The 72,089-nt window shown below is 40.1% G+C and overlaps 4 protein-coding genes across 5 annotated transcripts; 3 read left to right on the top strand and 1 right to left on the bottom strand.

The window, feature by feature from the left end:
- The first annotated feature begins 5,562 nt into the window (after positions 1-5,562).
- Positions 5,563-8,991, top strand: LOC105046795 (pentatricopeptide repeat-containing protein At5g55740, chloroplastic). Its single transcript, XM_010925558.2, has one exon. The coding sequence runs from the start codon at positions 5,578-5,580 to the stop codon at positions 8,158-8,160; it is 2,583 nt and encodes an 860-aa protein (XP_010923860.1). The 5' UTR covers positions 5,563-5,577; the 3' UTR covers positions 8,161-8,991.
- A 6,237-nt stretch (positions 8,992-15,228) lies between these two features.
- LOC105041050 (probable inactive receptor kinase At2g26730) lies at positions 15,229-24,325 on the bottom strand. Its single transcript, XM_010917875.4, has 2 exons — positions 22,794-24,325; positions 15,229-16,224 (listed from the first exon to the last, which is right to left on the bottom strand). The coding sequence occupies exons 1-2, from the start codon at positions 24,088-24,090 to the stop codon at positions 15,581-15,583; spliced, it is 1,941 nt and encodes a 646-aa protein (XP_010916177.1). The 5' UTR covers positions 24,091-24,325; the 3' UTR covers positions 15,229-15,580.
- A 12,518-nt stretch (positions 24,326-36,843) lies between these two features.
- On the top strand, positions 36,844-37,607 carry LOC105040908 (uncharacterized). The gene is made up of 2 exons (XM_010917695.4): positions 36,844-37,030; positions 37,165-37,607. Exons 1-2 carry the CDS (start codon positions 36,930-36,932, stop codon positions 37,502-37,504), a joined length of 441 nt encoding a protein of 146 aa, XP_010915997.1. The 5' UTR covers positions 36,844-36,929; the 3' UTR covers positions 37,505-37,607.
- A 14,302-nt stretch (positions 37,608-51,909) lies between these two features.
- LOC105046729 (indole-3-pyruvate monooxygenase YUCCA1) lies at positions 51,910-55,355 on the top strand. 2 transcript variants are annotated; one of them, XM_010925450.4, is made up of 4 exons: positions 51,912-52,583; positions 53,307-53,555; positions 54,095-54,217; positions 54,984-55,353. In XM_010925450.4, exons 1-4 carry the CDS (start codon positions 51,954-51,956, stop codon positions 55,191-55,193), a joined length of 1,212 nt encoding a protein of 403 aa, XP_010923752.1. In that variant the 5' UTR covers positions 51,912-51,953; the 3' UTR covers positions 55,194-55,353. The 2 variants fall into 2 exon arrangements, with proteins under 2 accessions (XP_019707648.1, XP_010923752.1); XM_019852089.3 differs by lacking the exon at positions 54,095-54,217 and having other exon boundaries at positions 51,910-52,583; positions 54,984-55,355.
- Positions 55,356-72,089: the final 16,734 nt, after the last annotated feature.

Here is a 72,089-nt window from a genome sequence, read left to right as displayed (position 1 = left end):
GACTATTCGTCGGAGTCGACTTCTTGCACCGGGTAGAGTTCGGGAGCAACCGGCATGCCCGTTCGGGTCGGGGAGGGACCAGAGGTTGGAGCCGCCTCACCTTCGGCAACTCGTTCCGTCGGCAGTGGGTCGACCTCCTTATCTGCGGCTTGGTCCTCCGACCCTGGAGGGACGATGCCGCTCAGGTCGAGCTCCGGGTGCAGACTCTGAATTGCATCCCAGGCATCCTCGTACCCCACCCAATAAGAGGCGAAGCCGCTCTCCAAGAGCTCCTCCCGATACTCATCCGAGCCATGGAAGTCCTCCACCGCCCGGCTCAGCACCTCCTTGGCCGACTCCGCCTCCACCTTTGCTATGTCAGCGTCAGCTTGGGCGGAGGACAAGTTCTCCTCGGCCTTAGCCAGGTTCTCCAAGCTAACGCGAAGCTGTTCGCGCTCGGCCTCGAGTTTCCTGACGCAGCCATCCCGCTCGCGCCGCAGTCGGTGAATGGAGCGGGTCTTGCACCGGACCTGCTCGCGAGCCAACTAAAGTTCGGCCTTCGAGGCGGCTAGGCCGTTGGTGAGTCGGGAGATCTCCTCCTCGAGCCTAGCTTCACGATTGACTGACAGCTTCAACTGGTCGACCAACATCGCCTTCTCAGCTTCGACGGTCTCGGCCCTATTCTTCAAGGCCGCCCGGACGTCGCCGAACCTCCAGTACCAAACCTCCAGCTCGGACATATTGTAGATCAGTTGCAAGTAGCAGGCCGGTCGTCAGCAAAATGAAATGATAAGAAACAATAATGAAGAGGAAAGAAGAAGAGAAGCTCACATGGATCATAGTCGGATAAAAAGAAGAAAGCATGTCGGTCACCAGCCGACTCTTCAAGAGCTCCCGATCGGTCGGGAGGATGGTCGCCTGACACAACCTCCTGGCCAAATTATGGTTGGCCAGGGTCGACGCTCCTTCGAGAAGCTGAACGTCGGATGATGTGGTGCGGTCGGCTGACCTTGTGTCATCAACCGACGCCATCGGAGCCTTCACTCGTTTGGCCGCCCAGGCCCAAAAATCGAAGAGAGACGAGAAGCTCGAGCTTGACTGGGTCCCTCCCGAAGCTGCGACAGGGGCCGCCGCAGGTCGTTCAAGCTCACGTGCTTTGGCTCGAACCTCTTCCATGGGTGGAGGAGCCGACACTCCTTCGGCTGCCCCCTCAGCCGCCCCTTCCTCGGACGGCACTTTGGGTGGCACCGCCGGTGCCAACAGGGCGATGACTGGCTCGTAGCCTGACGCACGTTCGGTGTCGGGCTGTGCTGCCACCGTCACAATGTCGATCGATGATGATATCTGAGGCCTCATAGGAGGCCGCGAGGGTCCAGCCCCGGACGTCGGTCTCTTCCTCGCCGCATGTTGCTGAATGTCGGCATCTGTCAGCCTCACTCTCGACGGCATGCCTGCAATTTCAACAAAGGATCAGCGCAAGTCCAAAGATGGATAAAAAAGACAAAAGAACGACCGACAGATCGAACTGTACCTAAATGGAGAACCGAACTCAGACCGGCATCGTAAAGAGCTTGCTCGGTGACGAGCTCCCTCTGCTCCGGCACCGACACATCCTTCAGTCGGTGAAAGTCCTCTCGGTCTCCAGCCTCCACCCGACTGTTTTCGTTCGGCTGAGTCCGAGGGTCGCCCCAACGGAAAGGGAACCCCCAAGGTAGCGAAGAGGAAGCAAAAAAAAATTGGTTCTTCCACCCATGGATCGACGATGGAAGACTGGTGATGAACGAAAGACCCTTCTGGAGATTGAAGAACCACCACTCTCGGGCTTTCGGATGGGGTTGGAGGATGAAGAACGCCCGAAAGAGAGAAATATGAGGAAAGATCGGCAAAAACCGATACAACAGAGCAAAACTGATTATCAACCGGACTGAGTTCGGCATCAGTTGTGCCGGACAAAGCTCGTAGTAATCCAAGACGTTCCGGACGAACTCCGAAATTGAAAAACGAAGACCTGCCCGAAGGTCCTCGACATAAAAGGCCACCTGGCCCGGAGGTAGGTTGTTAACCCGACCCTCAGCCCCAGGGGCGAAGAGCTCGAACTGCTCCGGAATAATGTACTGCTCCCTGAGCCGTTCGACGTTTGCCTCCGAAAGTGAAGAAACCTCCACCTCCGGAGTCGACCGGGAATCGTCGGTCGGGTTCCCCGACTGACTTCCTCAAGGAGAGGTTCTAGCCATGACGCTAGCCCCAGAAAAGAGAATTAAAAAAAAATGACAAAGGAGAAAGGATGCAAGAAGACAAGAACGGGCAAAACTTCGAGAAGAGCTTTTAAAGGGAGAGCACGGAGACAACTACCTAGAACTGGGGGACAATTCGACAGGGCCTCAGCGCCAGGAATAGATTTGCAGCAAAAAGTAAAGTTTTGGATGTAAGTGACCGCATATATATAAGGCCCTTCAATGGTCGAGATGAAAGCGCACCGAACGAGGGCTTTTCGGATGCCGACATGTGGCAGCGCCTGGGTCCTTCCTCGGTTCGACGCACCTGCCCCCAAATCGAGCCACGTCGCCTCCATCTGCATGAACGGTTCTGGCCCAATAGCCCCCTGACACGTGGCGGAAAGACCGCATCTCAAAATTCGCTAACTGACAGCGGTTCGTGTTCCCAAGGAGATGGCAGTTCACATTCCCAAGGAGACGACGGTTTGTGTTCCCAAGGAGACGGCGGTTCGCATTCCCAATGGGACATCTGACACTGGGTCATTCGTGGGTACGGTCGTCAGAGTTGGAGCATGACATGATGGAAAACCACTCCTTTCGCCCGAAGCTGTCGCCCACGTGGAAACGCTGGCCAATACGACATCCGACTCAGGAGTGGGGGGCAACTGTTGGGATATACCGACCGACCCCTGTACGCCGACTTACCCTCGGACCTGTCCGATCGATGCCCGACTCTACCGACCGGACCGACGGACGACTCCGACGATGACCGCCGACAATGGTTGCCGATAATATCCGACCGAAGGTATGTCGGCCGAACAGACCCATATTATTTCCGACCGGCCAAGCGGCCGAGTCCAAATCACCGACTCACTGTCGAGGATGGCAGCCGACGTCCGACTTCTGCAAGGCACCAGACCAGTCGACGGTATCTCCGGATCATCATCCGACGTCCCGACAGCCGAACACCGATATATAGTCGGCCAGCCCATCCAAATGCCGTACGACCGCTATGGGCAGTTGTTCTATCAAAGACATGCGGTATGGCCGTCCTGGGGCATTGTCCTGCCAAGGACATGGATTAATCCCAGCGACTTGACAACCCACGACGATTTGACAGCCCCCGACGATTTGATAATTCTTCAGTTGTCTGCACCATTAATGATGGGATCATACCGCATTCTACTATAAAATGGAGTAAGACAACAGTCTTAAAAAATTTTGAGCAAGCTTTCTCAAGCTCTCAGAAACGTCTCTAAGCTCTTGAGCTCTCTTTCTCTCTTTCGTTGAGCCTTTAATTTTTCACTGTTGCTTAATTTTTTCTCTGATTTGATCGTCGGACGATTTCCGTCGGAGATATCTTCGATCTGTGAGAATTTTTTTTATCGATGTATGACACCGACGATCGGATGATGGAGGATTGATCGTAATAATTACTGTGATGAGGTGGGGTGTTCGCCCTGCTACCATTTTTTTTTTTTTTAATGATAATTACGAGGTGGGGCATCATTGAAAGCAAGGCATATTGGTATTGCTCCGGTTTGTACTTTTTACTCGTTCATGGTGATTCTTATAGGACAAACGAAGTTTTAATTAGTGAGTTCACAGGTACTCCTCCCCCTGTTTCAAATGACCTTTTCTTCCCAGTCAAGCACCCACGGCCCTTCAAATAATGCATCGGTTGCCTGTGGAAGCAGCACATATCGTACTGGCATAATCCACAAGACACTGCAATAAGAATTTTCTTCGCCGGTCATTGCGCTGATATTTGGGAAAATCTTTTGGAGGCTTGGTGAAAAGGTGTTGCAAGTCATCTAGTCCCATCAACACCTCTTCTTCCTTGTAAACATGGCTTTTGGTGTCCATTAGTGTTTTGGCCGCAACAAATGAGCTAGCGAATGCATCTTGACTGCAACAATGGCAGGAGCACAAAGCAGGATCCGTCCGATTCTTCCACCTATTCTGCGGTCTCCATTGGAATATAGAATGGTCAGACCGTGCAGCCAATTGTGGATGTCAACAATCTTTTATAAAGAGAAAGCTGATGGAATGGAATGCAATATATACCTCAGGATAGCCCAATGCGCTGTGTCCACCTAAATGTATGCTTCAAAGCAAAAGATTGGTCCTCATGTAGAGAGTTGGTCTTCCATCTCACCTAGTTTCTCTGCATGCAGGTTCTGATTGAGATCCCACACATTCTCCTGCAGCCTGTTATGTATGGGCTCATAGTCTACAGTTTTAGTTCATTTGCCTGGGCACCAAAGAAACTCTATTAGTACTTGTTTTTCATGTTCTTCACATTCATGTACCTCACATCCTACGGAATGATGGCTGTTGCCATGCCTCCCAACAGTGACATTGATGCCATACTGCATTCTATGCAATATGGAACACCTTTGCGGGCTACCTCGTTACTTGACCAGAAAGTTTTGTTGGGCCAAATATACCAGTTAAGCAATGTTATTTCTTAGATCAAAAATTGAGATGCTAATCATGTTTGTGGCTGGTCTCAGCAGATCCCTGTGTGGTGGAGATGATATACATGGGTATGCCCAGTTGCGTTGACGTTGTACGGACCTCGAGTTTACAAATTTGGTGATACTATGCAGCACTTTATAAAGAACTATTTTGGAAGTTTAGGCATGATTTCTTGGGAGCGGTTGCTATTGGCATAGTTAGATTTATTGTGCTTTTCACTTGTTTTTTGCCCTGCTCTTTTCGATTAGAGTCTTTTAACTTCCAAAGAAGCATGAGAAACATCAAGACAACGAAACAGAAACTCCTACTTCCAAGCTGCTATTCCAATTTGCCCGTGTAGAGTAGGTTTTGGGTCGTATATTTCACACAAAAGATTTTTTTTTTTTTTTTTTTATAATCACAACAAACTTTTTTTTTTTTTTGTAATGTCAACGGTTGAATCGTGCAATATTAACTTCAAGACCTGTATAGATATATGAAATACTTTAAGATCTGTATAAGATACGGTCTGGTGGGTAACATCCTAAAAGAAGACCCATCATTCTTTCACACAAAATATACAACCCAAAAGAGTAGCATGTACCGTAGATTTTTATTTTCCGATAACTTAGAAACCATCTCCTGCTGTTGTATCAAATAGGCAAATGGTATTCCCCTCAGGTTCATGTAATTTTGAATTGTACAATATATCATCTATTACCAAAGTCTCTGAAGCAGGTTAGAGAGGCCTTTTTCAAAATCGAGTAGGGGCATATTTGACATTACAATAATGATTGGCATGAGTCATCTTATCCTCTTCTTGCTAATTCCATCGCTAGAGCCGCTGAACTTACGAAAAAGACCAAAATACCCTTCCTTGGTTCGGTACCTAACATAACGACCCTATCCTTTCCCTCCTTTCATGGCTTCTCTTCCTCTTCCCACCATCCCCAACCCTCCCTCCTCCCCAAAAAGGCCCATCAAAACCCTCCAAAAATTCCAATCTTCCGAGTCTCATCACCTCTCCAAATACCCAAAGAAGCTCAAAAGCTCCCAATTCTCGACCAAACCGTATCTCCAGCAAATCTCCTCCCTATGTAAACAAGGCTTGCTTCACGAAGCCTTTGTCCTTCTCGCACGATTGGAGTCCGACGACCTCCCCATCGGCCCCGAAACATATGGGGAATTGCTTCAGGGATGCGTCTACGAGCGGGCCTTTTCCCAAGGTCAGCAAATCCATGCTCGGATCCTCAAAAACGGCTCTTTTTTCTATAAAAACGAGTATATAGAGACCAAATTGTTGATTTTTTATGCGCAATGCGGTTGCTCCGCGAGTGCCGAGGAGTTGTTTCTCCGGCAGTCGATGCCCAATGTTTTCTCTTGGGCGGCGATGATTGGGTTGCGCTCTAGACTTGGTTTCAGTGAGAAAGCTCTCATGGGATTCAGTGAAATGCTGGAAGCCGGCGCTTTTCCAGACAATTTTGTTATCCCGAATTCTCTGAAAGCATGTTCCACCCTTCAATGGATTGGGTTTGGAAAGGGGATTCATGGCTATGTCTTAAAGATGGGATTTGCTGGTTGTGTCTATGTTCTGAGTAGTCTCGTGGATTTTTACGGGAAATGTGGGGTTCTGGAGGACGCAAGGAAGGTTTTCGAGTATATGCCTGAGAGAAATGTGGTTACTTGGAATTCAATGCTTGTAGGTTACGTTTATAATGGCCGAGATCAGGAGGCTGTGGAGCTATTTTATGATATGAGAAATGAAGGTATTCAGCCAACTCGGGTCAGCATTGCAAGCTTCCTATCTGCATCGGCAAATTTGCAAGCTCTTGATGAAGGTAGACAAGGTCATGCAATCGCAGTCTTGTGTGGGTTAGAGCTTGATAACATTCTGGGTAGCTCTATCATGAACTTTTACTGCAAGCTAGGACTGATAGAGGAGGCAGAGTTCATGTTCAGCCAGATGGCTGATATGGATGTCGTGACCTGGAACTTGCTGATATCAGGTTATGTGCAAGATGGACAGATTGAAAAAGCTCTTTACATTTGTTGTCAGATGAGGAAGAGAAAATTTAGATTTGATTCTGTGACTCTGGCATCTATCTTATCAGCCTGTGCTGATTCCTGGATGCTAGAACTTGGCAAGGTTGGGCATGGTTATTGCATTAGAAATAATTTTGAATCAGATGTAGTTATTGCAAGTATCCTGGCAGATTTGTATTCAAGATGTGGGAGGATAGACTATGCGCAGCGAGTATTTAATGCTACAACTTCAAGAGATTTGATATTATGGAACACATTGATTTCTGCATATGCACAGTATGGCCTGAGTGGAGAGGCCTTGAAAATTTTCTATCAGATGCAGCTGGAGAGTGTGCCCCCAAACGTGATCTCATGGAATTCAGTTATTTGGGGTTTTCTAAGTAATGGACAGGTCAGTGAGGCCAAAGATATGTTCTCACACATGCAATTCAGTGGGGTGCGTCCAAACCTAATCACATGGACTATGCTAGTTCATGGGTTAGCTCAAAATGGATATGGTTATGAGGCAATTAAACTATATGAGCAACTGCAAGCAGTAGGCCTCAGACCCAGTCCTATGAGTGCTGTAGGATCACTCTTGGCCTGTACTAACCTGGCATCATTACATTATGGAAAGGTTATGCATGGACATGTCATGAGACGAGGACTCTTATCCTCTGTTCATGTTGCAACGTCTCTCATAGACATGTATGCTAAATGTGGAAGCTTGAAACTTGCGAAGAATGTATTCGAAATGGTTTCAACTAAGGAGCTGCCTCCTTACAATGCAATGATATCTGGGTATGCATTGCATGGTCAAGCCAAAGAAGCTCTCACACTCTATAAGAAGATGCATCAGGTGGGAGTGGAGCCAGATGAGATTACCTTTACTGGGCTTTTGTCAGCATGTAGCCATGCAGGACTTTTTGATGAAGGTTTGAAGGTCTTCACTGAGATGGTTTCTGTATACCATATAACTCCACAAAACGAGCACTATGGCTGTTTGGTTACTCTGTTCACAAGATTTGGTAGTTTCAAAGAAGCACTGAGGGTTGTAGCTGCAATGCCTATTAAGCCTGATGCCCATGTATTAGGATCTTTACTAGCCATGTGCAAGGAGCACCATGAGATAGAGCTTGGTGAATATCTCTCTAGGTGCCTATCCAGGTTGGAACCAGAAAACTTGGTAAATTATTTAACACTTTCCAACCTTTATGGAGCTTCTGCGAGGTGGCAGGAGGCATCAAAAGTTAGAACAGTAATGAGAGATACCGGGCTGAAAAGAAATCCTGGATGCAGTTGGATTCAAATCGGAAGTAAAATGCATGCATTTCTAGCAGGAGATAGATCACACCCTCAGATGGACAACATATTGGACACCTTGCTGTGCTTGCACAGGGAAATGAAAAATATTGGTGGTGCTTGTGCACCAACGGTTGCTCACAACATGCAGTTCGATGCAGCAAGGACCCTGTGCTCTTAGAACAGAAATTAACTAGTTGCTGAATAAATTAGTGATAGGGATGGACCCTTGAGTTTTGAGTAAAACAAATTTGAAAATTTTGGACTAGAATTATTTGGAGAGAATTTCGAGAACTTCTACCAAAATGAATCCAGATCTTCTGTATCCATTGCTATAAAGGATAAACAGTGTTTGAGGATTTGAGAGTAGCTGTTAAGGAAACCCAGATTCTTAATGTGGATCCTAACGGGGACAAAAGAATTCATTTTGATGGTTACGAAAAGACAGTGAATCGTTTTGCCAAGGAGGAAGAAGATGATGATGAAGATGATGAAGACTTTGAATCCATTGGCTGGCATGAAATTACACTGAAAAATTCACCCTCTCAAGGAAAACACACCGATGTTGAAGTTCTTGCTGAAGCTAGAGAACTCTATTTACCGCAAAAGGGTATAAACCTTGTCACTGGTTTGATGAATATATCCAGTGACAGCAGCTTTTGCGGCTAAATGCTTCCACACCGGGGGCTCTTAATTGATTATAAGCAGGAATGGTGTGACTGAGAGTCAGGCAGATTTGGTTGTGGTTTCTAGTTTGCAAGATAGACGTCAGAACTCACTCAAGAAGCAGCATGTCAGTTTGATATACCGAGTGTACTAAACATGGCAGGTGCTGCTGTTTTTAAGCTTCATTACACCATAACAAGGTCCACATCATATGCTCATCATATGTAACCTCTTTAGTTTAAGTTCAGGAGGCTGATGATGCATACTATACACATGCTATAATGTTGAAGTGCGTCTAAAAATTGAAAACTGCAATGGCATCCAGATTATTCTTTTCTTTAGCAAAGGTGTTCTATTTTGTTTCCTCCATCACAGCTGAAAGAAACCAACAGGAAGGAGCATTGAAACATAGATAAATTCTTGAACATGAATCTAATCGCACCTTAGCATCCATCTGAGCCATGTCATACTTCTACGACGTACTTTTATAGCCATACAGCTTCGGGACTCAAACCCTACAATTGTGGTTTGTATAGAGTTCATTAAAAAAAAAAAACAATTAAACTCGGCTACTTTATCTACTCATGGCCGGTGCTCACAAATGCTTGGATTGCATTCATAATCTGTCTTCGCTTTTTCAATATATATTCGATATAATGTTGCAAAGTCAAACATACATCAACTTCGAGGTGCACGAGAATTTTAATAGGAATGATAAAATCGATCCGACCTAATGGGTATGCACGCTATCCAAATCCGGTTAAATCTGAAAATTAGGATTTGACTGGGTTTAGGTTCGAATTTGAGGAAAATTCAAAAACTATAGCATGGGTATGAGTAGTACTGTTTTCTATCCAAATCTGAATCTGAATCCGATTCAAATCTATATATATAGATAATATCCGAATCCATACTCGTAGGTTTGAATATATATATATATATATATATATATATATATATATATATATACACGCAGCACTGGAGCAACCTGCAAAAAAGTCTGGATCGAAGGATTGTGCTCTGGTGAGGATCTTTTAATGCTCAAATCAGAATGCGCAAATAGAGAAGCAGAGTTTTTAACTCTCTGAGATGGACTACTTATCTGAGTCCTCGGGGTTTGAGTATTTATAGAAGAGACGGCTATATAACCATTCTTGGAAGACAGGCTGGTCGAATCTAGTGCAGTTGTTTGGTTGTGATTCTCAGAATCAAACGATTGCACCTACAAGATTCTCAGGATCAGGCGGTTGCACCCAAATAGGATTGACAGCTGTAGTCAGTTGGTGTCTGCATTTTGAAACTGAGTCTGGTCAATCTGCTTTTAAGGAGAGATCAGAGAGTGTGGCGTGCTGAATAGAGCTCGAAGCTAGTTACCGATCGACTAGGAGTTGGGACTAATAGTTTTTCGATCAAAACTCGATTAGATGGATTGATTGGAAGACTAGCCGACTCACAGTTGTTATGCTGATTAGAGATTGTTCCGATATGCAAGCTGAGTAAGGATCGGATGCGACCGGAGATCGACCAGCAAGTTCTATGATCAAAGGTCGGACCAAATCTTTTTCGTCCAGAATTCAGACAAAGAACCATCTGACTAAGGGTCAGATCAAAGATTGACCGACTAGAGGTCGAACCAGGCACACACTGACTAGGGGTTGGATGAGTCATAATCAATCATGCAACTACACTGCTTAAGGTGTGCACTCGAACTAGCGCTTTTAGATCAGAAATCGGATCAAGAACATACCGACGAGGGATCGGACAAAATAATCTCCGACCAAAGGTCGGAACAGATATTTACCGATCACGAATCGGGCAAACCACAACAATTAGACCACTTGAGAGGCGCTGATATGGATCCAAAGGGTCATAATGGGCTTGAATCTTTATACAGCATCGGTCTATTCCAAATTACTCCTAACACACACACACACACTATATATATATATATATATATGATCTATCTCTATATATAAATATTCAATTTATAGTTAATGTGATATATAATTATATTAGTTTCATCAAATATTGAATTGTATTTGTATATTTTTTCTTCATTCTCATTATTTTTTAGTATCTCAAGCTTTTTTTTCACTTAATATTTTTTATTGTACATTGAATAAGATAATTAATATTTTTATATCTTAAAAATATTATAATTTTGAATTCTTTTTCTTTTTGAGCAAATCCTAATAGAGGTAATCTTGTTTTATTTAAAAATAATATCTTTTCATCTTTATAAAATAAGGAATATAAACTTGTTCAAAACATCAATAATAATAATTACTTTTTTCTTTTCTTCATTATGGTTTTGTCTTCAAATAGATAATTCTAATTCATCCCATGGTAGTGATTTATTTTTAATTCATTCCATAAAAATTAAGTTTAAAATATAAAAAAAATATATCAAGTGTATGTCAATCAAGCTAATAAAGCAATTGAATCTAATAAATAACTATTTCTATACTATATAATCATTAATATATATTTTATAATAAAAGTAATTAGTAGCTTTGGTTCTAAAGTAAAAAATTGAAAGTAAAATATTCTCATTATATATTGCAGCTAAATAACTTGTAGAGTTGCAGTTGTCGCTTCGCGAAATTATTTGGAGGTTTGGTATTCAAGTTCATTATTTTTTTAGCATCATACTGAATTTTTATGGAAAAAATAATGGACTTAATGGTTTTATTCTACATTAAATTATAATTCTATTTTCATATTTGATTTCTATAAATCTAAACTTATAAATTATATTTTATGTTGAATTGGTAATTCTATTTTGGTTAATAATATGCATAAAATTATTTTGATTGTTTATTTATGGATATGGGATGGATATGAGACGGGTATAGGTTGGGTATGAAAAATTGAATTATCTGTGGGTATCTCCGAATCTATTGGGTATGGAGATGGATATCTCTTTTCTTATCGGATTGGATATTGGGTAAGATTTGGATATAAGATATTAAGTTCGGATTTGGAGATGGATAGTATAATATTTTATCCAAATCCTGTCCGTTGCCATCTCTAAATTTTAATAGAGCAAAGCTTAGATTAGCATGCTGCAATATGTTGTACATTTTCGACATTATGAAGGTGCAGCGCACAATATATGGCTGATGTTACTTCGCAGAATGAAACTATTTGAGGAGAATGAAACCTACCATGCTGCCTTGCCAAAGGAAAAAAATAAGAAACCATAGATTAATTATTGGATCTTAATAGCACTTGCTCAGCTGAGAATAAAACCAACGACTACAAATTAATGGTTGATCCGATCTAGTTAGCTAGTCAACATTTCTAGCTTGTCATTTCCACTGTATAAAATATACATTTTGAGGCGTTAGATGATCTACACTATCTTATACAAGAATTAGTCCCTAGGTATTAGTCAATATGCTGTTTTAGGTGCATCGACACCATCAAAGCATGTAGGAGTGTAAATGAGTCGAGCCATTCGTGAGTTACTTAAACTTGACTCGAGTCCAAGCTCGATTTGACTCGGTTATTATTGAGCTCAAATAGCTTTAATTTTGAGTCAAACTCGAATAGTTAGATGCTCAGCTCAAAAGCATACGAGCTGACTCGAATTTATATATATTTTAAATAATATTATTTTTATTTATAATACATATATATATATATATATTTAATAGATTAAGATTCGATTTTAAGTTCGAAGTCGAGCTCGAGTATAACTCGATTGATATTCGAGTCAAATTGAGTTGATCTCGAATTTTATCTATTTTTCATTGAACCGAACTTGAACTTAAGATATTAAGATTCGGCCGATCTTGAGCCGAATTTTAAATTTGAATATTTTAAATCAAATCAAACTCAAACTTTGAGCTACACAACTCAATTTGGTTCGATTACATCCCCGAAGGTATGTCACTGGAAGGAGGGAGTTATTAGGCATCCAAGCTCAAGCCAATCATCATGATTACTGCTGATAAAGGTGCACAGGTCTTGACTCTCCAAGTCTTAAGCCATTGGTTTTAGCGTACATGGTGCTATCAGTTGGTCCTTTTTCTTGCCTTGGAGCACAACTCTGCGAATGGGTCAGGTTGGGTATAGGTCCAACTTGACTCACATTAGTCTTGAGTTGGCTGTGGGTCCAAGATTCAGCTCCAGGTTTGGTCAAGACAATCGGTGAGTCGGGTTCATTTTTTTAAAGTTTCAAGATCTTGTCTGGCCTATGAGCGTAAACTTCGTAGTTAGGTCATCTTATAAGCAAGTTGGGTATGTCTTCTATGCATATGCCCTTGGGCCTATTGGTGGTTCACCAACAATTGAAAAAATTACACAGAATTTGTGGTGATACATTGGAAGGCTATCCATATAATGGTTGAAGGCGACTCTATGACTGTAGTTGAATGGTTTTCTTCACTGCCAGCAGTTGAGACTACTTCCCATTAAATATCACGTGATTGTTGGAGTATGGCTGCTTCCCTCCCATCTTATGTGATAACTTACGTCTATAGAAAGGTACGTAAATAGTATAGCTGATTGGAGGACGACTTATATGGCTAATATATAGAAATAATTTTTGGACTGCTGCATCGGAGATCTTTTTAGATTTTTTATATATTTTATTTTCTGATTTGTATGGATGTATTTTACTAGATTAGTTTGATATATCCGATTTTACTCTTAAAAAAAAACAGAGAGATGAGGAAAAATACGAACAAGGAAACGTTGGATTGCAACCCAGTCCATAGTCCCAGTCGGGAGTGCGTCCTTGCTGCTGCTGTTGCTTGTAAATTTCTAAGAGAAAAGACAAGTAACAGGAAAAGGGAAAAAGACGGGGAGCGTGTCTGCTAACTTTTCAACACGCAGCCTAGCCCCACCCCAAAGTGAGCTTCATAATATACACCGCTAAAGAATGCAGAAAGGGGTGATGAGTCCCTACCCACCCGCTGTTGCCCCGCAGGCCTGGAGGGAACAACGTGGGCGTGGGGTCCTCCCTACTGTACGGGCCACGGGGACGGGGGTGGGGTCCTCCCTACTACTAAGGTGATGAAAGAAAAGGAGAGAAGAGAACTCTTGAGTAACCAGGCGGAGACTAAGATCATAAGATGCCCTTTGTCTCTCACTAAAGTCTACACTATGTTGGTGTTGATGAAAGAAGAGGTGTATGAGGGCGAGAAAGATCATACATTGCAGCCGAAAGCCACTGGCTGGCTGCATCATGTGATTCCTCCTACAGTCCCTCACAGACCTCCCCACAGTGCAACAAGAGCTCTTTCTCTTTGTACATGATATTTTCATTTTCAAATAGATGCACGCCGGATGAGAGCAAGTAGAGAGAACAAAAATGAGATATATAGAAGGACTGCGGGGTGGTGTTGTGGGGAGGAGGGGAAGGACAAGCATGGGTCCCTTCGCAATTCCCATCCCACGTTTTCGCGTGAGACCGTGGCAACATGCGTCCCCACGCTGACACACGCCAGCGGGCTCTCTCTCTCTGTCTCGCTTCTGCTCCTTCGTCTCGTCACCGTGGCAGCAAAGTAATAAACTAAAAGGAAAAAGTTGATAAAAAGAACCGGGGGAGCGGCGACAAAAGATGATGTGCGGTCCCGCTGGCCAGCCTGTCGTCTATACAACAAATTCCAAAGTTACACCCGATGGATTTTTTAAATACATAACAATTTTTACATGTAGAAGAAACAGCCAAAAGGAAAAGAGAAATTTTTTATGCACGGCGGACAATACAGAACCACGCACATCGTCTATAGTGATTGCCTCGTATGCGAAGTTGAAAAAAAAAAAAAAAAAAAAAATTTACACGTCGTGCTTGGACTCCATCAATCATTATAGATGATACGTATGTTCTGCACCATTTACAGTACACAAAAAAATTAAAAAAAAAAAAATCTATCCAATATTTTGGACAAACATAGCGGGCTAAGTCCAGCAAGCCGCAATATCCGTCACACCAATCTCGCCCCTTTGGCTGCACAAATCAGAATTAGATGCATAATATAAGATATATGAGGCCAATGACAATAGCTGTAACACCTTCGGTCCAGTTTGAAAGGCTACCTTCTGTCATGTACTAATAATATTTAAAAAATAAATTTTTTATCAAAAAATATCAAAAATAGATTTACTTTTATATGACCTGATGATGGTTGCCCTTCAAAACACGCCAGCCTGGCATGCATTAGGAAAAATTCGATGGTAAACTTACAATTAATATTTGATCTCAAACACAGTGATACTCACCTCGCAATCTCTACGGCAGTCTAATATTTTATATGATCACCTATATCCCAACATTATTAATGTTAGCTACCATAAATTTTCACAAATGACCTGACAAAACTATCATGCAAAGAACCTACTCTTAGACCGCAATCACATTTGATATTCATCATGTTCGGTTTCAAACGGCAATGACACTTAAAATTCGCTATGATCGCATATGGATGGACAATCGAAACAATTGCAACACTAGCTTCTATATTAGATCACAGATTAATTTCACGGCCTACAACGAATGACATCAATGCAGTTTCCACAATATGCCAAGAAAGGAGAATAAAGTCTCTGGGAAGGATGTTTGAGTAGAAGGAAATAAAATGAATCGAGATTAAATAATCCAACTAGAAGCTTTTCAACCTGACATTTGCCAGTTCTGTCTCCCACAAGCCATCGAATCGATTCCCATTCATCGGCACCCCGCAACAAATTAAAGTGGACTTTCTCACCTTAAAAAAACAAATTAAATTGGACTAGCAGCTAGAAAGAAACCACCAGCAGGTTTTGAAAAAATAATAATTTTTGTACACACACACACAGCGAGCGAGAGCACAGAAAATGCACAATTTTTCTATCTTCTGTATGTTGCTGTCGACGTCCCTGTGCGAGGGAGAGAAGGATTGGTTGCCATCCCATCGTGGAATGAATCAAGAGATCCGAATAACTAATCATGGGGTGGTGGCGATGGGCGGGGTGGAAGGACCCTTGGAGCGGTCGTCGGAGGATCCGCGGAGGGCGTCGTCTCCCTCCGTTCGGTTGAGGAGTTCCTCCATCATGCGGTTGACCTCGGGCATGACGGGGCGGGCGTCGGGGACGTCGGCGACGCAGGCCATGGCGATCTGGAGCAGCTGCACCATCTCCTCCTCGATGTTAGGGTAACGCATCAGCTCCACGTCGAACACCTCCGCCGTCCACTCCTCCCTCACCACCGACCGCACCCACACCGGCAGATCGATCCCATCCTCCCCGAGCGCCGCCTGGTTCGGCGCCTTCCCCGTCAACAATTCCAGCAACAGCACGCCGAAGCTGTACACGTCCGACTCGAAGGTGGGACGGCGGGTCTGCACAACCTCGGGGGCGCGGTAACCGGGGACGCGGTTGGGCGCGGCAGAGGAGCCGAACAGCGGGTGGAGGCCGTAGTCGGAAAGGGTCGCCGACTCCAGGTCCTGCCGGAGGAGCACATTCGAGGCCTTGACGTTGCCATGGACCAGCCGCGCCGCCGTGTGCAGGTGGGCCAGCCCGCGTCCGGCCGCCAAGGCCACTCGAATCCGGCTGTCCCAGTCCAAAGGAGTTCGCCCCGATCCCCGGCTCCCTGTTATCGTACATCCGGTCAAGGTCAAGCTCCAACAAAAAGTTTTAAAATGATCTTTCTCTTTCTCACGATACTGATGGTCAAACAATAACTATGGTCAGGGTAACACGAATAGTAGATCAAATAGTTGACAGATTAATATAAGGGAACACAGATATCTATCGCAGTAAGCAATCAAACTTTCAAATTCTAAATTTTTTTGATGGTCAGACAATGATAGGTTGATATGATCCTTGCCGCTGTGTAAAGCCAACCAACACTCTCTAAATAGAATAGAATTTTTTCTTGCATTACATCAAACATGCAAGTCCCTTTTTTTTTTTTTTTGAGGAGGGGGGTGGGGGGTGGTCGTAGGTAAAGCAGAGGAAGCCAAGCTTTATTGAGTGAAAAGCACAATTACAAATTCAAGATAACCATACAAGAAAGCGAACTAAAACTGAAGAAAGAGACACCTAACTGAAGAGAAATACACAAAACGGACAACAGTGAACCAGGGTGAAGAAAAAAAATACATTAATTAAGCATCAAGAGTTTGCATCTAAAAAACAAGGAACAAAACATGTAGGTCCTTTGATGTAGCCTGTGACACCACAGGGAAATTTGACTTGGGTCAGAATTAAAGAAAATATCGAAATGGGGGCGTGCATTCTATAAAAAACAAAAGCATATAGCAAGATAATCCATACACGGGGAATGCAGGTTCTCACCAACGATGAACAAAGAAACGACGGACGAAGCATGACCAGGTCACGTATTATTGTAAGGCATACTTAACGCTTAAGTCGGCAGTTTACAGTCACCGTATATACGTCAAGAAATCAATGCTCTACATGTAAAGAACGAGGTTACAAGGGTGATCGTGCGCGCAAAGCAACCAACACCAGGATGAAACTACGCGACGAACGGACAAATGTCCCTCTTTCCAGAAAGCTTTTCCCTCCCATAATCAAAGTTTGGCCAGCCCGAGGATGATAGAAGCACCACGTTGGAATACAAACGAGTCCGGTGTCATTGGCTAGAACAATTCTATCACATGCTTTTTTTGAATCCAATAAAAATCGATCACATTGTCAATTATTTTTATAAAAAAATCTTATTATCGAAATTTAATTGAAAATTTTGAATAAAAAATATTTTACTATTAATTATAATTAACATGATAGTTTTTATTATTTTGAATAGGAAAAAGATTCAGTTTCCTAGTAATGATTTTTATTGGAACACGTGGTACGCCTACCCTAACCAATAGTTTGTCCGTCCCCATACGCAACACCTCAGGATAAATTATTGCCTGGACCACCCAAGATAGACCAGCGCACATCTCGGGGACGTGCACGGTGGATAACGCGCAAACGAAAATTTGTGACATGCAAAGGTGGATGTGGCGTGTTATTCACCGTGGAATTTGGATGGTCTATCTGGACCAAGCCCAGGCAATAATTTTCCACACCTCGGACCCTGGATTCTTGAAAAAAGACCTCCCGCATCTTGCCGACAGCTGTATCAACAGACCGTGCCATCAACCCTATAATGTGGGGCCCACATGTACCACTCAAAAAACGACTGCATCCACCGTAACGCACTCCCACGAGGACGTTATTTCTCCTTTCATGTTTAGTTGGGGCGTTCGGCCCCCCATTTACCGCAAAAAAAAAAAAAAAAAAAAAAAAAAAACGGGGGGACATTTTCTTTTCAGTTCACACTTCACATTACTTTTTACTCGAAAAATATTTTTTTTAAGGTGAGGTAATTGGTAAGACGTTATCTGACCGTCACATAACAACAATTTTTACAGCAAAACGGATATCGGCCGTTATTAACGGGCATGCATACAAAACTGTTATAACGGCACTTATGGAGCTGCAATGGCCACCATTCGGGACCTCACAGGCATGCTCCCAAGTGCCAAGCTGGATTCCTGTACGGTATCTACCAGCCTCGCTGGTAGCCACCACCAACCGCCGTACATTATCTTGATTTTTTTTCCTCACAACAAGAGTGCCCTCCAAGTCTACCAAAATAACATTGGTAACCTCTTTCCTTGCGTAGGAAAAACATCCTGTACGCTAATTTATCTTCAAATCAGTCCTACCGACGTCCGACTCTATCCATCGAACAGATAAACAACTCCAACAATGACTACCGATGATATCCAACCAAAGATATACCGATCGAACAGACCAATACTATTTCTAACCGATCAAACCCATATCACCGACTCACTGTCGGAGGTGGCAGCCGACGTCCGACTTCCACAAAACATCAGATCAGCCGACGGTATTTTCAAGTCATCATCCGACGTTCCGACAATCAAATACCGACATATAATCGATCAACCCGTCCAAACACCGTACAACCACTAATGACATACTGTGCGACCGTCCTGAGGCATTGTCCTACCAAGGACATGGGTTAATTTTGATGACTTGACAACCCACGCCGATTTGACAGCCGTCGACGATTTGATAACTCCCCAGTTGACTGCATCATTAATGACGGGACCATACCACATTCTACTATAAAAGGAGATAAGGCAACAATTTTGATAAGTTTTGACAAGCTTTCTCAAACTCTCTTAAGCTTTCTCAAGCTGAGCCCCTGGTTCTTTCCACTGTTGCCTAATCTCCTCTCTGACTTAAGCATCGGAGGGTCCCCGCCGAAGACATCTCTGGTCAGTGAGGACTTTCTTTGCAGATGCCCGTTCCCGATGATCTGACGACGAAGGGATTGATCGCAACAGAATTGGCGCGCCAGGTAGAGGGGTCGACAGAGGTAAGACAGCGAGCTCTATAGAGCTTGAAAAATCTCTCGAGATGACAAAAATCCGGAGTCAGCGATCGAGAGCTATCGGATCGGCGAGGCACTCTCCCCGTCGGGAAGAGGTCCCTCCTTTATCCTCCATAGCGGAACCCAGCTCTCCGCATCCGGTGGTGACCACGGAGACATAGATCGCGACGATCGTGCGGTAAATGACCGTTCTGACGGATGCGATCAAAAACCTCCAGCAACAACTGACTCAGTTGCCGCAACTGCTGACGGAACAACCGACGGCGCACCTTATGCCGTCCAGAAGCAGCCGCCGATGCTCGCGTCAACTTCTGTCTCCTCCTCAAGAGCAGCCGTCTCATCACTCCCACCGAGAAGGGGGGAGGCGACCACGGCGCGACACCCACTGATCTCGACGTCCCTCTCCTTCCCAATTGGAGCGAGCGAGGAAGGAGAAGCGGTCGCGGACACCGTCTGCCTCACTCTCAAATTCGTCGGGAGGTTCGACCCCTGGGATTTCTTAACACCGACAGTTGGACGACTACGAACGTAAGTTCGAAGAAATCGACCGTCGACTTGCCCAGCTCCAGGCGAATGATCAGAAATCTTCAAACGATATCGACTTTCGGATCACCCAACCTCTCTTCCGATTTATCCTCGACGAATCGATCCCTAATCGATTCAAGATGCCTCATGTGGAGCCTTACGACGGCTCCACCGATCCAGTTGACCATCTGGAGAGCTACAAAGCTCTCATGACAATTCAAGGGGCAACCAATGCCCTCCTCTGCATCGGCTTCCCCGTCACACTCCGTAAAGCTGCCAGGGCCTGGTACTCCGACCTCCGTCCAAGAGGTATCCACTCTTTCGGACAGCTCGAGCATTCTTTCGTGGCCCATTTCAGCACCAGTCGAAAGCCGTCACGAACCTCGGACAGTCTTTTCTCCCTCAAACAGAAAAAAAATGAGACACTCCGACATTTTGTGGCCCGATTCAATGTGGCCACACTTGAGATCCGAGACCTCAACGAAGACATGGCTATCTCGACCATGAAGAGGGGGCTAAGGGGGTTCCGATTCACATATTCCTTGGACAAGACCCTCCCCCAGACATATACCGAATTACTGGAGCACGCGTACAAATAAATGCGCGCGGACGAAGGAGCTTCCGACCGACGTCTGACTGAGAGCATAGGCCAGAAGGAAAAGCGAAAGAAAAATCGAGCTCCTGCTGAACCCAACAGGCCCCCCATCGATAAACGAGTCTCGCTCTGACGACGGAATCCGAGATCGACGCATCGCAGGTATGACTCCTACACCCCTCTCTCAGATCCTCGTGCGCAGATCCTGATGGAGATCGAAGGAGCGGAATATCTACGACGGCCTCCGCCTCTGAAGGCAAAGGGCCTCAACCAACGCGGCTGGCTAACTTGCCGACTTAGCTTCGACTAAGAAAGGCAAAATGCAAAAATGACCGCAGTCGCACTCACGACATACCGACTTGGTCACGACCGATCGAAGGATATTCGACTTGCCACCGTTTATCATACGTTCCGACATGCACGCCCGACCAAAGGTCGGCAACGGATATTCGACTTGTCATCGTTATCCTATCCGAATACGTCGGACGCTACTCAACTATCAAACTCTACGGGATGATCATGTCGACAAGCTACGTTCGGAGATTGGCAGACACCCGACCCGACGTGCACGCCCGATCAAGGACCAGACAATGGATATTCGACTTGTCATCGTTATCCTATCCGAATACATCGGACGCTACTCGACTATCAGACTCTACGGGATGATCGTGTCGACAAGCTACGTTCGGGGATTGACCAACATCCAATCCGACGTGCACGCCCGACCAAAGGCCGGACAACGGATATTCGACTTGTCATCATTATCCTATTCGAATACGTCGGACGCTACTCGACTATCAGACTCTACGGGATGATCGTGCCGACAAGCTACATTCCGGGATTGACCGACATCCGACCCGACATGCACGTCCGACCAAGGACCGGACAATGGATATTCAACTTGTCATCATTATCCTATCCAAATACGTCGGACGCTACTCGACTATCAGACTCTACAGGATGATCGTGTCGACATGCTACGTTCGAGGATTGGCCGACACCCGATTCGATGTGCACGTCCGACCAAGGTCCGGGTGTCGAATGCTCGACCAATAGTTGGGACGACTCTTGACCATCGGATCCTATGCAACTTGTACAACAGTCAGAACGCCGGCCTGCGATCGGGGCTTGCTCTGCCCTTAGCATAACGCACGCCACTGACTGTTTTGATCAACTACGCTGGATCCCACCGAATGTCCTAACGAGATATGTCGGAACTACGACCTATACACTCGGAGATGTCTTGACAAGGGGTATGATTTGATGAAAAATCACTCCTTTCGTCCGAGACCGTCGCCCACGTGGTGACGAGGACCAACACGACATCGAACTCAGGAGTGAAGGAGACAACTGTTGGAATATACCGACTGACCCCTATACGCCGATTATCCTCGGAACGGTCCTACCGATGTCCGACTCTACCCACCGGGCGGACAGAGGACTCCGACAATAACTGCCGACGATATCCGACCGAAGGTATGCCGGCTGAACAGACCAATACTGTTTCCAACCAACCAAACGATCGAACCCATATCACCGACTCACTGTCGGGGGTGGTAGCCGACGTCCGACTTTCACAAGGCACCAGATCAGCTGACGGTGTTTTCGAGTCATCACCCGACATCCCGACAACCAAATACCGACATATAGTCGACCAACCCGTCCAAACGCCGTACAACCGCTATGGGCTGTTGTCCTGTCAAGGACATGCTGTGCGACCGTCCTGGGACATTATCCTGCCAAGGATATAAGTTAATTCTGATGACCTGACAATCCACGTCGATTTGACAGCCTCCGACGATTTGACAACTCTCCAGTTGACTGCACCATTAGGCGAGACCATATCGCATTCTACTATAAAAAGAGGTAAGGCAACAATTTTGATAAATTTTGACAAGCTTTCTCAAAGCTCTCTTAAGCTTTCTCAAGTTGAGCCCATGGTTCTTTTCACTGTTGCCTAATCTCCTATCTGACTTGGGCGTCGGAAGATCTCCGTCGAAGATATCTCCGATCAGTGAGAACTTTCTTTGTAGATATCCGTTCCTGACGATCCGACGATGAGAGGATTAGCCGCAATACTTTTTACTCGAAAAATATTTTTTTTTAAGGTGAGGTAATTGGTAAGACGTTATCTGACCGTCACATAACAACAATTTTTACAGCAAAACGGATATCGGCCGTTATTAACGGGCATGCATACAAAACTGTTATAACGGCACTTATGGAGCTGCAATGGCCACCATTCGAGACCTCACAGGCATGCTCCCAAGTGCCAAGCTGGACTCCTGTACGGTATCTACCAGCCTCGCTGGTAGTCACCACCAACCGCCGTACATTACCTTGATTTTTTTCCTCACAACAAGAGTGCCCTCCAAGTCTACCAAAATAACATGGGTAACCTCTTTGCTTGTGCAGGAAAAACAAAGTGAATAAGAAATTTTCATTTTTTTGTCACCACGACCGCTCTAATCTCCATTCCACTCCGTTCGATGACAACCAAAAAAAAATCCACCCTTTTTTGAACCGATAATATGCTACTGGTATAAACTACTTCTCGGAGAATGATGATAATAATACTTATCTTTAATTGGTTTTATTTTTTAGAGAGAGAAACGGATGGATGGTAAAAGTCTAAAAGAGAGAGAGGAGAGAGTGCACTGACCGTGAAGGAGGGAGGAGAGGCTGCCGCCGGGAAGGTAGTCGAGGACGAGGAGCTTCTCGTCCTTGGAATAATAGTAGGCTCGAAGCGGTAATAAATTGGGGTGGTCCACCTTGCCCAGGGTTTCCATGTGGAGCTCGAACTCCCGCTTCATGGCCACCACGTCCTTGAGCCGCTTCACCACCACCGTGGTACCCTCTTCCAGCACCGCTTTGTACGACGTCCCCACGCTCCCCTTCCCCAGCACCTCTGCGGACGCCCGCAGCAAATCTTCCAGGTCGAAGCTGTAAACGCCGCCCTTCCCCACGAACACCAGCCGGTTCCTCTCCCCCTCCGCCGCCCCTCCCGCTCCCCCCATCTCCTCCTTGGACGACGACGTGATCACCGTCTCCCCAGACCTCCCTGCTGCCGCCGCGCCGACCCCCTTCTTCGCCTTCTCCCTCCGTTGCCGCTCCCTCCGCCGGAACATCCAGCAGATCAGCAACAACAGAAGCGCTACCAGCAGCAACGCGCCACCGGCCACCGCTATCGCGATGATCGCCGCCTTGGACAGCTTCTTGGACGATTTCGATCCCCCTGCCGGGTTTTCTGCGGGAGATGGGGCAGGGGAGGGGAAGAATGGGGAACACGGCGGGAGGGGGGCGCCGCAGAGGTTTAGGTTTCCGGCGAAGGAGGACTCCGGGAAACGATCGAGGGTCGGGGGGATGGATCCATTGAGGTTGTTGTTCGACACGTTGAAGTCGACGAGGGAGTCGATGCTGATGCTGGGGAGGCTCCCGGAGAGGCGGTTGCGCTCGAGCAAGAGACCGGTGAGGTGGGTGAGGTTGTTGATGGAAAACGGGATCTCGCCGGTTAGGTTGTTGCCGGAGAGGTCGAGGCGGCTGAGGCGGCCCAGCCTGGACACGGCCGGCGGGATCCCGCTGGAGAACTGATTGTCCTGAAGGTAGAGGCTCCGGAGATGGGTGAGGTTGCTTAGATCGTCGGGGATGGGGCCAGAGAGGCGGTTGGCGCGGAGGGAGAGGACGCGGAGAGAGGTGAGGCGTCCGAGGGTGCCGGCGGGGATGGGGCCCACCAGGCCGACGCCTGGGAGGCGGAGAGCCACCACGGAGGTGTTGCCGGAGTCGCAGGTGACGCCGACCCAGCCGCAGGCGGAAGCGTTGGCGTTCCACTGGACGCGCGGCTCGTGGGGGACCCGGGAGATGAAGGCCAGAAGCACCGCCTTGTCCTGCGTCGGCTCCGCCCTCACCACTCCCGTCATGGCGACGAAGAATACCAGCGAGAGGAGCATGGGAAGCCCCATTGGGAGCGCGAGAGCAAGAAGGAGGCCACACGCGAGACGAGCTCAATGCTGAACCAGAAAGGGCGGCTTTTTGCGGCCAATTTGGGGGAAGAGGGCGATCAGTACCATCGGGCTGAAGGGTCAGGAAAGGAAAGAGGGAAGAGGAGAGAAGGAGAGGGAGTCACGAGAGAGGGAGAGGGGGAAAAGAGGAGAGCCGTGCTTTTGTTGCTGGAGAGAGGGGAAAGGGGAAGGCTGGGGGAGGGGGGGGGGGGCGGGGATGGAACGCTTTGATAAGCGGGAGTCGCTTTGATTATTAAATTCACCGCCAGTGAGTGGAACGAAGCCGTGATCAGTGACTCACAAGCTGCTACTGTACAGTGCTGGTACGCTTGGAGCCTCTTACCGTCGCAGTCTCAAGACATGGTTGTGATCGAGGAGTTGGTATGTAAAGGTGTGCTGTTACCTCCGTGTACCCTCGGTGGTCCACTACGATAACTGAATCGATAAAGCTAAATATGCGTTAAAGTTGAACCTTTTCTTTTTTCCTTTACCGATCTAGAGTTAACAAGAGGGACGGGTGCTAAAAATAAAACTCTGTGATGGTGGGTTAGACAAATTAATGGATAATGATATTGATCTTTCCCAAGTCCGAACTTATTCTTTTATTTATTTTTATTTTTAAGAAATAATATTTCTATTTATTATTTGTATTTTTATTGAACATTTGATACTTTCTACCTTAAAATCTTAGTTCGTTTAATATCATATGAATTATTAAAATTTAATATTATGTTTATTTTTTTTTGTTGTACTTTTTTTTTTTGGTAGAGATTTTTTTGTTGTACTTAAATGAAAAGAAAGATAAATTTTTTAGTTTCATCTGTCCGAACCAGCTCCGTTTAACTCAAAACAGTAAAGGATGGAGTGGGTTCGGATGCCCTAACATATCCTAAAGTGGATACAAGTCGGAGATAGATATGTGGTTCTTCATTATCTATTCCATCGACATCCTCTCAAGATTAAGATTAATCCTTTGATGAGAGTTTTGGTCTTGTCAATTCTTTCTAACCATATGGTACATTTTTATTTTATAAAATAATCTTGGAATGTTTGGCATTTTGATTTTTATGATTAAAATGCATGGCAGCTATGAGGTACTCGAGACAGTTAACATATAATTTAATAAGGGTTATATAGATCGTTCTGGCATGATGGACCTAGCCGGCTTGGTTGGGCCATCATCCTTCCACGTGGAAGCAATCATTAATTGATCCCCCCACCTACGGTCAAGGATTGCTCGCTAATGGTTGCGTTTCTAGCAATTTGTTCCACCGGCTGGGTAAGTCAGCAATCAGCATGAGACTTTTACCAATTCACCCTGCTCGAAACTCATTTTGTCTTCCATCTTCTCTTCTACAGCAATGCAATCTTCGTAGCAGCCACCATACGATGAATTTCAAATCGACAGCTACATTCTCTAACGGTATATGAGATTAACTGCAACTTTGTTAAGGCCAAAGCTCGGCCTCCGCATGACGTGAAAGCTCTTTTAGGCCGCATTCCAGAGCTAATCCGAGGATTCTTATAAGGCTGCCACGGAAGACACTATATGTGGTGGCCTAAGGGTGAAATGTTGAAGGCACGTGGAATGTCTCTCCTTTTTCTTTTTCTTTTTCTTTTTGGTGAAGATCTCATCAACAAGAATCTTGGCACGGCTCTACGTCTCTACTCCAGCATACTTGGTTCCTTCCAACAAATGCCAAGATTTTGTTCAAACCTTTTTGTTGTGAGTCATCTTCAACCAAGATCATGAAACTTCCCGACGAAGTCACGGAAAGAAAACGGACTGATTGTGTAAGGATATAATGATCATAGATAGATGAAATTACAAGTCAAGTTTTAGTCATTCGGCTTAAAATAATTAATCGTACAAGGTGCAAATAACAAGCAATTTTTTCCTAACTACTTGATTGCACAATAAGTAAAAGAACATGCAATTTATACCCAACCAACGCTGAAACTTATGGAAGAAACCAAATTTTCTGCTAGCTACATATTGCGTGTGACTTTTTTTTTTTAAAAAAAAAAGGTATGGAGAGTAGTGGGAAGAACCCAACTACTTATTAATTTTATTCCTAAAAAAAATTAAAACATTTACAGATAGATATTATAATTTTTAAATTTTTTGCCCGTACAAAAGATGATAAAAATAGACTTTACAATAGAAAAGTTTTAAAAGAAGAATTTGTTAATTGTACTAGTGAAGTCAGAAGATTAAAAATAAAAAAAGGCAAAACTCAACGATTAGTTTTCAAATGAAAGTTATAGTAAGTTGAAAATCATGAAAATCATAATGTTGCTATCTCTATCATTATCTTCTATCCAAACCACTATGATACAGTAGATAAAGAGTCAAGAGATAGGATCGAGTTATAGATACTGAAGTCTAACATGAGAAGGTCCATCTGAAACAAAGAATAGCTCATCCAAAATATAGGATAATAATAAAGCAAGTGCCCTGTACCAACAGCATAACCTATAGTTGAGAACAAAGCATGTAATATGATAGAAAATAGCCAAAAAAGCTCATTATTCATCCTTATCTTCAGCGATTAGCATCAAAAAATCTTTCTTCTAGTAGATTTCTTACTAGAGAAATTGCACTAAAAAATTCAATGTATTTATAGAAAATGGTCCATTCTTGTGTGTGATATTTTTAGCCAATAAACATATGAAATATCCAAAAAAATATTAAAATGAAATAAAGCTCCATCGTCTGTGGCCGCATTCTATTGTCCAATAACCATAATTCTTCCCAATGACAACAATTTTGGACTCTATGAAAAATATTCCAAAAAATACAAAAGGTTCTATAGAAAGAACAAGAAAAAAAAAAAACCACTAACCATTCATTCACAATCAATGACTATTTTTGATCTTGTCTCATATAAAAATCTAAAAATTATTTGACAAATCTTGATATAAGATTAGCCAGTCCAAGATAATCATAGACGGGCATCAAACAAAATATATAAGAATGATGACGACGGTGGTGGTGGAGAATAAAAATTAAAGAGAGAAAGAATAATAAATATTATAGAAATAGTTATAATTAAAATCAGTGTTTAGATTTGCAGCTCTTAAAAGGGTGTCGCCCGTCAGGACATCTCGCTACAGTTCAACAGCTCTCCCCTTTCGTGTCTCTTCTCCATTCGCTCAAGGTTTCGTGTCTCCTCTCCGCTCCCTCTCCATGCATACTCTCCACTGCACAAGACGCCACTCTAAAGCCAAAATTCATTCAAAAAGATATTTGCCATGGGTACTCACGAGAACATGAAAGCAATCCTTTGTCCTTTTCCAAAGCCAACTCACCCACTAGATGCTTCAAAAAACTACTCGACGGAGACAAGTTTTTGCCGGGTAAAATAAATAACAGTGACTTGGATTACCTACTTCCTGTCTTCTGATATAGATAGAATATCGAAGAAATGACGATACGAAAGAGAAGAACAAATGTTGAAGAGAGATTTTTTTTTTTTTTAAAAATATATGAAAACCGAAGGCACAAACATGCCACACAGCGACGCCAGATAAATAAATAAATAAATAAAAGGCCTTCGGAAACTTGCCAGTGGAGTCCCACTAAAAAAATAAACTAATATATTTTGTACTCTCATCTAAACTCACAGAAAGGACTTCTGCCACGCAATGAATTTCGTATCCAATGAGCCTGAGGCTTACTTTAACTAGCCGGTGCCAGACTCCAACAAACACTATAATTGTAGTGTTAACATGTAATTCTAGTTTGATTGAGATACGCAATGATTCCCAGCACCCGGAAGGGTGAAGACAAGAAAAGGTGGATGCTGCAAGGGATTGTAGAGCCCCTCAAGCATCTGTTGCAGTAGCACCCTCACCATGGCTGATAACGGATCGTAAGGCAACACCTCATGTAAATAGATGCTCGATCTCTGCGGTTATGGACATCTATGGCTGATCTTTCATTGTAATTTTATAATTTTTATTTTTGTTTTTTATGGATACAATTTTTATGTTTAATACGAATCATTTGATTTACCGGAAAAAAAAAAAAAAAGTCCTTACAATCGACCCTTTTGCTGGGAAGAGCCAGGTTCAAGACAGAGGAAACCAATTTGGGATGAGCAAAGATACCAAGAGAGAAGCACTTCCACTGTGGGGAGGCCACATCCCCGTTCGAGTCCAGAGATGGGGCTCCTCAGGATTTGATAAAGAGGAAGGCTATTCAGAAAAGGAGGCACGTGTGATCTTCGGGTAGCTTCCATTCCGAGCAAGTTTGGCATCATTCATGACGCAGCTTGACCATCGTGTCAATTAACTTGAAATGAAAGGGAATGGAACTTTTACTCGTAAAGGGGAATTCTTTCAAATCAACGAGGGAGCGAGGAAGACTGCTGCAATTAACAACAATATAAAAAGTCAGTGGGCAATATACTACTTGGCCAAAACGAGGGACAATCATGAGGCTCTGACGCAATTGATCTGCTCTTGAAAAATGGTCGAGGCACCATCAAAAGACGAAAGCCTCAGATAACTTATGAATCGGACAAAGTAACTAGTCTCCAGATAAGTTTTAAGTTTAAAATCCGTCTTGTGTTAATAAACAATCATGCGGATCACCAGTAGGTCCAATATTTTTTGGTTTGGATGATTGAAGAACATATCTGAAAAGAGCGTACGCCACCAATAGATGTCCAGAAGGAAAGCGTACAACCGAACGGCGGAAGACAACTTCAATTCTTAAATTATAAAAACGTAATCACACGTTGTAAGAGTGGAACCAGTGTGCCTTCAGAGACTAGAATAGCATCTGCGCGTCCATTTCAAAGTATCAATCGTTCCAAAAGATCTCGAGCATCTTCAGAAAGCTGACCGACCCTTTGAAGTTTAGTCGGCCATCCATGTTCTTCATTAGATGGAATCATGACCACATGTTTGTCTTCCGAATGATATCATGATCGCATCTTATTCATGGATCCGCTGCTAGTTTCATTCTCCAACTACAAGTGAGAAAACACCTCTCTCTAGAATTTTCCAACACAACTTGCAAAACCATCTACCGTTTCCTCTCGAGGGCCTTCTTTTTTTTTTTCTTTTTTTCTTTTTTTTGGATAAACAAGACGAGCAATTGCTTTATAGGTCATATATCAGTGTGATTACAACATAGGAATACAAACTAATAACAAGCCTAAAACATAGGAGATAAGTACATGAATTGTACATCACAAAACTAAGAGGATTGATATTATACAGTAAAACTAGTAAATAGGTGTGAATAGCAAAATCCATTATAAGGATGCTTGGAAGAGGCAGTTTGAGAAAATAGACAGCTCACAAATAGATTGAAAGCAACCATCCAACAGTGACCCTGTTCTGATAAAAGTACTCCTGGAATACTTGGAATGAGTAATCGAACATATCTATCCTGGTGGAGAACCAAAAAGACCAATAGTTGAATCACAGTAAATGAAAGGGGATGCCATAGACCAAATGAATGCAGCAGTTCAATCCTTGCAGTTTGAATCCAACTTGCTCGAGTAGGTAGTACAAATTCCCAGCATCGAAATGAAGAGTAGGCAGACAGAGCTCCAATAGATTCATAAGACATGTCAATAAACTTAAAGAATCATGTGACAGCCTCATTGGATGCTGCTAGTTTCATTCCGACTACAGAATATGTCCTAGTTTTGTCACAGCATATAAGCAGGAATCAATCCTCCTCAGCCAGCCTCATCCTCATCATCTCAATAATGGGATCAATTATTTGGTTTTTTTTTAAACTCTTGTAAACTCCTAAAGCGAACCTCTTCTTGCACTTATTGCGGAACTCCATGTTCCATTGTCAAGGAAACGTCGTTAAAACTCAGCATACCAACTTCCAAGTCAAAAACTAAATTACTATCTTTTTACTGGACATTATTTATATATGTTGTCACGCCCCCAATCCGAGATTTTAAATCGAGGATCATGGCAACCACCGCATACTCATAGAAAACTCTTCCCATAAGCATGCAAGGCATCTTATCATGTTATCTTAAAACAACAGCGGAATAATTAGTCAATAATTTAAATCCAAAACATAACGATCTAAATTTTTTTTTTTTATTGTCTCAATAAATTCAACAATGATTCATAGGCATTACATCAAATTCAATAAGACTTTCAACCTAAAATAAAAGTATAGGGATTCTACTTCTGATCACTCTTCCATTCATATCTTGTATCATCTTAATTCCTCAACATCTGTAAAAACAGTAAAATAAGAGGTAATGAGCTAGACAGCCCAGTAAGCAATGATCACTTCTCAACAGATTTCATCAGGCATATAAGTAAATAATCATTTATAGAAAATAAGCATATAGAGTTCATCAATTCAAAATCAATTTCAATTATGCAATATAATTCATGCCAAATTCATTTCTTTTCTGAAAATTCAAGTTTCTTTCGAGATTTCAATTTCTTTTGTTCTTCAATTTCTTTTCGTCAACCATGAGCTATGACCACATTTTTTCTGTGGCAGGGTCATAATACCGCGTATCTGCTTGCAGTAGGCTGCGAATCATCTGGCAGTCATGTCCTTTGGAACCACTGGTCTCGCTGGCGGTTTATCACTGGTCTCTCTGACGACAAGTCGCTGGTCTCGCTGGCGACATAAACCCTCAGGACAATCAATTGCCAACGTATATGCCCCCATTGGCAGGGTCCTTTACATAGTCAGGTTGTCAATTCATAATGTTTCTTATATCATAATTCTTCATAAATCATGCTTTCATATTCTAATTTCGATAATAAGACATATAAACATGTAGTATCGAAATCAATCAATACAATGCATCATGAAATCAATATGTTCAATCATGCTTCATCATAACATTTCAAATAAGATATTTTCATAACAAAATATCATTCATCCAATTCATGCATCGTTTCACAAATCATGTCAGAAAAATACATTATAATTTGCCGATAAATCTAAAAAAAGTGAAACATTACTTACCTCGAACGCACTCCAATAAATCCACATAATTCTATAAATTTTCTTTCAAAAATTCTATTCGTAGATCATATCGCAATATCCCATGATCAAACATCCACAATCCTATACAGAATCAATTTCAATAATTAGAAAGAATACGAATACCATATTTCAACGGTTTAGATTGGGTCCGATCATCTAAGTTCATCTAATCAAAATCTAATTAGGACCTAAACGATCCAAAGTTTGACTATCAGATCAAATCGGATTCGAAGTGATAGGATCGAGATTTCTTCATCGATTTCATAAAATCGAGTAGAGAGAGAAAATCAGAGGAGAGAGAATTCATGAGGTACAATTCGAATTGATCAGGTGACACAATCCAACATTACGATTGATCTAATATCTCGAGTGGTGAAATCAACATGATCAAATCAAGTCATGACTAGATCGGGATCATGGATGATCAAATCTAAAGATTCATGATCTGATCAAGGTGGGTGCCAGTACGCTATCTGACAATCATGGATCAGGGTTCTTCATTAGAATCAAATCAGGACTATTGAAAGAAATTTTTTCATTCACTAACCTTTTTTAGAGAGAGAATCAATCAAGAGAGAGAATATTTTAGAGAGAAAAAATTTTAGAGAGAGAAAACTCATCTTGAACTCCTCAGATGATATGATTCAACAAATTCGATCGATCATATCAAATCATGCTAAGATTATCATGTGGATAATTCAATAAGATCATGAGAAACAAAATCTAAAAATATTGATCTGATCAAAGTGGATGTCGGTGTACCGTCCGACGATCACGGATCAAAAATCCATCACGAGGATCATTTAAATTCATCATCATTCTTCTCAAAATTTTAGAAATCTTAGAAGAGAGAAATAATCTAGAGAGAGGATTCTAGAGAGAGAAAGTCCAATTCTAGAGAGACAAAATACTAGTTTAGGCTGAAGAGAGAGAGGAAAGAGAGAGAAACTCTCTTTCTCATATTTTATTATTTATATCATTATTTATTAATTAATTTAATAATTTTTTTTTCTTTTTTTTTCTCTCTCTTTTTTTTTTCTTTTTCTTCACGGAAGAGAGAGGAGAAAATCCTATTTATTATTATTATATTATTATCATTTTATTTTCTTCTTTTTTTTTCCTTTTCCTTTTCTTTTCTTTTTTCTTCTTTTTCTTTTCTTTTTCTTTTCTTTTCCTTCTTCTTCTTTTTCTTTTTCTTTTTCTTTTCCTTCTTCTTCTTCTTCTTTTTCTTTTCTTCTTCCTGTGGACTTGTTTTGGGCTGAAACAGGGGACCTTAAGGTCCCCTCGTTGGGTGGCCGGCCGACGACGCAGCCGGCGTGGGGCGGCCGTCGGCAGGACGGGGTGACTCGCCGATAAGAAGAGGGCCAAACCGGTGGTCGGCGGTGACCACCGGCGACGGCAAAATGGCAAAAAAAGAAAATTCTTCCGCAACAAAATCCGACGACTCCAGTCGCCGACGAGCGTGCACATCGGCACGAGAATGAAGGAGGAGAAGAGAGGAAGAGGAGGAGGCTTACCTCCGTCGCCGATGAAGCTTTTCCGACGAGAAATTGGACGGCACAGCGACGGGTCTCCGTAAGGAATTTCCGACGATTGCCGCCGTTTTGCCCCGGGATTTCTCGATGAGGGGATAGAGGAGGGTTCTCCTCCTCAAATAGAGCCGGAGGAAACTTGTTTCCGACTCCGATTAGGAGCCGATGAACGGAGAAAGAAGACTCCCTTCGGGAGTTCTTCTCCTCTGTTTTCCTTCCTTTTCTTTTTTTTTTGTTTTGGGCTTTGGATTCGTTGCTTGGGCCGGGCCTCACATTCTTCCCCTCTAAAAGAAATTTCATCCTCAAAATTTTTCTTGCCTGAGTCTTCAATAGTTTCTTACTTGAATCTCATCCACAAATATTTTAATATTCTAATTCTTGATATAAATTCATTCTTAAATCATTCTATAAGGAAAAAGTAAATACATCAAATATTGATCTGAACGGAACCATCCATTTTCTTATTTATCAAGATTACCATCTCAAAGATTTTCAATGTTTCAAGATTTTGAAATTATGATCTTATTTCCTGTAAAAATTAATATTCAATATCTCATGACTCAAATTAAAATCAAATCTATCTCTTGTGAATAGAAAAAGGTCAATGTCTCTATTCTTGCATAAGAACTTCATTCATCATCATTCATTTATTTATTTATTTATTTTAAAATATTAATCACTCTTAATTTCAACCCATCATAAGATAGGAAAACATACTTCTATGAATCATATGATGACATCCCAATCAATCAAAATTCAAAAATATTTTCTCTTATTCGTACTTTCAAAGGTTGAAGATTTATCATCTCATTCTCGAACTTTTGATATTTTAATTCTCGATACAACTTCATCATTAAGTCATTTCATAAAGATCAGTATCACCATTATTGATTGAATCAATATCACCATTTTCTAGTCATCAAAATTTTCTTACTCAAACCCTCAAACTCTTAAATATTCTAATTCTTGAAGCAAATTTTATCATTAAGTCATTCCATAATAAAAATCAATAACTCAAAAATTGATCTAAATCAAAACTATATTTTTCAATGTCTCTATTCTAAGTAAGTATATCAATTTTTTTTATCTAAACATTAACAACTCTTAATTAATCGATTCATTATCAAATTATTATTGTATTATTTTTTTTTAATATTATTCTTTCTAATATCAATGAATTTTTTTGTATCAAACCATATCATCTATCATAATTCTTTAACTCAAAGGGTCAACATTCCTGACTTACTCAAAATAATCCAGATTACCATGCTTCCGCTGCGCACTCTGATCTAACAATCAAAATTTTTTAGGTTCACCAAGAAAAAATTTGATCAAATTATTTCTTTACCTTATCAATAGAAAAGATCTAAAATTTTAAATTTCAATTGAAGTCAAAGATTAACTTTCGATTCTCATTTATATTTTTACTGGTGTACAAAAATCTTGATTAACTCTTGAGTTCAATATCATATTTAAACCATCATATAGATTTAATAAAATCAATATGAATCAAATCTTAATTCTCATATCAATTCAATTCGATAAATTTTCAAATCAAAATTCTTATAAGTCAAATCAACAAAAAAAAATCTTTCGATGCTCCGCCAAATTTGGACATAATCAGAATAAAAATTTTAAATCATTATTATTTTTTTTTTCTAAAATTTTTATCATCAGAATTTTCAATATCTATCAAATATCCTTTCATAACAATCATACAAGTTTCAAAAATCAAATCTTCATTTAATAGTAGATTCAATTAGGGACCTCGTTAACAAAAGCAAAGGAACTCCATATCAATTCCTAAATCCCAAATTTCTAAATTGTAAATTCACATGGATCCCTTAATCTGAAATAAATATTAATCAGATCTTTTTATCTTAATCTAAAGATATCAATTTTTTATTAACAACCTCAACAATAATATCAGAAAATCTCTTGATCAACTTAGATACGAAATCTTTAAATTGAAATTTCATACACATCATGTAGTCTCCAAAAGACATAATAAGATCCATTATCTAGATCTAAGGATGATGATTAAAGATTCTAGTACGATGAATATTCTACAACCTCAAAATTAATTTCATCAATAAAAAATAGACTTCTTTGCAATATCTCCAAATATGCCTTCATCCTAATATGCCACTTTATATATGATCCACATACCAAGTTCACTTTCGATAAATATTCCAATCAAGCACCATAAAAAAAAAATTTCTTAGTCCATTCTGGAACAACATTTTATCGTCAAATCTTTATCTTGCCAATAATAGTCAACTTCTCAACTAGAAGTAATATCATAGTATTATTTTCACATCGAATTTGAACTTACGATTCATTTGAATAACCAATGATCGAATTTGAACTTACGATTAGGAGCCGATGAACGGAGGAAGAAGACTCCCTTCGGGAGTTCTTCTCCTCTATTTTCCTTTCTTTTCTTTTCTTTTTTTTTTGTTTTGGGTTTAGGATTCGTTGCTTGGGCCGGGCCTCACATATGTTTTGTTGAAATATGCATTCGGAGAATTCATTCGGCTCACATCACCGACTTGGCAACTCCACGGCTGACCAACCTGTCATATGTGGCAGCAAATTCGCGAGCTGCACCAATCCCCCCTTGCCATGAGAGAATTGTTCTTGGATGCATGGCGAGAGCAGCATAGCATAGAATTACCGTATTTTGTTGCTAGCAAAAGCAAGTCAGGATTCACTTCAAAGTTTGGCTCCAGTTAATAACATGGCCAATTTTATTAGTCTGATGGGATTAACTCCTCCATGAAACAATCTGTAACCAGGTTCGCGTCCGATTTCTCCAAAAGTTGATGGGTAGAAGAACCATTTGTCTTGTTTAGGGGCTCTTGGTCCCCAAAAGTTGCACATCAAGGTATTGATAATTCCGTTCACTAATGAAATGTTTGGTTGACACTTATCAGCTTTCGTTTCTGCGTTGAACCATCAAATATAGCCTATCAATTTAAGTAATGGTTAACCCTGGAATGAAGGGAGGAAAGGTGAATTTTGTAATCCTTGTGTTCGAAGTGCATAGGCTATTGCAGTTTTGAGGAACATAATGTCTAAATAGCACCGAGACCATACTAACAACCAAAGTTCAAAAGATGAAACCGTACCAACTTCTCCTCCATTTCTTTTTCCTAGACAAGCATTGGGGAAGAGCGCGACCAACTCCAATGAAATAATGAAACAGGGTATATAACAAAGCAACTCCAAAACTTCTCGATCTATTATTGAGTTGTATGCAGATCAGTGGTAGGAAACCAATCAGGCCAACTAACTTCACCAAATCATATATAGATGAGAACCTAAAAATAGCAGAAAACTAAAGTACATGATCCTATACACCACTACATATAAAGTCGATTGGAAGGAAGAAGAAGCTAAATGTTTGCTGATACATATATCCAATGAAGAGATAGATTTGGATACACTTAGGTATATCCTCATTAAAATTTAATCAGATGTGGGGATCCCAATCGATGATCATTTAAATATGATCCACTACCTCTAATTATATATCAAAATTTATGTAATTTGAAGATTTTTAATCTATTAATCAAATTATTAAAATTTGGAATATTATTTGGCTTTGTAAACCATCCCAACCGAAAGAGTACAAGAAAAATAAGTATTATAATAAAAAGAAGGGAAAAAAAAAAGGAAGAAAAGAAAAACGTGTATGATGCATCCAACCTTCAGCCGGCTCTGCATTTCAATTCACGGAGCCGTGATGCGCTTTACTTGGCCGCGTACTCACGTCAAGCAGCGTATACACGGCAACGCTTTTGACCATCCGATCATAATCGGACGGCCAATCAAAGCCCAAGGGCACAACCCCATACGCCAGTCCCGCGGACTAATATCTGACCAACGGGGTCGCCATATCCCACGTGTCACCCAATGTCCGGAACTCCGAGATTTGCGCTGGTCTACCTAGGCGTGGTCCGGCCAATAATTTCTCGAACTCCAGACGGCAAGCAAGGAACTTTTCTTCCCAATTGGTTGGCCTCTCCCGACCCACGTGCAGTCGACCGCTTTTTTGGTAAACCGCTAAAATCCACCGTCCGTGTCCTCATCAACAGCCGTGATCTGACCAACCACCTGCAACCCGGCACCCTATTCTCCGGTCCCCTCCCCAAGCCATGCGTATGGCCTTCTCCTCTCTCCATAATATCAACCGTCGGCCCCCACCAAAACCATCAATTGTAGTTCTAAACCAGAAGGTCTCCTCGTAAAATTAACAGAGAGAAGACATGGCCATTTCTATGATCACCTCCTGCCTCAAACCCTCTTCCCCTCCACCACCTCCTCCTCCAAGCCTCTCTCCGTCGACCAAAACCACTCTAACCCCACGGTGAGCTCCAATTTTCCTGCACTCTGGCGTTGCATGTGGAATACGCCTGCTTCTTCATCATGCCAGCTGTATATGTACGTAATTGAAATCGTTGGATCAAATTTAGTTTGTGAATGATCATTGTATTTGTTCAGGTCCGCGAGCAAGGAAGTGAGCTGGCGAAGCCGGTGCATCGCGACCGCAGCATGCGTCATACTTGGCTCGAGTATTGCCGGCTTTTCCGCTGGCGACGGCGCGGTCATTGCTGCTGGAGATGACCTTAAGGTCATGGAGGTATCGGAAGGAAAGGTGGTGCGGTGGAGCGACAGGAGGAAGTGTCCTCCGTGGCACGTGAACTCTCTCGAGAATATTGTGCCGGAGAATCTTCCCCGGCCACCAACTGGTCCCAGATCCGATGGATTCGTAGCTCATAAAAATGCTCCCAAGGCTGGGGCGTTTTCAATTCAGTACAGAAGTAGTTGCTTTTCGCTTTAGGCATGTGTTAGTTTACGGTCCTAGCTAGCTGTTTCACTTCTTTCGTGTAAACGAAGCTTGTATACTATTGAAAACAAGGAATAAGAGATCGATTTCAGTGGGACTCTTTATAATTTTTGCATTGAGAGCTAAATTAATTAATCGAGGTTATATGTCTAACCGAAGAAGCAACGGGAAAAAGAAGAGATGAAAGAGACTTAAGTAGGCCCCGTCGGAAAAAAAAAAAAAAAGAAAAAATCCAAATCTACGTGGGATCACTGGAAACAAAAATGGAACAAGGAAGATCCACATACGCCAATCAGAATTGATGTATCATAAGATGTTGCAGTACAGTTGAATAGGCGTTGTACCACCAATGGGAAATGTTTATGCTTTATAGCTATTAGAAAAAAATTTTGAGGTTTTGCTCGTGACCGATGCTTTAGCAAATGAGAAATCTACCGACCATCACGTTGATCTGCTCAAGGAGGAAACTAAGTTTTCACGGATCGTGGATGTGATATAAACAAAATTATCCTTTTCTGATGTAAATATAAACAAAATTATCAAGATATGCGCATGTTGAAACTATATATAAAACAATAGTGTCCAATGCATGAGGACGCCGCCGCTCAGCCTCAACGGTGATAGAAATTTAATAAGTAGAGAAATCAAGCAAAATATGTGAAAGATGTAGCGAACAAATCAAACACAGAAACACCAAGATTTACGTGGAAAATCTCCTCAATATGAGGAATAAAAACCACGGCCCGACACCCACAACTTCCACTATAATCAAATAATGGGAATACACAAGATTCCTCTCTAGTTATCAACAACCAGAGGCATACATCAACTTCTCAACACAATAAATCATCAAGAATCAATACTCTTGGCAGCCACAAACATCTAATGATGCAACAAGTGAAGTTGAGAAGATATTACCAAAAAATAGAAGAATTCTGAAGAAAACGGCAAGCAGAAACCAAAGAAAAAGGTGTAATACCCCGGCCCAAATCAGCCCAAAAAGCCCAAAGCCATACAAAAAAAAAAAAATGGAATGAAGAAGACTCCCGCTGGGAGTCTTCTTCCACCCAAATCACCGGTGGAGAGGTCGAATCCGAGGCAGATTCGACCTCCCCTATACCCTATAAATCTCCTCTTCCTTCCCCTTCTTTCCGTGGCTCTCACACCCTTGCCGGCCGTCGGGATCGTCAGAAAAACTCATGAAAAAGGAAAGACTCTGTTTTTCCCTGTTCGATCGAGTCCTTTCTTTTTTTTTCCGACCGCCGGCACCGTCGTTTGCGGCGTCTTATCCCTAGGACAGCACCGCCATCCCTCTATCTCTCTTCCTCGAGAGTTCTCGACAGCCGGCGATCGGCCAATGGCCGGAAATCATGAAGAAAGGGGACGGATCCCCTGTTTTTCGAGAAAAAAAAAAAGGGGGGAGAGAAAGCTCGCCGGCCAAACCTAGTCGCCGGTCAGCTTGCATGGTCGGCCGCCATTGTCGGATCTCCGGCCAAGCCGCCGGAGCCCGAGCCACCGAGGGGGGGGACCTCACGGTCCTCCCCTGTTTCAGTCAAGGGAGGCCGCGGGAAAAGAAAAAAAAGAAAAAAGAAGAAAGGAAGAAGAAGATGAAGAAAAGAAAAGAAAAGAAAAGAAAAAAAAAGAAAAAGAAAAGAAAAAAGAAAAATAAAATAAAAATAAAATAAAATAAGAAGAAGAAGAGAGAGAATTTTTCTCTCTCTCCTTTCTCCCTCTTTTCTCTCTCTTTCCTCTCTCCTCTCTCTACCTTCTCTCTCTATATTTTCTCTATATTTTCTCTCTCTAGATCTTTCTCTCTTTTTGTAGATTTTATCTCTCTAGAATCTTTCTACTCTCTCAGATTGCATCACAAACCCTAGGATATATTTGAATTAAAAATATGATGAATTGAGGTTGCTCCGAAATTCGTGCAGTAGGTCTGATTCCAGTCCGATCCTATTCGAAATTTGTAACACTTGATTCATATTGAGTCACCCTGATAGGACCTCTGATGATCTCGATCATGACTGCCTCATCGGAAGGATACGAAGATTCTCTCTCCACTTTCTCTCTCTACTTTCTCTCTCTAAAATTTTCTCTCTATTCATGGATTTTTTTCTCTCTAGAAGTCTTATGGATCAGTGGAGGATCCTGATACATAGACAAGTCCTAATTTTGGTTAATCCGAAGAGAGATCCTCGATCTGTGGATCGATTATCGATAATTTTCTCTATATATGATTTTTATATTGATCAGGATTATGAAGAGATGATTGTCTGCATATGATATCGAGTGGAATATCTTGTTAGAAAAATTCATAAATCAAAGAAGAACATTGATTTCTGTGTTTGGATCAGTCACCGGTAAAGGTAAGAATCTCTGTACATGATCATCATTATATATGTTATTTTACCGTTGGTTTTATCTCCTTGATTTTGCATCGTTGGATTTGAGATCGATGAATTTGTTATATCTGAGACATTGTTATTTATGTGATTTTGAGCATGAGTATGTTATATCAATACATATGTATCAGTGATTGATGGCATGATTATATGTGTATGACATATTTATTACACTGCAAAAGTTGAATTGATTAATAAAGTTAAATATTTTAATTTCATGAAAATGAAAAGAAAGAGAAATATGGTTTGGACTAGCCTTGTCATGTGGAATAACTTGCCAGGAGCTTATACCTGGGACAGCCCCCACAGGCTTATGTGTGGAAGAATATGATCTGAGAAAGATCATAAAGAATCTGATCCGAGAAAGATCATGAATGATTTGATCCGAGAAAGATCATGGCCACTTTGATCCGAGAAAGATCATGAATATTTCAATCCGAGGAAGATCACAAAAATTGATCCGAATAAAAGATCGTCGCATGATCCTGGTAGTCCAAAGCCAAAGCCAAAGCCAAAGCCAAAGCTTAAGCTAAAGCCAAAAAGAAAGGATTAAAGATGATGTGATAATAGAAGAAAATAGAAAGATAAGACATGAAACAATCATTGAATAAAATTGTTTCACTTATGTAACATATGATGATGAATCTCTTTTGATAAAACAGATAATCTATAGATGTTTGCAGTATTCTGGACAGTGAACATCGACTTTTATGTGTTACTGCCTATCCTTATTTTCAGATTATATTATTATATTGGTGTGATATGAAAATTCTTACTGGGCTGTAAAGCTCACACCCCTTCATTTTTTTTTCTTCTCAGAGTTACAAGATGTCCATGGTTGGCTATGGTATGGATTTGTGAGTGAGCGGATGCATAGATAGAGTACCATTGATACCTGATCAGAGGATTGAAGAAATGTTAATTGTAATTATGCAAGTTTTATGAATTATTATTAAAATTAAATATTATGGTTGATAAGGTTGTAATGATTTATTTTGGCCTTGCATATTCTTTAGGGCTTGCTCTAAGGAGTGTGCGGCCATCACGTATCCGACCCGGGTGTTGGGTTCGGGGCGTGACAACATCTGACTGTGAAGAAGAATATTGTGACTTTCTTCTCATCTCTTCATTCAAAATACTACTTTTAGCCATATCCATTATGATCACACCATTAGGAGCTGAGTTAGATAACGACGTTCTAAACGTCTCCCATGAGTCCGGTAGTGTACCAAGAAGCCATAAGCCCTGCACTTCCTCATCAAATCTAATACCCATAACAGCTAGTTGATTTATGATTCCCTGAAAGGTATTCAGATGATCTGTCATGGGGGTATTATCTCTGTATTTCAAAGCCATCATCTGCTTGATTAAATACAGCTTATTATTTTCAGTCCTCCCTGCATATAACTGCTCAAGCTTAGTCCACAAAGTTCGTGCATGTGTCTCTCCAATAATGTGGTTCAATACATTATCCTCAACCCACTATCTGATGTATCCACATACTTATCTATGTATCAAGTTCCACTCTTCATCAGTTTTATCAACAGGTTTTTCAGAAGCAAACACAGGTAAGTGGTATCCTTTCACATAAAGAACATCCTCCATTTTTGATTTCCAAACAACATAATTAGATCCATTCAAATTGATCATTCTACTTGAATTAACTTCCATTGTTCGACACAGGACAACGAATCAACGAACCTGGCTCTGATACCACTTTTGATAGAAATTTAACAAGTAGAGAAATCAAGCAAAATATGTGAAAGATGCAGCGAACAAATCAAACACAGAAATACCAAGATTTACGTGAAAAACCTCCTCAATATGAGGAGTAAAAATCACGGCCCGACACCCACAACTTCCACTATAATCAAATAATGAGAATACACAAGATTTCTCTCTAGTTATCAACAACCAGAGGCATACATCAACTTCTCAACATAATAAATCATCAAGAATTAATACTCTTGGCAGCCACAAACATCTAATGATACAACAAGTGAAGTTGAGAAGATATTACCAAAAAATAGAAGAATTCTGAAGAAAACGATAAGCAGAAACCAAAGAAAAAGGACTTCAATTTCGATCTCCACCGTCCAGATTGAAGAACCAGGTGTCAAAAATGTGCAGACCAAATTTCAATTTGATCCAACGGTGAACGAATTCCCGGCGACCACTTTTGTGAAGGCTGCACAAAAAATCTGAAAAAGGAACGATCTCTCTTTTTGCCGTCTAATGTTTCTGATCTTCAAAACCTCTTTTTTTATGTGGGTGCTCTCCAAAATTACCTTTTTTAAATACTAGGATTTCTTTTGGAGCAAAATAAAAATGAGTTATCAATATGGGTTTTGACCCATATAGACTTTGGGCCATTCTCCACATAGGAGAAACCCAACCCAACAAATGGCGGAGAAACTGTTTCCATACTTTGAAACTTTATTTCCCAGTGGTGGTACACTTTATGTTAAATGAAGGCTTTGTGGAGACTTCTGACTCCGATGGGAGTGGCTGGAGAAGGCTGATACGGCATGACATGCAACGATCAAGTCAGAAAAAAATGCAACGGTCAAATCAAAAAAATATAATGAATAAAAAAAAAATAGAAAGCACACGTATATGCATGCTTAAAATTTTTTTTTATCATTATTTATAAAAAAATAAAAATTATAAAAAATAAAAATAAAAAATAATATTGATCTCTCCGTCCATGCCATCCAAGATGCCTAAATACATGAAATACAATAGTTACAATGGTGTACTATCCACTGTAGGACTTGAATAGTTTATTCGGACATGATCCAGTTAATCCTTCCTCTCAATTTAGACTTTGGTGGCAGATGTCACCTTATCCGGTGCATAATCAGCCACTCACAGGGATAATTTGATTTGACGTGGCCTCACTTGGTGCACAGTCAACCATTGGAGCGGTATTGTTAGAAAAAGTAAATATTAATTATATTGAAGAAATCAAAAGGTCATATTAAATTTTGTAAACTTAATTATAGTGGTAAAAATCAAAAGTCACATTGAAAAATTAAGGGTCACATAGAAAGTCCAAAAGTCATATGGGAAGTCTAAATAATAAATTTATTAGGAGAATTAAAAAGTTATTTCTTATACCTATAAATAGGTAGTTATTGTAGAATGTATGGAGTAGTGAAGTGGTATCAAAAAATAGAAAAAGAAAAGAGAGGGCTTGTGAGAAAAAGTTATACTGCTCCATTATTTTATATAGTTTCTCATACTATTGTTGTATATTCCATCACCATTACATATTCTATCAAAGTGGTATCAGAGCTCGAAGGTTGGAAATATGTTCAGCAGCATGCAATTTTTCATTCTATAACTCACCACCATCAATTATGAGAATTGGAACATCCAGATGAAGGCATTGCTAGGCTCCCAAGATATTTGGGAGGTTGTTGAAAAATGATATGAAGAATCCCAAGATGACCGTGCACAAACGGCGACACAAAGAACAGTGCTTGTCGATCAAAGAAAAAAGGATAAAAAGGCCCTTTATTTCATCTATCAAGGGCTAGATGAAGCCGGATTCGAGAAGGTTGCTTGTGCCACCAACTCGAAGCAAGCTTGGGAAATCCTCGAGAACGCTCGTAAGGGCGTTGAGAAACTGAAGAAGGTGCGCCTCCAAATGTTGAGAGGCGAGTTCGAGACTTTGAAGATGAAGGAAGGAGAATCCATCTTTTTCATGGATGACCGAAAGAGTACTTTCAGACTTGTATTTTCTATAGGAGATGCAACTTTTTCATGGATGTCAAAGAAGCAACCTATTGTTACTCTTTCTACATGTGAAGCCGAATATGTTGCTGCATCCGCATGTGTATCACATGCTATATGGCTAAGAAGCTTGCTGAAGAAAGTTCATTTTGAGCAAAAAAAATCTATCAAGATAAGCATTAATAGCAAGTCGGCTATTGCACTAGAAAAGAACACAGTGTATCATCAAAGAAGCAAGCATATTGATATGCGTTTTCATTCAATCCGAGAACATATGAAGAACAGAGAAGTAGAGTTACTGTATGTGAAGACACAAGATCAAATTACCGACATATTCACTAAACCATTAGAAGCAGAGCTCTTCACCAAGTTTAAAAGTTCTCTTGACATGATGAAGAAAGAACAATTAAGTTTAAGGAAGGTGTTGGAAAAAGCAAATATTAATTGTATTGAAGAAATTGAAAGGTCATATTAAATTTTGTAAACTTAATTGTAGTGGCAAAAATCAAGAGTTGCATTGAAAAATTAAGGGTCACATGGAAAATCTAAATGATAAATTTATTAGGGGAGTCAAAAGGTCATTTCTTATACCTATAAATAGGTGGTTGTTGTAGAATGTATGGAGTAGTGAAGTGGTATCAAAAAATAGAAAAAAAAGAGAGAGCTTGTGAGAAAAAGTTGTACTGCTTCATTATTTTATAGAGTTTCTCATACTATTGTTGTGTGTTCCACCACCATTACATATTCTATCAGGTATGATCCCACGTGGGATGATGTGACTTGATGTGATGAATTGAGGGTTGACTCTTCCAAATGCGGTAGCTAGCAAGTATTGAAAGGAGAGTAAGCTGCAGCTAGAAGTAGGGATCAATGTGGGATCCTTCGATCAGAGATGATATCAGGCTCTGGTCCTTTCTTGAATCGATGTTCGATATTCAAACGTCACCTTAGTGCCAGTGGCTAAGGAGCTATAGCGGAGCCGTAAAGGGCAGCCAAAGCCAAACTAGGCAGCCGAAGTCAGAATCGGTCAGATTTTCTACCAACCATTATTGGAGCTTCATCCGAAAGGATTAGTGAGAGAGTGAGGATCGATGGGACCTGAAGTGAGGTCCACTATTTTACTACGTATTAAATAATTTCTTTCGGCATGACTCTTTTCACATTTCTATGATGATATATCTACCATTTGGATTATACTCGTTTACCTTCACTCGGCACTATGGTGGTAACCTTAGAAAGTGAGGATCGAAAAGATCCGAAGTGAGATCCCCACTTTCACGTGTCTTCGGCATAGATGACATACTTCCTCCAACACATGCCTCCTACTCTCAAGTTTGAATCGAGTAGGATTCAGATGAAGGGAGTACGTTGATTGACTGTTGCTAAAGATGCCCTTATTATGAAGGAGATGATGCATCCATATCTTTTCGAAGAATGCAAGGACCATATCAGGGGTTAATTATGATCGAGAAATGTAGGGCATCTTTGCAGGATTCAAAGAACGGCGCACTTCATTCTGAGTATTACCCATAAATAAGCCGTCTGTCAGTTTCTACAAGTCAATAGAGGCAAACCAGATGTCCGCCATCCGACAGACAGAGAGGATTTGATATTCGGACTGTACTAGCCTCTCTATGCCTATAAAAAGGGGCTGCTTTTTTCTCTCTGTCTTCTCTTTTGCTCCTAGAGTTTTTCTTTTCTTTCTAACCAAGTTTCTGACTTCCTCCAAGCTCTTAAAGAAGTTTCCTTTTCGATCGTCTCCCCCAGTCTCCTTGGTTGCTAGCGACTTCCTCCAGCAACTTTCCCAATCTCCCGCACCATCATAGATGGGTCTCTTCATTCCCTCGTCGATTTTTTGATTTCTCCCTCTTTTTCTTTTGGCTCTCTGCTAGTTCTTCTAGCCCGTCTTTCTCTTCTTCCTTTTACCCTTCAATGACTGGTTCTGAGGTCTTTAGGAAGAGTTGATCCTCCGAGTCCCGCCTTCTTCGGGGAGAAATCCCATCAGTTCGGACGATGGACGTGAGGGTGAACCATCGACCATTGCATCCGTATTGGATTTAAGAGATTTGGATCTAATACGGCCTCAATATGAGATTCTAGCTTCATATGAGTTGGAGTCCCTAGGACCCAATGGGAGGATCGGTGATCCTCCACCTAACAGAATCGGCTTAATGAAAAATCATTTAAGACCGATCTTAGGTTGTCCATTCACCTCTTTGTTGCAAAAGTTTTTCATTTCTTTAACATCTCCCTTTGCTCCATTGTTCCCAACTTCTTCCGCTTTATCATTGGCTTAATCACCATCTACCTTATGGCTGAAGTCCAACCCTTGATTCCTCTCTTCTGATCCTTCTATACCATCATAAGATAGACCGAAGATTGGTGATATGTCTCGCTACTAAGGGGGATCCCCACCTTAATCAGAGGGGGCCCATCTTCGGTCCATGGGTAGAAGAGCTGATTTTTATTTGCCTCGAGTCCTTCCATCAAGAGTCTTAGGTTTTTCTGCTATGATCGGGCAAGGAATTCTATTTTTCAAATCCTGAAGCTGGAGGGAGAGGATCTAGAGCGCTCCAAAATTTTGCGGGAGTATAGGGTTCCTGTTCTAAAGAAATTATTGTCGGAGTGAACTCTCTTCCATATCGATCTTAGTTCGGCTGACCCCAGAGGTTAGTTTAATAGCCTAATAATGTTCGCCTCTGTTGGGAGGAAGTATGTCGTCCATGCCAAAGACATGTGAAAGTAGAGATCTCACTTCAGACCTCTCCGACTCCTACTTTTGAAGATTATTATTATAGTGCCAAGCGGAGATAAATGAGTACAATCCCAATGATAGATATGTCATCTCAAAATTGTAGAAAGAGTCATATCGAAGAAAGTCATTCAATACATAATAAAATAGTGGACCTCACTTTGAATCCCACCCATCCTCACTCTCTCACTAACCCTTTCAGATGAAACTCCCATAATGGTTGGTTGAAGATCCAACTGATCCTGACATTAGCCACTGCCCCTCATAGCTCCACCCACATCTCCTTAGCCACTTGCATTACGATAACATCCGGACATCGGACATCCATCCAAAAAAGGACCTAGGCCCGATATCATCTCCAACCAAAAGCTCTCATACCAATCCTTGCTTCTAGCCGCAAACTACTCTCCCTTCAATATTTGTTGGCTACGGTATTTGGAAGAGTCAACCCTCATACCATCACATCAAGTCACATTATCCCATATAGGGCCATACTACTCCAGCGGCTGGCTGCATGCTAAGTGAGGCCATGTCAAACAAACCATTTCTATGAGTGGTTGACTGCGCGCCAGATAACGTGACGTCCGCCATCAAAGTCCAAACCAAGAGAAATGATTACCTGGACCACATCTAAATAAACTACTCGAGTCTCACAATGGATAGCACGCCACTTTAAGCCTTGTATTTCATGAATCCGAACATTTTGGATGGTAGGGCTGGCGAAATATGAACCGACCCGCCAACCCAACCCATGTTTGACCTACCATAAATAGGTTTGGATTTAGGCTAAAAGGATTTGGGTCATAAACGGATCAATCTGTTTAACCCGTTTAATAAATGGGTTGGATTTGGGTTTTAGATATCTGACAAGTTTAACCTGTTTAATATTCAGATCGGATTGAGTCAAATAACCCATTTAACATGTTTAACCTATTTCTGACCCATTTAATCCGACCTGTTTAACCTGTTTAATCTATTTAATACCTGGTTAACCTGTTTAATCTGTTTCTGTCCTATTTAACCTGACCTGTTTAACCTGTTTAACCCGTTTAACCTGTTTAATCCGTTTAACCTAATTTGATCTATTTAATAAACGGATTAAATTGATCGGATCGGATTACCTGTTTAATAAACAGGTTAGGTTCAGGTTTGAATTTTTGACCCGTTTAATAAACAGGTCAGATTTGGGTTGATGATTTTCTAACTCGATCCATTTATGATCCGACCCATTTATGACCCAACGCAACCCGATTGCCACCCCTACTGGATGGTATGGATGAAGAAGCTAAAATGGTCTCCCATCATTTTTTCTCTTATGACTCTTGTATTCCTATAAATAAAAGTAAAAAGGGATCCTTTAGGTACGCATATAAGCGCGCCCTCAACCCCTCTCTCTCTCTTTCTCATCTGTTGCATTTTTCCTGACTTGAATCGGAGGATTTCCGCTGGAGCCAACTTTGGTCATGATTTTTTTTACAGATCATGCTGCACCAGCCATCTCCAGCCACTCCGACTAAAGTCAGGAATCTTCCGCAACAGCATCGAAAACATTTTGAGATGTTTTCGTAAGAGTCTTCAAACCAGTTATCCAATTGTTTCATAGGGGTTGGTGGTGTATCTTTCATCTGAAAGAAGGATTTATTTTCCTTCATTCAAATCTACCATTGGATCATCCACTTGTTATTGGATAAATGATTGAATTTGAATCGCTAAGTTCTGTACAGTGGATGATCCAATGGCGAATTCGCGAAGGTAAATCCTTATTTCGCACGAAAGACAACCGCGATCCATTTGATAGATGGATACCCCATTATGCATTTGGAAGGAGTCGATCAAAAGTTATTCGGTGGCCGATTTAGATTCCAGTCTATAACTTCAAGGAGGCCCAGTTTCCAGTCGAGAGTAATCGACTCAGTGACAGCGATCCGCTTACTCAACAGCTCCGGGTGCTTGATATCCAGCCCATTCTGTGGCGCACTGGTGGACTGTGAATATCTCATCCATAAGTCGCGAGATGAGATGTGCTAGCGGGCTAGACCCAAGTCGTGGGCCTAGAAATCAACTTTTGGTCCAACCCTAGTGACGAGTCCATGCGGATGCCTGTTTTGAACCTACGGGCCTGCCCAAGTTTATTATTTGAATAATTATTCAGATATTCTCGACTTCACATATCATGTGAAATTTAGCGAAAGAATTTCTTACTTTTTATAAACTGGAACGTTGAATTTCATCTACTAATTGATTGAAAACTTGACTGGCAATCAATAAGCATAAAGATGTGTACCATCCATGGTTTATACAAGTGTGAAGCACCAACCAAACATGATAAATAGTCGTCCTCTGGGATGCCATCAACCCAGAATGGCATAAAATGCCTGCTATAATTGGGTATATCAAATAAAAAGGATTTGTTTTCTTGTGTAACTTTGAGAACTCAATCCAGCTCAACTAAGTTTTAATCTCAAACTAATTAGAATTGGGGATATGAATTTTTTTTTTCCTTCATTTTGCTTGCTTTATAGCTGTACCTTCTCAAAAATATTGGGATATCAAATCTTCCTCATTGTTCCATCCCATAAGACTTTCGATTTATCTGTAATTTTTTTCATTTTTTCTATATGTATTCACTCACACTGTTGGTATTCCTCAATTTACGCTGTGCATGTCTAAATGAGTCTCATATTTTACACCTAATAGTGCTCACATTGACTTTTTCATAATTGGTTCTATATCTTATTGTTTTTTATATTATCTATCCATTTTAGCAATAATATATTTTTTTATATTTCTGGCTATAATTATAGTTTATAAAAAATATAATCATTTTATTTTAATATATTTTGTTCTATAAAATGTTATCCTTATTAAAAGAAATATACGTAGATTTCACATGAATTTACACGAGCAATTAAAAAAAAAATATCGGAAGCCTCGAGGGAAAAGAAAAAAAATAGAAAAAAAAAATGTAGATATCTCGTCGGGTGCTTCTGTGACGTGGCCGACGGAGCAGCTTAAAGCAACTGGCTCCGGCACGCTTACGAGGTCAACTACCTCTCTGACCAGCCTAAACTCACACGCGACGTGTGGAGTCAAATCAAAATGAAATACCCTCCCACCTCATGACGTCAAACCATCCCCGACCGTCAAATCCATTTCTTAACTCCACCCACCCAACCACGACGGTCTTTTCCGCCGCCCTCTCCTCCTCCTCCTCGGCGTAAAGAAATTAAAAAGGTCCGGGAGGATATCCTACGATCCCCACCCCCAACCTGTCACGTGACCTCGCGCCCCCGACCCTTCTACGTCATCCAACCCGCAGTCCGTAATCCGTATTTATCCTTCCCATCCCGTCACTCTACCCGGTCCAAGGTCAGAACGGTCATTTCAATTCCCCTTTTGCCGTTTTCGGAAATTTCACCTTTTTTTTTTTTTTAAGCGTGAAGAGGCGGATCTCGTGATCGCCCCCCTGCTGTCACGTAGCCCGGATTCCCGAGAGATCTGGTCCCTTGGATCTCAGGATCTCGCGGTAGACCGGGCAGCAATTAAATCCGACTATTTGGCCACCAACCCCTTCACCGTCCGCGCCGGCGGGGACCACCGTTAACTTGATGACGCGCGGCGCTTGGCTGAGCGCTGTAGCGTCTTTCCTCCTTGCGGAAATCTCCTATGAGACGAGACCGTCGTTCTTCTCGGTGATCTCCCCAATTTCTCGCGTCATACCGATCGTACTGGCCACCGGTTTCTTATTTCTCGGCCCAACGCGGACGAACCGGTCCGGTCTAGTGTAGTGGGTATCTCGTAACTAAACGGTCTTTGGGTCCACGGACCAGCGTTCCCGGGTTAGTACGGTTCCGTTCCCTTTGATTCGATTCGAGCCAGACCATCAATGATTGGACAGTGCTCGGGAGACAGCTGGTGCACCAACAAACAAAGCCTTCCGCTGCTGTTTTGAATGGGACCCTAATTGTGGTGGAAAATCTCATGGATCCTCCTCTGCTGCTCTGAATTATTTGATTCATCTGTACATCCCTCAAAGCAATTATTCTATATTCCAATAGTTCAGCGGTGCGAAGAAAGGTGAACTCTTCTTTTGAACCAAAGATGAAGCCCCCATTCCGCTGCCGGTCGGTACGTAAACAGCAGGCTGCAGCACGACCACAATGCGCAACCTCTATCTTGATTTCATTAATGTCCTAGTTAATTTAGGAACAATAGTTAACTTGCCCAGTTGGCATTGCATATATGTATATATATATATATATACACACACACACGTGTGTTTTAGACTATACGAATATAATCTCTCATGATCCACGTTATTCCAAGTCCCCAATACACAAGACATCGCAACCCATGAAGGCTGTTGATAGCCACAACAAGACAAAACCAGATTCCTTCTGCTTGGATACACGTGTGGGGCCTATCCAAACAAAGCAACCAAAGAAAGCATCCAGAAAAGTGAGATCACCAGACCGCACGCGGCTCTAGGATCCTGCAGTAGGATGCGATATTTGTTGAAAATTATTGCCAGGCACCAGCTAAAGGTTGGAAAAAAATATATATATATATATATATTTGTTTTACGACTCCGCTTAATGCCACCATGCCAGGTCATCATTCCTACATGTTTCCGCGTGTCATACTAGAACCCTCTCGTGCCTGGCGGTATAAGCTACTTAGTGTGACGGACACCATTATCGTTACTCACATTTAACTAATTATTGAGCTGATTACATTACAGGTTCTCTGTCCATGCTATTTGAAGACAAGGAGGTGTAGTTTAGGCTCATATCTAACAAAACAGCTTTGCTTTTACCATACTAGAACGTGATTGATTTATGCTGTACTTTGAAATCTGCTCTGCAGATGATCCCTTTGCATCCAACGAGCCGTAATTTTGCACGTATCATTTGGATTGCACAAAGCCAGCAATCCATTATATATTGGATTGAAAGGGAGCAATGCCAGCCGAGTGTCTTTTTTCTGAGCTATTTAAGCATTTTCCGGGTATACCGCCGAGTGTCATGGCCGGTAAGCTAATGCCCGCACGTGGACCCCACAAAAGATAAAAATGAAAACTTCTTCGATGACGATCCCCGATAAATTCAAGAGAGAAGGTTCTCTCTTCCTCCGGGTACCTTCGTATCATTCGAAGATCATTAACTTCACCTATGTCAACGATTTACAGCCACAACCCTCCCTTCTCTCTCTCTGTGCGCGAGGGAGAGGAGGTGTGCTGGTAAATAATGGCCATATAGAGTCATAGGGAGCACCAAATCCTTAGTTACCCCCCGTAGTGATGTTCTTCTCCGCAAGCAAAAGCCCAAGTGCCAGAATCCTTCCCCTTCCTGCGCTATAAAATCCCCTGCGCTCCCTCCATTCCCCTACAGTAAAAACCCAAGAAAAAGAAACCAACGGAAAGTAAAAAACAGAGCCCCTTTTAGAGCTAGAATAGAAAACCGAGTGGGAAAAATAATAGGAGCGCTTTAGACCCAGGCATTGTTGGGGGGGGGGCGGGGGGGGGGGTGTGGGAGGCGGAGCACGCCGTCACATGGGTTACTCGGCGGAGGGGGACCCGGAGCTTAGGCGCACCTGGGTCTCTGGCCCCATCGTCGTCGGCGCCGGTCCGTCCGGCGTCGCCGTCGCCGCCTGCCTCGCCGACGCCGGAGTTTCCGCCACCGTGCTGGAGAAGTCCGACTCCGTGGCTTCCCTTTGGCAGCACCGCACCTACGACTGCCTCAAGCTCCACCTCCCCAAAAAGTTCTGCGAGCTTCCCCTGATGGGCTTCCCCAACGAGTTCCCCAAGTACCCCTCTAAGGAGCAGTTCGTGGCCTACATGGAGGCATACGCCGCCTTTTTCGCGATCCATCCCCGGTTTGGGACGGAGGTTTTGAACGCGGAGTTTGACTCGGCGGTCGGGGGGTGGCGAGTCCGGACGCGGGGGGAGGAGCTGGTGAGCCGGTGGCTGGTGGTGGCGACGGGGGAGAACGTGGAGCCGGTGATGCCGGAGACTTCGACGGCTGTGTTCGACGGGCGCGTGATCCACACGCGCGACTACAAGTCAGGGGCCGACTTCGAGGGGCAGAAGGTCTTGGTGGTGGGTTGTGGGAATTCTGGAATGGAAATAAGCTTGGATCTCTGCAGACACAATGCCACGCCTTATATGGTGGTCAGGAACACTGTGAGTCGCTTATCCTGTTCTTTTGCTTCAATTGTTCACAGTTTTCTATAGATGCTTGTTTTTCCATGAGTCAGCAGGCAGCGACTCTTTACAAGCCTTACAGGGTAGCGAAGTTCACATCTTCTTATAGTCACCTTGAAGTCACTTCTTTTCTTGCTGCTGTACTTCTATAACCATTTATTCTTTTTTTTTTTTTTGGTAAGGTTATAACCATTTATTCTATTAAGTTGAATCTGTATAGGAACTTGAAGGTATAGAGGGTGTGATGGAACTCATTTAATTAAAAAAAAGTACTGCAGACTATAGTCCACTGTTTCTGTTTATATATATATATATGGGGTGGGTGGGAGTTAAGGAGCCCATTGTTCGTATTATTGCAACCTTCCGTAGCTATATTCTTATAGTTACTCTTGGTCTGCGTTTTGTTCTTATGTTATTATATATTTTTAAAGCTGGAAGCCGTTTTTCCTATTAAGTTTGGGCCTGTAAAAAATAGAAAGCACAAGATATGATGGAATTTCATCTGAAGCTCTCTTCGTTATTGTTTGCGCGCGTTTAAGCTTCAAAGCGATTTATATGGGGGAAAAAAATATATGCGTGTTGTATCTTAATTGGTAGAATTAAACTGTATGTTTTGATAGCTGCTGTCAAGATGTTTTTTTATTCTAGAACTAGTAATGATCCATTCTCTCTTTCTCTCAACTCGTTAATAATTAAAAATAGGTGCATGTGTTACCGAGGGAGATGTTCGGATTGTCAACGTTTGGGGTGGCCATGTTTCTCCAGAGATGGCTTCCGCTGAGGGTAGTGGACAGGTTCCTCCTGGCGGTGGCCCGCCAGACCCTGGGAGACACTGACCGGCTCGGCCTCCCAAGGCCCAAGACCGGCCCCATCGAGCTGAAGAACGTGACGGGAAAGACCCCGGTCCTGGACGTGGGCGCGCTTGCTGAGATCAAATCTGGCAACATTAAGGTCGGTCAACCGTGATCAAACCTCTCTCTCTCTCTCTCTTTCTCTATCTAGTCTCTTTTATTTATGGGTGGGGCGAGTCGAACTTTTTAAAACCCAACTCCAGTGAACCATGTCCTCATCTTTCCGCGGGCTAGCTCTCGTTCAGGCTTTTTAGATCATGTGATTGATTTGAGGTCCTCCGTTTTAACTGTTTTCTTGCGGATGTCGTACGTTGGTACGTATTTCGCAGAAATAGTAGTCACTGATATCCAACCGAGCTTGGTTACATCCAATGCCAACTATGCATATATCTAGGGCCAGTATATCGATGTTATGACTTGTGACTCCCACTAAGCAAGTCGCTTTAGTGACAGAGTTAACAGTTGCATTGCTTTGGGAAGGAGAGCCAGGAGCAGTTAGGTCCACTGCATGACAACAGTACTGCAGTTATAGCTGAGAATAGGATGGATGTGGGAGTTCACGTGAGATGGATGATCTTTCTTGTGGTCTGTATTTTTTTTTTTTTTGGTTACCTTTGTGTCTGGTTGCTTTTCATGAAGGTGATGCAAGGGGTGAAAGAGATAACGAGGACGGGAGCAAAATTCGTGGATGGGAGGGAGGAGCAGTTCGACTCTATAATTCTGGCAACGGGTTACAAGAGCAACGTTTCTTCGTGGCTCAAGGTATGCGCCACTTGCTCTCCCTTTCCCTACAAAACGACGCAACCTGGATTTAAACCTTATTTTGGAAGCCAAAGAAGCAAGCGTCGTGGGTCCTCCTGTATGCATGCTGGTATACAAGTTGCATGCAGCAAGAATTAGCCATTGTAATTTATAAATAGCGACACCCAGCAAAGGACCCACTCGGGGACCATCACACTGTGCCCCAACGTGGGCCCGGCTATCGAGGCAGTTGGGCAGGACCGAGTTAATTCTTGAGTGTGAGATTCGGGGAGGACCACCTTGCAAGTGCTCTTTTATATATTAATTCGTTTCTCTCAGTCGCATTTCAAATTAACCCCCTTTTTTTTAAATTTTTTACCGACGAAAAGATTGATCTCGCGACCAGCTTGTAAGACAGAAAAATGCTAAACCAACACACCTAGGAGATGTTGGCATCAATATTAGCGTACCAGAGTTCTATTAAATACTATAGTTAATTAATATTGATCCAGCAATTATGATAATCCTCGTCATAAGGAATTACAATGGCCAAAGTAAGCGTTCGAGGCACTATATTAATTAAGGTGATGAACCTGATAATTAGTTATCAATATGTACTTTTGTCTGTGCTGATTAGAATGTCTCATCTTGGTGGTTTTGTTTCTTTAAGCCTGAAGCTTCGTTCCAAATGAAATGGTTGTGAACTTCAATTACTTTTTTCCACTTGGTCTTTGATCTCATTTATCTAATTCAGTCAACCGCCATATTGATTATTTTCTTCTGTCAGGGTGGTGGATGCCTCTTTACTAAAGAGGGGATGGCCAAAGCCCCATTCCCCGATGGGTGGAAGGGCGAGAATGGCCTCTACTGTGTGGGATTCACGAAGCGAGGCCTCCTCGGCACCTCCTCGGACGCACTTAGCATAGCCAGGGATATCTCGCTCCAGTGGAAGGAGATCCGCAGGTCCCACAATCTCTACCGGAACTCTCCATTGTAGTCCTCAAGAAGGGGCACGAGGAGGGAAAGGCCCTCTTGTCGTTTTCCCTTCAATTATGACACGCTGACCCGGTCAAGCTATGAGGCCCTGTGCTCTTCCTTGTACATTACCCAATTTTGCATGGGGTCTTCTACCACCTTCTGTAATTATTATTATTATATATATATATTCCTAGTTACGGAAAGGAAGGAAAGGATTCAAATTGTGCTTTTAACTAACCTGTGACCATGTGCTGAGTGGCGTGAGGTTTGGGATGTTCTTTTATCTGCTTCTATTATAAGGTATTTATGACTTGAGGGAAGAACACAGAGTAAATGGCATCAAACAAAAGTTCGTGATGTTGTTTGGTTGTGTGTAATTTGAATGACCTCTCTCCAATTAGATTCCACATGATTTCAGAGCTCGAAAGAGGGGTGCGGCAGCTTCTATCCTGTTGTGGGGTGGAAGGAAAAGGCCTTCATCTTATTTCGATGGGAGTTTAGGAAAGCAAGTGGAGTTCAGAAAAATCAAATCGCTGGCCAAACCATGGTCACGAGCGGTTCTTCGTGGCTATTAATAGCTAATTAAAATGGAAACGTGAGATCTTAACTTGGATCTCATACATTAAAGCCAACGTGTAATTATCGGATGAGTTAAAAGGATGGTGAGTGGTGATCTGTAAGGTTGTTAAGAGTCGCTGAAAAAAAGATATTCACCTTGGCCTCTTTGATGCTTAAGCCAGGAGTTTATAATTAATTCATTTTGCGGATTACAGAAAAATATTTAATTTATAAATAAAAAATTAATTGCTTGATGCCATGTTTGTGTTCGATTTGGACGTCTGGAAATTGTGACACTCTGAGTTATGCTGTTCTTTTTTTCCATTTTGTCTCCAAAACTCATTTGATCCGGTGCCGCTGCACCACCTGTGAGCAGATATTATGGAAGGTTATTAATTATTTATATTGCTCTTGATTTTACAATGACATTGCCCGAAATGATAGCTCGTCAGAGACAGTGGTCTATATTTTTCTGAAAGAAAAAAAAAAAAAAAGAAGAAGAAAATCATCTCTCTCTTTCTCTGTCCAAAATAAGTAGACAATGATAGGGGCCTGCGCCATCCTTTAATGTAGGATGGAATGCGTATCAGACTGGATTAACAGCGTCTGCAGGCACCTTGGAGCATGTATAAAAGCTGCAGGCCAGATGACATCGGCACTCGTCACCCTTGCGTGTTTCCCAACACACAAACAAAAGGACTATGGGCAAGGTGGAGGAAAACAAAATAAGAAGAGGGCCATCCGTGCTGGAAGTTACCAGTCTCACTTGGGAGTTACCGTCGTCCTCCAGGGCACGCGTATACGGGCTGAGGTTGGCCAGGGCGTCACCGCCCCTACGGGTGGCGTACGCTGCATCACCCTCTGAGCCGCTAAAGACTCCGCACCGGAACCCTGCACCGCCTTCGACCAGACCGCCAGCACACGCAGATTCAAGCCCTTTATTTAATTAAAATTCAGTGCAAAGTTTTAGAAATCTTTCCTGTTGTATTTATTATTTAATTAAGATTTTTTTGGGTAATATATTTAATTAAGATTTAGAAGTAGCAACGGGTCATATGGATTTCCTGATGGACTTCGGACTATACTGAAATGTAGATGGAAAAAAAAAAAAAAAAAAATCTCCCTCTTGGCTCACTTATTTATCAAACAAGTAATTTGGGGGTTATTAAGATGTTTTTAGGCCTGAATTCAAAATTTTATAGAATTCATGAGTTTGACCAGTTTAATTAAGAAAAATTAGTTTGGATTGGTCTTATATTCACAAATATCTTGAGACTCTTGGAATGAACCAGCATGAATTTCATAGAAATAAAAAAAAAAAATTTACTGAATATTTGTGAATACAAATCTAGTTTAGATTGATTTTTTCTGATCTAATCCATGAATTCTATGAGATTTCAACGTATTACAATAAATTGTAAATAGACTGGCCTATAACCATGTGAAGCCCAACTAAATATTAAACATCTTCTTTATCCAAAACAAAACGATGTATTAAATCATGGATCTTGTGTTATAAAACAAAACCTATATCTAACCCATTTAATAAATGAGTTAGGACTATTCTTTATGGCCCAAGTATATTCATGCGAAGCCCAAGTACATTTATCTATGGCTGGTTGCAAGTCTAGTAAGTCGGATGACAAATCACCCTCTCTAGTATGGAATAGATCTTGCCAAATTTTCTTACTTTTTGCAAAGAAACATGAGCATTACATGTCCTGCACGTACAAATATGAACTCTTGGGTTTTATGCCGCGTGGCATGGAACGAATGGTAAAACCTGCTACAGTTGTTGCCAATTACCCAGAATTCCTAAGTATTAAGCCTTAAAGTTAGTATTACTGGCTTTCACGAACTTTCATACTATGAATCTAATCACTGTGTAATGCGGACAATTGTTGAGTATCAAGTTTTAAAGTTGGTGCGCGGGTCTCATAAACTTTCGCTATGCATTTAATCGGTGTGTCAAAGTATTCATTCACTTAAAAAAAGTTATGTCTCTCATCATTCAGACCTTTTCTTTTCTTTAAAAAAAAAAAAAAAATCATTCTACTGCTCATGTGCTATCAATGTCGAGTGAACATAAAACACTTCAACTAGTTCATGAACAAAAAAATCTTAAATAAATAATCTTATTTTCATCTCTGTATTTAATTGTATCATATTTTTTATAAGAACCAATTTGTAATTATGTGTGACCGGAATGTCTAAGCAAACGGGAATGATAGCAAATGTTGTTTTACGGAATAATTTGAAATAAATGAATAATTACTAACTTTTCAATATAAGGGGAATCAAAATCACCTCAAAATTTGAACGAAGTTATTCAAACGCCCTTTATATGATAGATGTATGCAAGTTAGCATGATTATACTGTAATTTAAAAATACTGATTATAGGTGAATAAAAGATCGGTGTTTAGCTGAATAAATCTTGGCATTTATTGTGGTTTATATGCAGATCAAACAAAAGCTTAATAAGGTTATTTCTCTTGTCACCATATTTTTAGATAAGGTAACCAAGTAGCTGATCACTTCTCCAAGGAGGCTTATATAAATCAAGTGGCAGTTATAAGAACATATCATTTCCCCATAGATTTAAATAGCTTAACATTGTGTTGGGTACCTTCGACTTTGATGTCCAAAAAAAAAACAGAGAGAGAGAGAGAGAGAATGGGGTGGGTGTTGGTGTTGGTTGGAGCTACAAATACACGATTGTGACCCATGACTCTCTCTCCCTTGTTTATTTGGCTTGTAGAGAGTTAATTCACAGCCTGCTCGTTGGAGGGTACTTATAGTTTGTAGTTCTTGTCTCTAATAAAAAATATTAGAGCATAAATTATTGAAAAATAAAAAAAATAGAAGAGAATATGAAGACAAGGATTTCAGAAGAAGAAGGAATATCTTTTCTAGGACCAAAAAAGTCTTTTTTATTAATTTTCAGGGGCTCAATTTAGGAATTATACAAATATATTTTTCTCTAATTAGAAGATTGCATTCCTAATCAGAGAGATTAACAATTTAAGAATTATACAAATATATTTTTCTCTAACTAAAAGATTGTATTCCTAATCAGAGGGATCTACAATTTAGGAATTATACAAACATATTTCCCTCTAATTAGAAGATTGCATTCCTAATCAGAGGAATCTACAGCTCATTTCAACACTCTCCCTCAATATGAGTTATAGATATCATAAAGACCCATCTTGTCATGAATAAATGAAAAAAAATGCACACTAAGACCTTTGATCAAAATGTCTGCTAGTTGACTAGCAAATCATACACAAGGTATACAAATGATTCTGGCATCAAGCTTTTTCTTGATAAAATATCGATCGATCTCGATATACTTCGTCCGATCATGCTGTACTGGATTATTAGCAATATTGATTGCTGCCTTGTTGTCACAATATAGTATAAGGGATGATGACTGATAAAGATCTAGATCCAATAACAAAATCCGCAACCATAAAATTTTACACACGCCATGTGCCATAGCTCGATACTCTGCTTCAGCAGTAGATCAAGCAACTACGTTCTGTTTCTTGCTTCGCCAAGTGACTAGATTACCTCCAACGAAAGTACAGTAATCTGAGGTAGAGCGATGATCATCAAGTGATCCAACCCAATCAGTATCTGTATAACACTCCACTCATAGGTTGCCATGACAAGAATAAAGCAAACCACGATCAGGACAGCTTTTGAGGTAACGAAGTATCCGTGTCACAGCATCCATATGAACTAAACGTGGATCATGCATAAACTGACTTACCACACTAACGGCGAATGCAATATCAGGCCGTGTATGAGATAGATAAATCAAACGCCCTACCAATCGTTGATAACGTTCTCGATCAACAGGGACATCGGTATCGGCTACTAGTCAATGATTTTGTTCAATAGGAGTGGCAATAGATCGACATCCTAACATACTGGTTTCTGTAAGAAGATCTAGAATATATTTTCTTTGGGAGAGAAAAATCTCTTTTGAAGAACGAGCAACTTCTATCCCAAGAAAATATCGAAGATGTCCAAGATCCTTCACCTCAAATGCCTGTGCCAGCTGAGCCTTCAAATGAGCTATCTCCTCAGAATCATCTTCTGTGACCACAATATCATCAACATAGATAATCAAAATAGCAATCTTATCCTTATTGTGCCGAAAGAAGAGTGTGTGATCTGCATTGCTTCAGACCATAAAGAGAGCGTCGTAACTGGCATACTTTGCTCACTGTTTGAACGATAGCAAATCCTGGAGGAATATCCATATATACCTCCTCCTGAAGTTCTCCATGAAGAAAAGCATTCTTTACATCGAGCTGAAATAGATCCCATCCGAAGTTAGCAGCACATGATATAAGGGTTCTAACAGAGTTCATTTTTGCAACAGGTGCAAAAATTTCATCATAGTCGATGCCATAAGTTTGTGTATATCCTTTGCTACCAAACGAGCTTTATACCATTCAACAGTACCCTCAGGTGTCTGCTTAACTGTAAAAATCTATTTGCATCCCACAGTTTGTTTACCAGCTGGCAAAGATACAAATTTTCATGTATTATTTTTTTCTAGTGCTCGCATTTTCTCAAGCATGGCGGCTTTCCACTTGGGGTCTTCCTTAGCAACCTTCTAGTTCTTGGGTATGGAGACAGAGGATAAAGAAGCTATAAAACTCTGATAAGATGGAGAGAGAGACTCATAGGATACAAAGTTGGTGATGCCATGTTTGTACCCCACTCCATCCTTAAGTCGAGCAGGAATACCAGCATGACGAGTAAGCTTACGTAAAGCAATAGAAACATTTAGATCATCATTATCTAATATAAAATGAATGAGAGGTATAGAAGAATCATCATTCATCGTAGAAGATGAAACCGTCGAAACAGGAGAGGAAGACCTGAAGATTAGAGAATGCATAATAGGCTCTGAGAGAGGAGATGAATCAGATGAAACTGAAGTAACAGACTGTGAGAGAGTCTCAGATGTAGTTTTAGATGCTTCTCCTTGAGTGTCAGAACTAGCATTAATAGAAATAAACTCTCCCTACGTATCAGATCCACCATTTGTACCAACATCCACAGTAAACTCTCTCTGAGTATCAGATCCACCATTTGTACTAATATCCACAGTAATAGGACTCCCTCCAGAGAACTCCCCCTCTCGACCAGTTTCAGAGGTGACGGGAGAGGAAGAGGACATAGAAGATATATAGAATGGCTCAGACTCTCGAAATATTACATCCATGTTGATAAACAACTTCTGCTCAATCGGACACCAATATTTGTATCCTTTTTTAGTAGAGAAATAACCAATAAACATACACTTGAGAGCACGAGCATCAAGCTTGCCAACCGAAGGTCGATGATTCCGAACAAAACAAACACAGCCAAATACCTTGGGGGAAATTATGAAAGAATTAGTTCCTTGCAGGTATTCAAGAGGTGTCTTATAGTCCAAAGTTCGAAGTAGCATTCGGTTAATTAGATATGCTGCAGTTAACACTGCTTCTCCCCATAAGAACTTAGGAACATTCATAAAAAATATCAAAAATATTGTCACTTCAAGTAGGCGTCTAATCTTTCTTTCAGCAACTCCATTTTGAGCCGGTGTGTCAACACAAGTTGTTTGATATATAATACCATTATTATGTGTATACTTCTCAAATTATTTATTAAGATACTCTGTCCCATTATCAGAGTGAAAAATCTTAAGAGTTGCTCCATATTGAGTACCAATCATTTTATTAAAATCTCTAAATGACTGAAACACTTCATTCTTATTTTTCAATAGATAAACCCAAGTGCAACGACTAAAACAATCAATAAAAGTGACGAACCACCGATGACCAAAAATAACGGTGGTCCCACAAGATCCCCATATATCAGAATGAACTACCTCAAACATTGCTTTACTACGCAGGCCTGAGCCTGGATAAGTACTTCTAGTGTGTTTAGCTAGTTCACAGGCATCACATACAAGCTTCTCTTTATTATATGATTCAAAAATAGTTGGAAACATACGAGCTAAGAGAGTAAATGAAAGATGACCAACCTGCGGTGCTGGAGCAATAGGTCTTCTTCTTATGAAGATGAAACTATCAAACTGGTTTCTGAGTAGTCTTCAGACACTCCTCCCTCTAAATAGTACAGCCCATTACGCATTATGCCAGTCCCAAGTTTCTTCCCTGTCTTTGGCTCTTGAAAGACACAATGTATTTTGAAAAAAGTTACGGCACAATCAAGATCATTCGTAATAGCACTAATAGATAGGAGATTGATAGAAAATCTAGGGACATGTAGAACAGATAATAAGGATAATTCGGAAGAGCATTTGATAGATCCTTTCTCAGAACTAGGGGTAAATGAGCCATCAGCAAGACGAACTTTATCACGGCCAGAACAGGGAATATAAGACACAAAATCTCTAAAAGATCCAGTCATATGATTGGATGCTCCAGAGTCAACTACCCATAGAGAAAAATTACTATAGTTAAGAGCATGAATTTGATCATTGATACCTATTTGGGCAAAATTACCCTGATAAAGAGAACTGGTTGGTTGATTTGAAGAATCTTTTGTGGAAGTGCTGCTTTCAGAAATATTTACACCAGATCTGATTTTTCTAAAAGTTGCATTTCTTCGACTGATAAATTCTCCGTAGAAGAAAAATGAGCCTGATTATACTGACCACGGTCTCTACCAGAACGACCACCTCCACGACCATGGCCTCTAGTTGGACGACCATGTAGCTCATAGCAGTAAGCTTTGATATGGCCCGGCTTATGATAGTGGTCACAAATCTTAACCTCGCGAGGTCGAGGCTGAGTTTCTTGAGCAGAATTGATAGGAGAAGAGCTTTCAAGAGTAGTTGGCTGTACCACAAATGCAGATCATATAGCTGTGTTCGTAGAAAGAGACATAGTGGCTAATCGAGTTTCTTTACTAAGAACCAAGGAAATAGCTTCATCAAGAGTTGGCCACTCCTGTGTACTAAAAATAGAAGAGTGTCGATACTCAAACTCTAGGTTTAGCCTATCCAAAAAATTCACAAGGCACTGACGCTCTATCCATTTGCGGAACACATCAACATCACCAGGATGAGTAGGGGTAAAGGGACTATAAAAATCAAAATCGTTCCACAACCTTTTTAATTCTCCAACATACTCTATTATAGATCGGGAAACCTGAGTAAGTTCCTGAAGCTCTCGTTGGATCTTATGGGCATGCATATTATTGTCTTTATAGGAATAAGTTGTGGCTACAGCCTGCCATAACTCGAAAGCATTTGTCAGTGCCTCAATCGTATGAGCAACACTTGGTACCATAGAGGCAAGGAGCCATGCTACCACCCAAGAGTTATTAGAATTTCACTGTCTAACAGCTATCTCATCTCCTTTTGATCTTTTTGCAGGACCACTTATAAACCCCTCAAGATTGTGAGACTCTAAAATTAGATGAACATGTCACGTCCAACTCAAGTAGGTACCCGGCCCATCCAATTTGATCGAATTAGTTTCTAGGGTGATCTTTGAAAACTCACTACTCGAGGTACGAGATTCCATCATCCTAACCATTAACTTTTCTAAATCCTCCATGGTTAAAGGATTTTTATCACCCATTGTCAAAATAAAACACTTAAATGATCAAGTAAACAAGAACAATCTTGAGGGAGGAAAAGGTATTTGAATTTTTCTCACCAACGATCTGAGATAAACTCAGATGATGAATAAAAAATATCGAATATCTGCTTGCATGAAAGACACCTCGATAATATTCAGAAACTCTCAAAAAAGATACTCCAAATGAGAAGGGGGTCAGCAGCTTCCATTCTCAATCCCGTGATTTACGGGTGGATACGATGGTAGCAAAATCGATGGCAGTGACGGAAGCAGCAACAGCGACGGCGATGACAGCGGCGGCGGCGAAAGCAGCAACAGCGGTGGTGATGGCAAGGTGTGGTAGATGTCGGATTCGGAGAAGATTTGAGATGCAGTAACGATCGTGACAGCAGCGTCAGAAGCGTCGGCTGCGGTATTGACACAGCGGCTGTGGAGGCGGCAGTGGTAGCGATTCAGGGGTGGGATTGAGATGAGACGGAATAGAGCGTATTCATGGAACAGAGAGTTCTGATACCATGTTGAAAAACAGAAAAAATAGAAGAGAATGTGAAGACGAGGATTTCAAAGGAAGAAGGAATACCTTCTCTAGGACCAAAAGGGCCTTTTTTATTCATTTTCAGGAGCTCAATTTAGGAATTATACAAACATATTTCTCTCTAATTAGAAGATTGCATTCCTAATCAGAGGGATCTACAATTTAGAAATTATACAAACATATTTTTCTCTAACTAGAAGATTGTATTCCTAATCAGAGAGATCTACAATTTAGAAATTATACAAACATATTTCTCTCTAATTAGAAGATTGCATTCCTAATCAGAGGGATCTACAGCTCATTTCAACACAAATCCTATAGGATAATAAGAATGCACCATAAAGCATTGTTCTTGATGACGGCCATCTAGTGCTTTACAACATCTTATGGTGACACAGGTCCACCTCAAAGTGTTATGGGTCAAAATCTTTTAAGTCTTAAAAAATATAGGTCAATCGCCATCAAAAAATAGATGGCTATTAATTAAAGTGATATTATATGATATACACAATACATACTGTTGTTAGCTATCCATCGTCATCTAGTGTTTCACAGCATCTTATGGTCACAGGTCCACCACAAAGTGTTGTGGGTCAAAATCTTTTGGGTCTTAAAAATCATGGGCCGATTGCCATCAAAAGATAAATGGCTATCAAATAGAGTAATCTTATATGATATACACAGCATATATTGTTGATAGCTATCTATCTTAATGGTAGCCATTTAGTGCTTCACAGCATCTTACGGTAACACAGGTCCACCGCAAAGTGCTATGGGACAAGATCTTTTGAGCCCTAGAAATCATGGGCCGGGCCAGGCCGGGCCGGGCCTGGTCATGGGTCTGAGCCTGATGGTGGGAGTCTGGAACAAAGAATAGTGCCACTGTTACTCTTATGGTCGACGAAAAGGTGCTGTTACATTTACCACAAAAAGATGATGTTACTGGGACCGGATTGCAGGACAATGTCTTGGATAATAATTTCAGAACAGTATGTAATGAAATAGAGCGGACCTTCTTTGGTGGATCGCTGGAGAGAAAGAAATGAGGGGGAAAAAATAGTGATAACAGAGATCTCACATGAAAAAGACGTAAATTAGAGATTTCTTTTTTTAAAAAAATGAATGTAAGCCACACGAATTTAACTTTGGTATTGCTCTATTTCTAACTGGTAGCGCTACAAAGGCTATAAAAGAGTTCCGAGAAAAGTGCAACTCAAACTGGCCCATCTCACCTCCAAACCCCCTCCGTAGATGGGCCCAAAGGGGATACAAGCTACGGCCGAGCAGTGGACCTTAATGCAACAGGCCTACTTAGCACAGCTACTTGGAGCGCAGTTACGGACAATGGAGTGAGCCGCAGCAAATCGGTCCAAACCACTTGCATGCACAGAAATCTTCCGCTCCTTCCGCCTTCTCTTTCTGGTTTATTTTTTATAAAATGTTTGGAAGCACATTAAATGTGGATATATGTAATTAAATGACGAAAGGTCATGATGCATAATTTTTCCTTTTTAATGTTAGTTAGGTTTTTGAGTTATATATTTAAACTAACACTCCACCCCCATATTGTGGAAATTTAATTGATAATAATGATAAAATTTTATATTAAATATTGCTCTCACTAATTAATGAGATCAAAAAGATCTATAAGAGTTTTTTTTCCAAAAATAACCTCCCAAATCAGTTAAGATTGCAATATTTGATATTAATTTTTTTATTATACTATTTATATTTTTATTTTTTAATTAAAAAATATAAAAAATAAAATTTGATATGTAGCATTGCAAGAGATTATCCTACAATCTCATATGCCAACAAGGAATATCACCCTTAATACCCGTGTATTGTTTTATTATTATTCTATAGATAGATAGATTTTTTATAATACTATTTATACTTTTATTTTTTATTTTTATTTAAAAAATATGAAAAATAAAAAAATAAAACTTAACGTATGATATTGCGGGAGGTTATCCTATAATTTCACGTGTTAACATAGAATGTCACCCCTAATACCTGTGTATTACTTTACTATTATTATATAAATAGATAAATAGATTTTTTATTATTTAAAAATATAAAAAATAAAATTTGATACGGGATATTGCGGGATATTATCCTATAATCTTATATGTCAATATGGAATGCCACCTCTAATACTTGTGTATTGCTTTGCTATTATTAAATAAATATAGATAGATAGATAGATAGATATTTTTGTATCATATTATTTGTGATTTTTTTATTTAAAAATATATAAAAAAAATTGACATGTAACATTGTAGGAGACTATTTTATAATCTTATATTTTAATACAAAATGACATCCTTAATATCCGTGTATTGCTTTACTATTATCATAGAGATTAGATAGATAGATAGATTTTTTTATCATACTAATAATACTTTTATTTTTTATTTTAAAAAATATAAAAAATTAAAAATTGACATATAGTATTGCAGAAGATTATTCTATAATCTTATGTGTCAACATGAAATGCCATCTCTAATATCCGTATTTTTTTACTATTATTATATAGATATTATATAGATAGATAATAATTTAAAAAAAAAATATTCTTTATTTTTTATCATACTATTTATACTATTTTTTATTTAAAAAATAAAAAAATAAAGTTTAATATATGGCATTACAGAATATTATCCTATAATCTTACGAGTAAATAGGAATGCCATCCCCAATATCCGTGTATCGCTTTAAAATATTTTTTATTTTTTAATCATATTATTTATTTTTTTATTTTTTATTTAAAAAATAAAAATAAAAATTGACACGTGATGTTGTGGGAGATTATCATATAATTTTACGTGTTAACATAGAATACCACCTCCAATACCTATATATTGCTTTACTATTTTTATATAGATGCCATCTATAATACTCATGTATTACTTTACTATTATTACATACATAAATAGATAGATAATAATTTAAAATATTTTTTATTTATTATTTTTATCATACTATTTATATTTTTATTTTTTATTTAAAAAAATAAAAAATAAAAAAAATAAAACTTGACATGTGGCATTGCAAGAAAAATCTTATGTGTCAAATGGAACGCCAACCCTAATACCAATGTATTTTTTAACTATTATTATATAGATAGATAAATTTAAAATATTTCTTATTTTTTATCATATTATTTATGTTTTTATTTTTTATTTAAAAAATATTATATAGATAGATAGATTAAAAATATTCTTTATTTTTTTATCATACTATTTCTGATTTTATTTTTATTTAAAAAATATAAAAAATAAAAATAAAACTTAATATGTTGCATTGTAGAAGATTGTCCTTTAATCTTATGTGTCAATACGGCATACCACTCTTAATGCCCGTGTATCACTTTACTATTATGATATAGATAAATAGATTTAAAATATTTTTTTTCTTTATCATATTATTTATGCTTTTATTTCTTACTTTAAAAATATAAAAAAATTGGAATGTGGCAGTGCTAAAAATTATCCTATAATCTTTTACTATTATTATGTAGATAGATAGATAAATAATAATTTAAAATATTTTTTTATTTTTTATCATACTATTTATATTTTTATTTTTTATTTAAAAAATAAAAAAAATAAAAAATAAAATTTGATGTATGGCATTGCGAAAGATTATCCTATAATCATACATGTTGACACGAAATGTCACCCTAATATCTATATATTATTTTACTATTATTATATAGATAGACTTAAAATATTTTTTTATTTTTTATCATATTATTTATACTTTTATTTTTTATTTAAAAAATATAAAAAATAAAACTTGACACATGATGTTGTGAGAAATTGTCCTATAATTTTATGTGTCAACACAAAATACTATCCCTAATATTCGTATATCGCTTTGCTATTATTATATATATTATATAGATAGATAGATTTAAAATATTCTTTATTATTTATCATAATATTTTAATTTTTTATTTAAAAAATATAAAAAAATAAAAATAAAATTTGATACATTGCATTATGAAAAATTATCATATAATCTTACGTGTCAACACGGAATGCCACCTCTAATACCTGTGTATCACTTTACTATTATTATATAGACTTATTTAAAAAATATAAAAATAAAAAAAATAATATTTGGCATGTGGTATTGCTAGAGATTATCCTATAATCTTACATATCAATACGAAATACCAACGCTAATATCTATGTATCGTTTTACAATTATTATATAGTTAGATAGATAGATAATAATTTAAAATATTCTTTATTCTTTTATTATACTATTTATATTTATATTTTTTATTTAAAAAATATATAAAAAAATAAAACTTGATATGTGACATTATGAATGATTATCTTATAATCTTACGTGTCAATATAGAATGCCATCTCTATTACCTGTATATTACTTTACTATTATTATAGACATAGATTTAAAATATTTTTTATTTTTTTATCATACTATTTTTATTTTAAAATATAAAAAATAAAACTTGATATATAGCATTGTAAGAGATTATCCTATAATCTTACATATCAATATGGAATACTATCTCTAATATTCGTGTATCATTTTACTATTATTATATAGATATTATATAGATAGATAGATTTAAAATATTTTTATTTTTTATCATACTATTTATATTTTTATTTTTATTTAAAAAATAAAAAAAATAAAAAAAACTTGACAAGTGGCATTATTACTTTACTATTACTATATATATTTATTTAAAATATATATATAATTTAAAAAAACAAAATCTGACATGTGGCATTGCTGGAGATTATCCTATAATCTTACATATCAATACGAAATACCACCTCTAATATCCATGCATCACTTACCATTATTATATACATTTATAATAATTTAAAATATTCTTTATTTTTTATCATACTATTTATATTTTTCTTTCTTATTTTAAAATATAAAAAAAAATAATAATAAATCTTGACATGTGACATTATGAAAGATTATCCCATAATCTTACATGTCAACATAGAATACCATCCATAATATTTGTATATCACTTTACTATTATTATATAAATTATAACAACTTCTTGATCCACATGCTTCAAATTAAGCAAGAAAGTGGTCAATAAACAGAAAGACAAGGTTTTCTCATTGATGTTGGAAAAGGTGCAGGGCTTTATGCATGAATTTCAAAATAATTTTAAAATATAATACATCAGAATATATAAATTAAATAATTTAATATATAAATGAATGTAATCAGATTACTAAATCTTACAATTAGGACTTATAACATGTCATATTGTATTTATAAATCAGAAAATAAAAACTTTGGTATTCATCAAATCAATACCCTAGATCTAAAATAGTTTTAGATCTAAAACCTAGATCACATCTAGATAAGAGAAGAGATCAGATCTCTTAGCTTCATTCGAATCGAGGACTTCATGGTTGATTTTTTTTGCTATCTTTGGAGCTGCACATGCGTCCGACCTCTACAGGTGATCCACACGAGGCTGCAACAAAATCAGAGGTTCATCGAATGAAGATCCGCTCGAAGTGCTAGCTTCTTGCAGATCCCTCCGGATGGTTAATCTAAAAAATATTCTTCAGATCTCTTGAATATTCCAAGAGATGAAGAATATGAGGAGGAATGAAGGAGAAGTCAAACCCTTTGACCTTCCTAAAATCAGAAATAAAGTATAATAGAAAAAATCGTAAGAGAAGACAGTTCTACTCTTTCAGGTCATCAACGATTGATGTCCTGAGAACATCTCTATGCTAGGATATGAGGAGACCTTCTTCTCTAGATATTTTTTAAATTTTCAGATCTTATGATATCTAATTTTTCTCATAAAAAAATCTCATGATTGATGGAGAAGAAGGGTTCTAAAATAAACCTTAAGAGAAGACCTTCTTTTCTTCTTCTTCTCTCATCAGAACATGATCAGATCATGTCCAAAAATTAGATCACCATGCCCCAACTAATTAAAGCATAAATTTACCACGCCATCCCTCTGTCTCTCTCAGATTTTTATCACATAAAAATATAAAAATAAAGAGAGAATAATCTGAAAAGAAAACAATAAGAGAAAATAATCTTCTCTCTTACCTTTTGTTTCTACAAGACATTAACTTTTGATCTCTTGATAAAAGACTCTTCTCCAAGGATATTGGCGCCTCAAACCACCCATGCCATCCTCTTTCTCCTCTGCTATTTTTATCAGAAAACCACTAATTTTAGACTCCCTAATAATATCATATGGGTGGCACCAATATAAGAGATAGACTAGGTCAAGAGACCTAGTCCAACAAGGAGTCCATGGGGCGTCCAACTCTTGGACGCCCCTTGCCTTATCCTTTTCATGGAGAGCATGATCAGATGCACAAAAGGGGCAACAAAAAGATAGAATAAGGATGGAGAAAGTTGGCGCATGAGAGGAGAGAGGAGTTCTTGTGAAGAGGGATTTTTTCAAAAAGGAAATGAACCTAAACCACTTTTCATAATTAACCAAATCACTTTCCATAATGAACCAAATCAAATCTGATTCAAATCTCTAGAATAAGTGGTGTGAGATATCATTCCTTAGACATGGATTTCATAGAAAAAATTTCTGAAAATAAATATGTGGCATGGGCTTTCTTAGTTGGCGCAAGGAAGAAGATGGAATCCTAGTCTAACTAGGATTCTTATGTAGACTAGGTTAAACACTTTGAACCCAATCCAAATTAATTGCAACCTAATTAATGGTGATCCTAGTCCAACTAAGAGTCCAATTAAATCAAATTAAATCATATTTAATTCTAATTTAAATTCTAACTTAATTAGGAATTAGGTACATACAAGTCCTAGTCGAACAGGGACTTGTTCTCCCTTGCAACTGGCTTATCCAATAAACCAATTAAATCTAAACTAATTTTAATTGAATCAAATTCAATTAGACTTGATCTCAGCCCAATTGCTCAATCAGATTGAGCCAATTAGCAATCTAAATGCTAATCGATCCTCCTGCAACACTTGCATTAGGTCAAACATCAATCACATTGATCGTTTAACCTTAGAACGATTCTCAATCGTCGATTAACCATCTGATTAGGTTACAACCTCTTATGTGTGTGATCCTATAGGTTCGAATCTAAGTCGATAATACAGAAATTAATTTCTGTATCGGTCGAAATAACCATCTAGCAATGGTTCCCAACGTCCAGATAGGTCGAATATATGCAAAGCAACATTCTAAGAATCCTGACCCATGGTTATCGTATAATTCATCCTTTTGACCAATAATGCTCAAGATGACTTCGAGTATGCTGTCAACACTCATATAAGTCATCTCTATTGTGTCTCAAAATTTTGTAAATCTCGTGACTCCTCACGAAGATTATCCAGGCTTAGGTTTTGCTAAATTGAAACACAGCGAGACATTCTCTTTCTGAAATTAATCAAGAGTGGTCAATCCCATCTTGACTCACACACTGACTTCACAAGTACTTGACTATATCTAAAAATCTTTCGAACCTATATTAAAAATACAGGCAGTCCGGCACCAAAGTACAGTGAGTTGCTTGCAAGTCACCGTGGTGATCTCAAGTCGGAGGGATACTTATATCCATTGGCCTTAGCTAACTACTCTTGATAGTAGAATGTTACATTGGTCACGTTTAATACAGATGTACTCCTACATCTCACCTGGATGCTATACCAGTATCTTCATACCATTTGGTTACGAGGACAACCAACGCATATGGCATACAGTGACCTACACTTGATAAGTTATCATCCTTGTTAATAACTTATCATTTGATCGTGAATAATTTAAGAACCATCCGATAAATCTTCCGTTATCGATTAATTATGGTTGTAAGAATTTCATCATAATTTAAGAGTTCATTTAAGGAAGATAGAACTTTTATGATAAACTTGCCAAATAACTATTATTATTAGATAATTCATATACTAATTTCAATCATCTACCACTTAGATGATTGGCTTTAGGATACATTTTTCAATAACTTCTATTTGTACTAAAGCCAATCAGAACGATATCAAATATCCTATCTTCCACTTGAGTTCGTAGAACTTCTCAGTTCCGAGGTCTCAGCAAATGGGTCGGTCAAGTTCTCCTTTATCATCAATCTTTCAAAGATCGATGTCACCCTGATCTAAAGTCAAAAGTGATAGTAATACAGAATATGCTGGTCCTTCAGTTCTTTAGTCAGATTTATGGC

The sequence above is a fragment of the Elaeis guineensis genome, chromosome 2, assembly GCF_000442705.2.
Source record: "Elaeis guineensis isolate ETL-2024a chromosome 2, EG11, whole genome shotgun sequence".
Taxonomy (NCBI): Eukaryota; Viridiplantae; Streptophyta; class Magnoliopsida; order Arecales; family Arecaceae; genus Elaeis; species Elaeis guineensis.
This window is presented reverse-complemented; position numbering and strand designations above follow the sequence as displayed.

What these genes read in the sequence shown, in the direction of transcription:
- LOC105046729 (XM_010925450.4), top strand. Translation starts at nt 51,954, where the DNA reads ATGGGTTACTCGGCGGAGGGGGACCCGGAGCTTAGGCGCACCTGGGTC. An exon ending in ATATGGTGGTCAGGAACACT is followed by an intron (nt 52,584 to 53,306) that starts GTGAGTCGCTTA and finishes AATTAAAAATAG; the next exon opens with GTGCATGTGTTACCGAGGGA. An exon ending in TCAAATCTGGCAACATTAAG is followed by an intron (nt 53,556 to 54,094) that starts GTCGGTCAACCG and finishes CTTTTCATGAAG; the next exon opens with GTGATGCAAGGGGTGAAAGA.
- LOC105041050 (XM_010917875.4), bottom strand. Translation starts at nt 24,090, where the DNA reads ATGGGGCTTCCCATGCTCCTCTCGCTGGTATTCTTCGTCGCCATGACG. An exon ending in CCTCTCCTCCCTCCTTCACG is followed by an intron (nt 16,225 to 22,793) that starts GTCAGTGCACTC and finishes GTACGATAACAG; the next exon opens with GGAGCCGGGGATCGGGGCGA.
- LOC105046795 (XM_010925558.2), top strand. Translation starts at nt 5,578, where the DNA reads ATGGCTTCTCTTCCTCTTCCCACCATCCCCAACCCTCCCTCCTCCCCA.
- LOC105040908 (XM_010917695.4), top strand. Translation starts at nt 36,930, where the DNA reads ATGGCCATTTCTATGATCACCTCCTGCCTCAAACCCTCTTCCCCTCCA. An exon ending in AAAACCACTCTAACCCCACG is followed by an intron (nt 37,031 to 37,164) that starts GTGAGCTCCAAT and finishes GTATTTGTTCAG; the next exon opens with GTCCGCGAGCAAGGAAGTGA.